Source organism: Pinus tabuliformis, chromosome 2_1, assembly GCF_031772625.1.
Source record: "Pinus tabuliformis cultivar Carrire ecotype Pingquan chromosome 2_1, CPIR1, whole genome shotgun sequence".
NCBI classification, from domain to species: Eukaryota; Viridiplantae; Streptophyta; class Pinopsida; order Pinales; family Pinaceae; genus Pinus; species Pinus tabuliformis.
Window position 1 is genome coordinate 784034121 of NC_142299.1, and position 72089 is coordinate 784106209.

General features: G+C 39.1%; 1 protein-coding gene across 1 annotated transcript; it reads left to right on the forward strand.

The window, feature by feature from the left end:
* Nucleotides 1-2700: 2700 nt before the first annotated feature.
* On the forward strand, nucleotides 2701-48578 carry LOC149202909 (uncharacterized). The gene is made up of 4 exons (XM_089403293.1): nucleotides 2701-3172; nucleotides 38790-38942; nucleotides 47319-47822; nucleotides 48207-48578. The coding sequence occupies exons 1-3, from the start codon at nucleotides 2890-2892 to the stop codon at nucleotides 47537-47539; spliced, it is 657 nt and encodes a 218-aa protein (XP_089259419.1). The 5' UTR covers nucleotides 2701-2889; the 3' UTR covers nucleotides 47540-47822; nucleotides 48207-48578.
* Nucleotides 48579-72089: the final 23511 nt, after the last annotated feature.

Here is a 72089-nt window from a genome sequence, read left to right on the forward strand (position 1 = left end):
AATCTTATTGACCCATTTCCTACATATGAGCGATGACATGACCAACCTGCAATGCAATGCTCCATGCAAAGCAACAATGGAAAAAAACTACCAAAGCACCAAAACCCTCAACCATATATCCATGCATAAAACAAAAATCCATAGGTGTACCCTTGACTCTCTCCTGAAAAAGTTCAATGGTGGGTATTTGGGAAAGTAAGGTCAATCCTTGTTTTTTAACGAGATAGATGAAGAATGAAATAATGTGAGAGGGTTTGTTTTTTATGATACATAAGTAGAGTGAAATGAAGTGAAAGGCCACATGAGGGGAGTAGGATAGAAACAAAGCCAAGACTACATTAGGGGGGAGACATAAATAAAGCCAAGACCAACATCCAAGCATGCATCTAATCCAATGGCATTTATGTTTTCTTTAGATGATGTGGTAGTTGATCATGATAATTCATAACTAGTTTAAATTTATTCAGTTGACCAAGTGAAAGGAGCAACAAAAATTCACTTGTAAGTACTTCAATATTCCAAACATTCACCTTTAGTTTAATCAAATTTTAATCATTGATATTTTTTAATGAAAATTCAACTTTTGTTTCATAAATTGAGTACATGATCATTTTGAATTTTGTGGTTTTATAGTTGTGATCATTTCTATATCTACTACATAAATAGAGATTGTTTGATCAAATAGAAATCTAGATGAATTTGGAAATCATGTAGGTTACCTCGTAGCCATCTGCATGTCATGTGAAGGCTTGCAAGTTCCCTGGTAGCCATCTACCTCTTGTGAAATAATTTTCACTAGAGAAAGGAATTAGTATAGGCTAAGAAATAAAGTAAACTTTAAGATTTAAAATTAAAAAAAAATTGGCTCCAAGATTTGTCCTTACCACTATTGGGACATGTTTCAATGGAACTGAGGTACCCACATCTCATCTTCATCTGCTCGTTTTAACATTCAATTAAAATTATTCATAGCTATATTTTGTTGATTTTTAACATTTCCACAAACCTTTTCTCTACTGATTTTCTCTCCACATCTCTGGAATTTTCTCTTTATCTCAACAACATCTATCATCATAGAGTTTTCCAAGTTGCCTTCTGTCTCGAAAGTGGTGAGGCTATGGCCATGCAGGGTGACGAGATGGGTTTTACTGAGTGAAGATCCTCCAACATAGTTCCTAGACTGCACCATAGGTGGATTTTATTGAGTGAAGAGCCTCCAACACAATTCCTTGACTACTACACCATGTTATTAGAGCCAGACAATATCAAACCTAGAGCCAATGTCAGGGCCTATCAAAACAACCATTCACAAATTTGTTATCTTTAATTCAATTGTTAATTATGAAAAATGGGAAAAAATTGCTTACATTATGGTAATTAAGTCACATTACATAATTTTTAACCAAAAAAATCAGAATTAAAATTTAAAAAATTAAGTTTCATAAATGTGTAATTTCCATCCAAATTTGGATATATCTTGTGAGCTTGAGTAAAGTAATACCTAGTCAACACAGTTTGAATCATCACTAAAAACTATAGTTCCTAGTAGAGGAAGGGACTAGAAAATGAGAAAAAATTCAAAGCTCCAATTTAAACAAAAACAAACTTTTGATGAAGCCATAAGAATTGAAGTAAACAACTTTGGGAAGTGTTTATGTCACTAATAATGAAGTTAGCGAAAAATTCCGTCTTATATTCAATAGTGAATAAATTAGATAATCATGAAAATAATATATTCCTCATAGATAAACATAATTATTAATAAATTTAGATATAATACTTAAAAAAATGATAAATATTTACATCATGGATAAAAATAGAGTACATGCATCAAGTTGATGAGTCATATTTCTATCAACTCCAAGTTCGATTAGTATGGCAATCTAGACATTGGTTTAGTCAAAAGGAAAGATAGAAATGAACATCCTAGAACAATTCCAAGCATCTTATTATAAGCATATAACTACTATAATTTCTAGATATGAAGTAAAGGAAAGGAAAATATTCCCTAACTTGGCTAGAAGGCCTATGGTTGTTGAGTTTATTTCATTATTCCATACTCCTCAACAGAAATGGCAGGTATAGTACTAATTATGAGTGGGTCTAGGAGCTAGTCCTTTTATTCCAAGATTTTGGGATTGGCATGATTTCCAACCTCTAGTTGTGTGTGGCTCACCTTTTGGTTTTTCTTTAAAGCTAATTCTACTTTGAAGCTAATAATATATACACACTAACACATCAACTCAAATTTTCCTTTAAATATTTACAGTGCATGTAAAGCATCATCATGGAGAGCTTGGGCTCTCTCTATTGCCTAAGCTACAATGGTCTTAACTATTCAAAGGTCACTACAATCTATAATTATAAACAATTATATATATTAATAAAATAAAACACACACATATAGATATATGTATTTTAATATAAGCAATATTAGTTAATCATATTTCTTAAATTTTGGTGATGGTATTCAACAATATAATATTTTAGTAGTTGTTTTTATTTTTGTGATGAAATCTTCGTCTTTATTATTTTTTGTTTTATTAAGCTATATTTAAGCTATGGTGTAGGTACTAGCTACTATGTAACTCTTGTTAACGACACTAATGGCCTCTTTATGTTATTTTATTTTTTGGTTTGAGAAATTTTAATATTTTTAAAAGACTAATTTTAAAAAGTTTTAGCTAGGCCTAAAAAAACGTTACTTCATGGACTGGGTTAACGACGAGGAGGGTTTTGCTTGCAAGTTCATAATTTTTTAGATAGTGCGAGCTCGTTCCAATCTGAGAAGAGGAGTACGATGCGCAAGTATGACTAGTCCTTGAATATTTCTGTGAATATTTTGTTCCATTTCTTCTATCTTTGAAGGCTTTCAGCAATTTTCGAGCAATGATGGCTTCCCGAACAGTAAAGAAGCATGCAGGAACATCAACTCTCAAAAAGGCCCCGAACAAGACCCTTAAGAAGGCCAGGCTGCTGAAGCCCGAACCTGAAATTGTTGAAGATGTAGAGAAACTTAGAAAACCAGCTCCTGTAGAGGATGTCAGAGTTGTTGAGCTTTCAGTGAAGAAAGGGAAAAGCAAAAAAACTGGGAAGTTAAAAAAGCGTTCAGCCAAAAACGGTGTTGCTACTGAGGAGCCAGAACGTCTAAGTAAATCTGGGCCCATCAAAGGTAGAGTTTGAGTGTCTATCTTTTAAATGGCTCAAGGTGTTTGGTAGTGTTTAAATTTGTGCGTTTTTGTTTGGATTTATGTTATTTATGGTTTAACCATTTTTGTGGCCGTTAAATTGCGGCCTGCTCTTCAGAAGGGTAGGGTGGTTGTAAATTCGTTAATAAAATTTGCCACTACATGCTATTCTATCTGAAAAATTGCGTGTTCTTTATTTGATCTGCGATAACCATAGGTCTACTATTCTCGCTTTTTTATTGTGTCTTTTTTGTTTAATTAGTCTATTGTGTATGAGATTTTACATTATTAAATTTCACCAAGGTCAATACAAGCAAGTTGTTTAAACAAGGCTGAATAATAAATGTCATGAAAAGTCCCAATTTCAAGCCTTTTAATGCTTCCCTCAACATCTTCATAAACTTCAAGTGTTACCCGAAACTTCAACAGCAAATATTATTCAATGCAATATCTGGGAATGATAATGCTCAAGTAATATTGAATTATCACCTCTCTTTTTTGTTTGTAATAGCTTTACGAGGTTGCTTTAATGGTAGCTATTTTATTTTACTGGAAGTGATCCTTCCAACTAGTTAAATGCCACTGTATTTTTAAAGAGTGCTTCTTTCAAAATACAGGTTAATACTGTGTTTATCATATTGGATCCAGTTAAAGGTTGCTTAAAGCGGCTGCCTCTAATATATATGAGATCACTTGCTTTGTTAATGTAGGGGTTTTATCTCGAGTATTTTTGCTTAGGTTGTATCAGTCATATTGGATCAAGTTGAACGTTGCCTAAAGCGTTTGGTGGTTAAATTTGTGATATCATTTTCTTGGATAACGTATTAGGCTGCACATGGGGGATTGAAGTTGCCACAAACGAGGCAGAAGCCTCTGCCTTGTATCGAGGTCTAAGGATATCAAAAAACAAAGGGATAGACAATCTCATAGTAGTAGGAAATTCTTCAATCATTGATTTTTTTAATAATTAAATTTGACAGTTCGACTGCAAAATCATTTTAAAACAAAGTTATCCTTTTCAATCTCCTTGAAATGTACTAAGAACCATGTAATGCCAAACAATTCAAGTAGATGTAAATTGTCTCGTTGAAATGTACTAGGACATAAAATCAAGTGAATACGTTTCCTCTCATTGTCAATTTTCTATCTCAAATGCACTAAGGGCTACATAACCAATATGATGTTTCATATTTTATTTTAAAATAATTTATATTTATATACTTGACATGTTAATTTTGTTGAAAATAGTAGTGAGAAATTGATTCCTTGACTTGTGTCTTAATTCAAGGAGTCAAACTCGAGTTCCGTCTTGTGCATGTTCGAGTTCCTAAAATTTAGGAGAGTCGCTAAAGATTAGGATGAGTTGGGTTGCAGTTAACTGATGTGTTGAAGTTGAAGGTCAAGTTCTTGATTTTCTGGTGTGAGTTGATTGAGGAAAAACACAAGTGATTGATTTTCATGTGATTGACTTGAAATAGGACGAATTGCATGAGCAGTTAACTCATTCTAACTCAATCAATCACAAAATCATTCCTTAATTAGGAAATTCACAAATTTTAGCCATCCAAATTGCTATAAAGAAGAAACGAAGGCACAATTATATTCATTCTTGTATGCACCAGTTTTGTGTGTAAGCTTATAAGTGAGTGTGACAAGAAGACGGCTTGTGAGAGTTGGTAGAAGGCAGTTTTCCCTTGGGTCATGCAATAGAATGTAGGAGTTGAAGGATCAAATCTTGCGCAAGGAATTAGGGACTTGGTTGCTTGGGTTTGCGCTAGGAATTCAGAGCAGAGGAGGAGCAAGGGAAGAGGGCAGCGTAATCAACATTCTTGCAAAGGATTCATGCTTAGGATAAGCAGGGAGAAGGGTGTATTCTCCAAGTGAAATAGTTGTATTTGTAAGGGATCAACTACTCAGTTTCTATCAATAAACAACCAGAAGTTTTTCCCAGTTGGGTTCCCTATAAAAATTGTGTCTGAATTTGTGTGAATTGTATTTATTTCTGTTCCTATTCCATTGCGAATTCAAAGTAAAGAAATTCTGTGTTTTAGTGAAAAGAAACTACTTATCATTGTTGAATATTAAAGGAGATTATCTTCTCAAATAGTTATTATTCTTAAAATAGGTTTAGTATATGGCATACCTAGATTTCAATTATAGCAAGCTCTACTTCCTTGTCCATCCTTACACCGACACTCATGCCTTTGACCATGCATCCATTTTATGCATTATAAAAGGTACTTAAAATTACCTTTTGGTATGAATTTCTCAAAATAGGGTTAATACACAACATAATTAGATTTCAGTTATAGCAAGCTCTACTTCCTTGTCCACCCTTACGACAACACTCATGTCATTGACTATGAATCCATTCCATGCATTAGAAAAGGTATGCATACCTTTACATGCGCATATAAATACTCATATGCATTTCCTCATACATGCATTTTCATTTATATTTAAGCTAGTTTCTTTTGTAGGATTTTACCTCCATACTTATCCATTCAATAATCTTCAAGATACATTTCCATTTTATGGCTCTCCTTGTCAGGGAGTCCTCTCTTGCACACTTTCTCCATGAGTTCCATGTGAAACATGATCTCCTATTTAGGAAACCAAACTTTGTTAACAATACTTTAAACATAACTAGAAAATATTGACCTTTACTCTTCAACTTAACTCCTATCCACCTTCATCTTCATGCTCTCAAGCTAGTACACATACTTATCTATTCCCTTCTAGAAACATTAATTTATTATTGATTTAAAGGAACCCTCTAACATGGGAGAGTTCTTATTCTGCTATAAATAAAATCCCTTCTAGGTTTTATATTCACATCCATTACATATGCTTTACACTAGTAGAGCCATTTGAACCCAACAGATCTTGTTATGTATGTTCAAGGACACCCGTATCACTAAAGGTGAATACTCAACAAGAAAAAATTGAAGGATATCATAGAAAAATATTTCAAGGCTAAATTGGGTGTCAATTCACCATTGATCATGCATGGTTCTACACTTCTGTTTGAGTCTGGTGATGACATTGAGGAAGATGTTGCTGCACATTATGAACAAAACTTAGAGAAGACGTTAGCAGAATATCCATTTCCAATCACAAATGGTGTTATTATTACAGTAGAGGACTACCATCAAGATTTATTGTGCAGTATTACTATTAACCACAGAGATGAATTTCATGAGGATTCAGGCGACATTGTACTGTATGGAGGGGTTCCCACAGTGGCAAGTGGAAGTGATTATCATGCTGATGAAAGTGGAGAAAAACTACTAATCGCAACTACAGAAGCTGGCGATGGTTCTGATGATCAAGTGGGTGCCTCAAAGAGCATGCCCCAATGGATTAAAGATGTTTAAAGCCCGAAGTGAGGTTCCTCAACTAACCAAATCCCAACTAATGCATGAGAGGCATCAAAATTAGCAAGGGAGGAACGCCAAAGATGAAAGGGGACCCTACCATGGCCCTAGAAATCAAATGGGAAACCACAATTGCACATCTAGTCCATAATAAGGGATTCAAAATGGGGTACCTCAGTACACTATGAGCCATCGTTAGGATGAAGAGGAGGTCCTGAGTGTCATGCTAGGTTAGGTCGTGTATGGTCAAATGAACCATTATATCTGATGGGATGTGTGTGGTCGTAGTGTAGAAACCATACATCACAGTTTTATCTTGTGTCGAAGTGTTGATTGTCGTTTGTTCTTTTTTACTTCCTTAATCTTTCCTTTTCCCTTTTTCTCATTAGGACAATCCATCCACAGTTTTCTAATTCTTTCATCTGGGGCTATTATACTACTGTGTTATTCTTCTATAAAAGAGAGAATTCCAGGGTTCTATCTTCCTACTCTCCCTTGGTTGGATTTTTCTTATAAGTACAATCTGACTCTTATGTCTTTGTGACTTCCTTTGATGCTATTCACCTCCATTTTGTGTTCTTTTCCTTTTCACAACTTTCACCTTTTCTTCTTGTCAGATTAAAGTCTTAATCTTCGTTTTTATATCATTCTATCTGAATTCCGCACTTATTTTCCATCCAAGAAAACCTTATATTCAATATTTGAAGTTTGAAATCAGAATATACGTCATACTGCCTTAGAAGGCTCAAAAGCAGATTTACTGTTTTTTTTGACAAAAATAGCAATGTCTATTACTATCCTATTACGACTTTTATACAGTCTTCCAAGACCTTCTTAGGAACAGCCTTTTATTTACATATTCAAAAAATTTCATTCGAATTTGCAACTTCAAACTATAAAAGATTATTTTGTTACAGCTTTTGAATTAATGAAGTGGTCTTTTTGAGGATAAAATTTTGGTCCCTTTTCTGAACTCTTGCTCAGTTGAGGTCCTGTCCCCCGGTAATGATATAGCTCCTTAAATCATTGGTCATCTCTTGTACTGAATTCTCTATATATCTGTAAATTGTTTTTCCTTCAAAATTACTTTTACCTTCAGAACTTTGTTTATCTATTCTGCATTTATTGTTAGCCCAATCCATCAATATCCTGGACTCTCCATATGGCTGCAGTTGCTTCAAATTTTTCCCACTGCTGTTTCCAAAAGGATACACAATGCATAAAGGTCAACTTGATTTCTGGTACATTGTCGAGCAGCATCTTTCGGAAGCACATAATGAGAAGACTCAAAAAAGAGAAGAGCCCCTGCTCCAACATACCTGGGACTTGACAAACCCCTGTGAAGAGGATGGAGGTAACTCTGATTTTATGGGTTACCGGAGCTGCAGTCATATAAAGACCTTGAAATGTCACATTGTTTCTTGCAAGCTAAATCCCCAGATAACATAACAGGGCAGTGCCCTGAAAACTCCCTCTGATTTATCCATAATCAATGAGAAAAAAAACACTCCACCAGAGTCGATTGATTGCACTAGTTTCTTCCATTTGAAATTTGCAGTGCTTCATTCCAGACAGATCTTGAAAATGTGCATGTCACAGATAAATGATTCACAGGTTCCTCATCACATTTGCAGAACATGCATCTATTTGGTCCATGCTCATTCCTCTTTTGTTCATTGTCCGATGTTAAATTTTATTGGCCAAAGCTAATGAAATAAAAATTCTGGTTTTCAGTGGTCGATTGATTGCACTAGTTTCTTCCATTTGAAATTTGCAGTGCTTCATTCCAGACAGATCATGAAAATGTGCATATCACAGATAAATGATTCACAGGTTCCTCATCACATTTGCAGAACATGCATCTATCCGGTCCATGCTCATTCCTCTTTTGTTCATTGTCTGATGTTAAGATTTTATTGGCCAAAGCTAATGAAATAAAATTTCTGGTTTTCATTGGTCTCACCATCTCCCATGATGCCATCCATTGCCATACTCTTTATTCTCCTGAGATCCTTATTTGCTTTGTTGAGTAACCAAGCTTAGCTGTGTATTCCTGTGAGCCCTTATTCTTCGACCATTTGATTGAAACCTTCTGGTCTGGTAGATTAATGGCACCGTGTTTTAGCAAGCTAACATAACGAGTTCATTCCTTTTCTTTCTGACCTTGAAGATTCAAGGCAGCTGCTGTTTTTCATTCTTGATCCCAACCATTTTGTCCATATGGATTTGCTACCTCCAAAGAGAAAATCCCCATTGAATGCAAGTCATTTATAAGGTCTTTTGACAACCTGTAATCAACCCGGAAACCAATCCAAGTTGCCCAATGACTAGTTAAAATCATAGTTTTAAAACCAGGCCGGTCAGACTCAGATTCGGCCTAGTAGACTGAGCTAGACCCCTGCACTGGCCGGCTCGGTCAAAAAACCGGTCTGGTGGCCTGTCCGTTACTGAACTCGGCCGAGCCTGTCTTAAACCGGCCATGCTGGTTGGCGAAAAAAAGGGCGGCAATGCATACTTGAAACTGAGTTTTTTCTTGTTTTTTGTTTCCTAATGCCTCTACCCCTCTCCCAAGCTTATAAAGGTGACCCAACCCCCTCACATTTCCTCATAGCTATCTCATTGCATATGTGTGAGCATTTGTGAGGATTTTGTGAAGATTTAGTGTTGGTTTTTGGAGCAGCAGTGATACCTCCGGCTAAGATGCCACCAATTGCTGAACAAAAGGCTTGATATAGATCCCATTGTGTTGGAAGACATTAATCCATCCTCAAATTGGGTAGTGGAGACTCAACCAATAGAGTTTGACCCTGATGAGGATGTTGGTGTTGATTTTGATTTAGAGATGGATGCATTACAAACTGTTTAGTTAAATGCAGATCCACTAGTACCAGCCCCAAGTCCTCCAACTGCAGGCACTTCCTCTACTCAGCCACGACGTAGGCGCATAGCTTGTCTATCTCAGCGTGCAACTACTGCTAGTGCTACTACTTCTACAGTTGCAGTTGGAGATCTTGATGAAGAGGAGGAGCCATGGGTTTCCCCGTCTAACTCCGATTCAGAGTCTGAGCCAAATGATCTTGCCTTGTCTAATAGTAGTGACTAGTGATGTTTTGTTGTAGAGGCCATTTAGAGCCTCCTTGGTTATGTGTTTTTGTTCTGATCTTTGTATATTTCATGTATTGGACAGTGCACTGGGTGCCATTTTGATATAATAGATATATTCATGAGCATACTTCGATCATATGTTGTCTTCTCTCTATATTCTAATGCTTTGAGTTTGGAAACATGAATGAAAATTTTTAAAAATATGTTTTTCATAAAAAAAAAATATTTAATGTACTTTTTACAACGACCGAGACATTGAAATTAACTAGGCCAAGTTGATACCAAGTCAGAGTCAACCCTTGGCCGGTTCCAAATCCAAGTCCGAGTTTTAAAACTATGGTTAAAATGAATGCCCTTACCAAGGCTTTCCATACAATAGAAGCTCACTGTGATTTTTTTTTCTTTCACTTCTGAACCATTCTTCCATGGACTGACCTTTCAAATACTTTTATCTTCATAACTTTTCGTTAGATACCTTCATTATAGATTCTAACCTCCATAACCTTTTTATGGCCAGGGCTACATTGAAAATATTGATATTCTTTAAACCCCAACCTCCAACTTCCTTTAGATTTTCCATTCCTGTCCATTTGACCAAAGGAATTCCTTATTTTTTATTTTTCCTTTTTCCTTTTCCATAAGAAACCAAAACAATTTTTTCCCCGATTTTGTCTAAAATTCCTTTGGGAATATGTGCTACTGTCATCCATTATACAAGACTTCTTTCTAAAAGAGCCTTGACTAGAATTAATGTTCCATCTTGAGGCAACCGTATATTACATCGAACCAAATTTCTATTGGAAATACTGGAGGGTGGTGAATAAATATTTCCCTAATTTTTACAAAGTTGGTTAGTTTCTCTTCTAAGCATTCAGAGTAGTAAAAGAAACATAAGACATAGTCATATCATAAGATCAATACACAAAAAAATTGTCTCAACCAAGTGCTTTGTTATGTATGATGTACATACAAATTTATGAGTTGAACTGGAAGGGGGTACAAGACTCCCCAAGGGTTTTACCAACAATGCTGGAAAGAAGCAAATGCTCCTTAAATGGGTTTGGACTCCCGTACCCGGGATAATGGCTCAACTACATTCCTCATCAAGCTGTAGCCTCTTCTGCTGCACTTCACTGCCACTGTTGTCCACTACTGCCACGACTGCTCCCACTACTGTCCACTACTGATACTACTGCACCTACTGTTCACTGCTTCTGTTGCTACTGTTATCCACTCTTGCTGCCACTCTTCTTGCTCTTCACTGTTGCCACCTAAGTTGCACGAAGCGCCGAAACGTTTCAGAGTTTCCGAAACGGGTACGTTTAGAAAAGTCACCTCCCAAAAATGGAAACGTTGGTCGAAACATCGGCTAAAATGTCATATATGTTTTTATATATATATATAAATAAATTTATAAATAAGTGAATAACACATTATCTTGCAAGAAAAAAGGGAATAAGACCCACATATGACAATTTAGAAGGAAAACCAAGTTTATATTAACTCTCATAAATGATTACACGATGGTCGAGTTTCGATCAAATTTCGACTGAGTTTTGGATTTTTGGGTATGGGTACATCCCGAAACGCGTGGTTCTTAGAAGTTTTGTGCAACATAGGTTGCCACCCTTGCTTCACATGCTGCCACAACTGACACTCTTCAACTCAACACTTGCTGCTTTTGGACTTAGTTACTCATCCTCAACACTCAGATCATGGTCATTGTCACACAAGGTTTCTTGCCACGTAAAACATTCTCTGTTATCAAGGTCACTGCTTACTATCATGCATCATACTGTCATGAGTCATTGTCTCAAGCAATCCAAATCCTAGCTGCTTAGTGAATCACAAAGATTCTGCGCAACATTCAACAACATATTACAAACTCTTGCACAAGATAACATAGGAATGACTAGGTCATACATCAAGACTTATATCAAGGTCCATCAACTTCTGCAATAACCTTTACAATCAACCTAAATGATGAATACACTACTATAATCAAAACTATACTGCTGTAACAATTATGACCAAGACTTTTCTATATCCGTTCTTTGCCAGGTTCCCTGTTATATTACAACACTGTCATCTAAGTTACTGTTATAGAGGTATGAGCCATAGAGTGTCACTGACATATATAAATCACTGTCATATGCATCAGACTGTTATACAAGATTGCTGCTAGGTCACAGGTCACTGTCATTATCATCCATAGAGGGCTCTTACCATATATATGTACTGCCATATCAATGTCGTTGCCATATACAGGTTAAGGTTATATGAACACAGTCATGCCTTACAGATATATAGGTCACAATCATGCAAGCTCACTTTCATAAGGATTATCACTGTTCATACTTCACTGTTAAATATCACAGTCAACAATTTTCGCTACCACTTCCATTGTAAATTGAAAATTATAGCTAGTAAGGTCATTGTTCAAATGCATCATATATATGTCATATATCAGGGTTTCATTGAGAGAACTTCAAGCCTACAATCCACTGCAATTGCTAGCAACTTGAGATTTGTGCATACACAATAATAAATGACACTTTTGTGCAGCCTTATTCTTCAAATCACAACGGTTCTTCAAGTTACAAGACTTCATGCCACAATCTTCTTCAGAAATCTGTCATTCTTGCCTCATACTACCGTCATAGAACACTGCCACATCATTAGGTCATCAAAAGACTTCAATTTAGGTTGTGAGACCAACAGAGATGCGAGTTTTATTAGAGTAATCACTTTACTAGATCATCACACCCTTATTCATATCAGTCTGCTTCAGACTAGAACATAGATTGTTTTAGTGCAGGAGTGGACTTAAATATTGCTTTAAGGTGGAGACTGACTGTTCCAGAAAAGGGCTGTCTCATCATCAATTACCGCATGGTGCTATGAACCAGCTTGATAATCAATTTTCCTTCAAGGTCGCAATTCCTCCATGGTCTAAGTGTCAAGAGCGAAATCAAATCAAGAGATGGCCGTAGGAATAAATGTATGCCGCACTTCCAGATCGAGGCCAAAACAATCACACAACTTCAGTCTTGTTCCTCACGTCTTGTTTCAGTATTTAGGCATTGAGAAGTGTATCTTGCAAAGGTTCGAACTAGCCCATAAATGTGTCACAAGGGTGTGTGCTGCAGAGATACAAGTTATGTGGCAATTGTATTGCTTGAGAATTGCCTACACATGTAGTGATTTACCTTGCAACAACCACAGGAAGTCATCAAGAAGCTACAGGAGTTTCGTCTAAACCATTTGAATTCCACAAGAGATCACCGGGAATAGATGCTACAAGATTATGTTCAATCCCATGAGTTTAATCCACAAAGATACAGTCCAAAAGAAATCTGAGACTTGCAAAGTCACATCAACAAATCAAAAATTGCCAAAGACCAAACCATACTTCGACCTCTGTACTAGATCGACTCCAGGCTGTAGAGGATAAATTAATTAGACAAGCAGGCCGCAAGGTAATACAGTCAATGAGGTTAGTGTCATGGAACTGCTCTGGCTTGAGTACTCCACACGCTGCACCAGAGATATATTTCCAAATATATAAGGCCATAGGCCTGTGCAATTGATGGAAATTCTGAACCCTAGAGGTCTGAGAAATTCAGAGAACACCTTGTTTGGCAATGCTCAAACCAAAAGCCATAAATTGTTATGTAAGCTTCAACAGGGGAACTCTCTACTAGATTGTTAAGAGTATAATACTTCAGGAGCTGTCCACGGGTTAAGTATTGTCTAGTTAACAGGGCCGCATATCAAAATGAGAGAGTCAGCATGAATTCCACTTGTAAGAATGAATTTAACCTTAGCGAAACCCAAAAACCCAATTGGAGTAGCCCTTAATCAATGAAGGAAAGAACATTAAGCCGTTCTGCATCCTCGACCTGCTTAGATCTATTAAAAAATAGCGAAACAACCACATACAAGAATGAATACAAACCTTTCAAATGAGTACAATTAGCATCATCATGTGTCATATCCCACACAAAGCTTTCAAATGAGTACAATTGATATGGGGAGTGGTCGCTAAGTTGTTGCCCCTCCCCATACCTCCAAATCAATCTAAACTCATACGACGGATCCTCCCTTGAGAAGAAAATATTATTACATGACCTATCTGTTGCTTTCACACTCACCGCCATGATTGTCTACATATTACCTCTCTTCATACCCATCTCAAGCTGTTATGTGGGACGATTAATTAAAATGGTTTGAAGCACCATTGCATGGGGCTTGATTTGATTCAACTCCATGTTGTGTATTATTTTATTGAACAAATGGAACCCATGGTGAGGAGGTCTTTACCTTTTTAATTCCATGAAGAAAATGTCAAGGGAGAGGGCACCATGAGGCTTGCCCATTGAACCTCAATTCCCCCAAATTCAAATTCACTCCTTCATTTGCCATTGCATTTGCTACTTGGTTGTTTGCCCTGAGCACATGATATGCCTAAATGGAAGGGAATCAACTACTATATGCTCTCGACCTCCTTAGATATGTTCAAAAATAGCGAAACAACCACATACAAGAATGAAATCTTGAGATCATCGAATGTTAAAGAGTTGCACCATAGAGCTGCAAAGATAAATTGAAAATCCCAACGAAACCCTCAAAACAAATTAAATAAAAATCCCTTTGTATAACTCGACATCATTGTGATCTCAGGCCGCACAAAGAAATCAGAATTATTTTTGCATCCAAGCCTTCCATGACTGCTCCATGGTCCGCAATTCAGAGCTCAATGATGTATCGAATAACCTTGATGATTATTGGAGGGTAAGCATACTTCATTTTTATAGGAACCAAATGCTCTTTTTGAATAGGAAAGCTGACTTAGGTTTTGGAGGTAATTCAATTTTTTTTTGGTGGAGCAAAAACATTTTAAATTAAAATTTCCCTCTTATTTTTGGACCGTGATGAATTAGCATGACTTATTTTTCTTTAGGTTTTTCCTTCAAAGATTTATAATAAATAAAACTTTCCTTCTTTATGTGCCAAAACAATATGATGTTGCCACATCATCATAACTTGGATGCCACATCACTCATGCTTTGGGGTTTTTGACCATGAGATGGAACTTGTTCTTTGACTGGGCATATCTCTCAAACTGTGAGGGCCCATGAGATGCTCCACATATCAATGAAATCAAAATGACGAGTAGAATCCACTAGCGAGGGTTTCCAAGCCACCCAATGAATGATATGCATCATCAAAATCTCTAACAAGTGCAGGGTATGGTCATTGCCTAAGGAAACCAAAACCTAAAGCTAGGATTAGCTAGGGTTTCATCACTGCATGCTTTCATCCATGACAACCAGCATACTGAGGACATCAATGACAACATCCTGCATCCGTTGTATTCGCTATGCCATCCTGTACCCTCTCTGGCATCAATGACAACATACTCAAGAATTTGTAGCTTCTATTTTGTTATACAACCACTGCTAATCAACATACTTAGAAAGCCTTACTCAAATATTTGGGCCTTACCAAATATTTCTGAGGCCCAAATATTTCATTCCTTGATATTCAACATAGTTTTTAGAAAACAAATTCACAACCTGCATATCTTACCTTTTCCTCTATCTCATTGAAAAGCATCATTGGCATCCATCCTGTAGCTTTACAATATACGTCCATAATCTTTTCTATGTTTTTCAATTCCATGCTAGAAACTTTCCCAAATATTCTGATATCATCTACGAAGAACAAGTGGGATATAACTACAACTTTTGAGATATCTTTTCTTTCATTTCCCTTTTTTCCCTTGCATATTTTATTAACATACTTAAATCCTTCTGCTCCTAATATAACTAGGGAGGGAGAAAGAGGACACCCTTGACGAAGGTCTCTTGATGCATCAGAAAAACCTGAAAGGAGAACTATCTATGAACACAACAAAGGATGTTGATTTCAAACATCCCATGATCCACTTAAGAGTCTTCTAATTCATACTTATTTGTAGAAGCAACAACTTGAGATATAGCCAATTCACTTTATAATAGGCTTTAGCCAGATCAATTTTCATCAAAACTGCTGGAATTTTCCAAATCTTGATTGTATGCAATCCTTCTGGTGCTATTCCAATGGCATCATGAATTTATGTACTGTAAAGAAAGCCAAATTGTTCATCTGAAATAACACCAGACATATACACTTAAGCCTGTTAGCAATGATTTTGTAATGTCCCTGAGGGATTAATTAGCCCGAGGGATGAAGTAGCCTATCGATCCCCGTAGGCTATAGTCCTTGATAAAGGGGAAAACCCCAAAATACCCAATGTTGGGCAAGATTTGGGGTAACCGGGGCAAAAGAGCCGAAAGTGGGGGCTTGGTGTGAACATCACTCAACTAATTAAAGAGAAAGTTCCTTCATAGAAATCTATAAATACTTAAAAGCACTTGAGGCATTATTGGATTGGATCATTTTATCTCTGTTCTTCTTTGAGCCTGTGGCTTTGAGGGTTTAGGACCCTTTTTACTCTTGGACGCGCTCGGTGGAGGTGATCCCACCCTACCTAATCACTCTCTCTTTTATTTTTTCTATTGGATTCATTTTCTGGCACATGGGTTTTTTTTTTTTTTTTTTTTCCATTGGAAAAATCCGTAATTTTTCATTATATATATAGAAAAATTACATATTGTAGATGCTGTAGCATATGCTATAACTGAGTCACCACGGACTTGCCACAACATTTTGTACTACTATTTGTCCAGATACACCACGCAGGGCGATCTGTCATAATTATCATTGTAAATTTCCTTTCTTTTATGCTTGTATAAGTCTGTATAAGAGCCACGCAGGGCCTGTTCAGAATATGTAACTATATATATAAGCCTATATACATTACAAAATTTGTTGTTTTTACAGTATTTAGCAAAATAACAGCAAAAAATCAGGGACTAATGTCCCTCTGATATCGCTGGTCTATGTATGGCCGATGAAAATAGCGGTATTCATCTGTCCCCCTTTGCTCATGTATCAACCACTCTCCTCTGGGTAATGCCACGGCCTCCTTGGATAGTTGGTCAGCACTGCAGTTATGCTCCCTGTAGATATGTTTGCAAGAGATATTGTTAAATTCAGCCTTGAACATATTTACTTCATTCAAAATGTTACTGAGTGTGTGTATGTGACATGCAGTAATGCCATTGAACCAGTCTATGATGATCTTTGAGTCCCCAAAGATGTTTAAATTGATGCAATGATGCCCCAGAGAGAAATGAAGTAAATGACGGAGGGTAATGAGTTCCGCAAAGTTATTTGTTCCCTCTCCTAATCCCATCTTGACCTTGTAGAAATGTTGTTCATTAATGTATAAAAAGAAACCTCCCCCACAGCCCCGCTGATTTGCAGCGCCATCAAAGAATGCCCAAGGGGTGCTTTTGTCAATGATTGGCGGGGCATGTGTTCTGCGTTCTCTGGGTGGCGGTGGGTCAGGCAGTTCGTTATATGCAGAGATTATACCCGCCACGATGTGAGGCCAGTTCGCTGGTCTGTTTTCAAATATGTAACGATTGTGGGCCAGCCAGGTGTACCAACTGACAATCAGAGGAAGGGACTGTAATTTTGATCCCTTATGACGAGAAGACCAGTCATCCCAGGCAGTACCAAGGTTGATGCCTGCCCACTGCCCAGTAAATCGAATAGAGGGGGATAAATCTTTCCAAAGAGAGTGTATGGTGCTGCAATGTAAGAAAAGGTGCTCGGTCGATTCAGATGCACATTTGCATAATATACACCAGGTTGGGCCGGAAAAGGATCTGTGAAGGAGGTGATCCCCCGTGGGTACTTTATCTCTGAGGATGCACTAGAAGAATAATCTGATGCGCGGCGGTAGTGAGTTTCCATATGTTTCTCCACCAGCTTGTAACCTGTTCAGGTCTTTTGTGTTGGATCAAGGAAATATATCCAGACTTTGGAGAGTATCTGCCATTCTCCGCCTGGCTCCATATAAGTTCATCTGGTCCTTCTTTAATCCTGATGTGAGATTCAGTAAGCGCTGATATGTAGTCCTGCCATTCCTGATGCCAGCGAGGGGGTAGACCTAGAAGATGAGCAGATTTCCATGCTTGTGAGAAAATACCTGTGTTTGGTGGATCAACAATGTGTGAAATAACCCTGATCTCGTGAGAGTGGAGATACTGAATGAGGTCTCTAGAGAGCAGATGTCTTCCTCCACCTCCAGTCCATGGGTCTATGCCAATCCGAGCTAGGGATCCATCGTTAATTCTCCACACCAGATTGTCTCGAATGTGTGGGAGGGAGTGAAGCAATGCCTTCCACACCGATGAGATGCCTGTCATTGGCCACCTAGGCAGACGAACCCAGTCCATGATGTTCTGTGGCCAGATGTATTTATGATATGTAATGTGGGTCCATAAGTTCTGACCGGTCAGCAGGGTCCATCCCATTTTTGCAGCGAGGGCTTGCGCAAATAGAGGGAGATCTTTTAAACCCCATCCACCCCACTTCTTTGGCAGTGCAATCTTTTTCCAACTAATCCAGGCAAAAATTCTTTTGTCTTGATTCCCATTCCATAGATATCGATTGCACAGTTGCTGCAGATGAGATAGGATATTCCTGGGGATCCATGCTAGTGCCATCCAGAATACTGGTGTAGCTTCCAGAACCGATTTGATGAGGACAAGTCTGCCCGCCCTGGATAAATATCTATGACTCCAGGTGGACAGTCTCTTCTCCAGCTTAGTGACAAGCCAGACCCAATCAGCAACCCTTTGACAGGTAGGTTTTAGCCAAAAGCCCAGATATTTTAGACCTCTATCCAAGGGGTGAATGCTATAAGGAAAAAGCTGATGGGCAAAATGGGATTCATGGACGGAAGTACGGGCAAAAGTGATGGTGGATTTAGTATGATTGGCAAGCATCCCAGTGGCGGACGAGAAAAGGAGCAGAATCTTGGAGAAAGTGTGGGAATCGCGGATGCTTCCATCCAGCAGGATAAGCACATCATCAACAAAAAGGAGATGAGTGAGAAAACAATCATCAGAAATCTTGAGGCCACAAAGGTCTCCTGCCCTTTTAGCCGAAGCAATGAGTCGACTGAGCCCTTCCATGACAATAAGAAAGAGGAGAGGAGAAAGAGGGCATCCTTGTCTAAGCCCCCTTTCAGAATGAAAGAAGTGAGATGCCGAGCCGTTTATGAGGACACTGAAGGTGGGAGTGGTGATACAGGCCATGATCCAGGTGATGTAATTATGTGGAAAACCCAAATGGATGAGAAGCATCTTAATGTATAGCCAGCTGACCCTATCAAAGGCTTTTGACAGGTCAATTTTGAGAATGATGCCCTTCAATTGTCTGGTCCAAATAGAGTGGATTGCTTCCTGTGCCGATCCAATGGCTTCGTGAATCTGTCTAGAATCAAGGAAGGCAAATTGCTGAGGGGCAATATGCCGGGATAGTATAGGCCTGAGTCTGTTAGCAATGATCTTAGATATAATTTTGTATAGGCAGTTACACAAGGAAATAGGCCTATAATCATCAAAAGAGGATGGCGAATCGGACTTTGGGATGAGAGCAATGAAGGTTGAGTTGATGGCATGGTATAGCAATCTCGTAGTTCTACTCTCCTCCACCACTTTCAATAGATCCTGCCCCAAGATCTCATAGAAAGCAAGATAGAATTCAATAGTCCAGCCATCCGGCCCAAGACTCTTATCCTTCTTGAACCATTTTAACGTACCTTCAAGTTCCCCAGAGGTGACCAGAGCATATAGCTCTTCAGCTTCTTCATCGTTGACAAATCTTGGAAAATGACCAGCCACATTGATAATATCAGCAAGATTTGCTCCAGGAGGACTCTTGTATAGATTCCGGAAGTGATTAGTGCCCAGGTGAGAGAGCTTGTTGAAAGAGTCAGCAAATCCTCCCTCAGGTAAAGGAAGTTTCCATATGGTATTTGATACCTTTCTCCCCTTTGCATAATTTTGATAGAATCTGGTGTTATCATCGCCAGCTTTCAGCCATATGGCTCTGCTCCTTAGTCTCAAGGACTCCTCGCGCTCCTTTAGGATGTGAGCCTTCTGATTTTCCAATTCTATCAAATGTGCTTTATCTGCTGCAGTGATGAAACCCAGACTTCTTTCATCAAGTAAAGAGCTCAGCTCAGATTCAATTTGGGTCAGCTGAGAGTTCTCCCGAATTAACTTCTCTCTAGCCCAGTTTATAGAGAGATGTTTAAGCTTGGAAAGGTTATTACAAAAACCTTTCGCCAAAGATTCTGCTTGATTGATGGGGTTGGCAGACCAGAAACCCGTAACTAAACTGATGTATGCAGGGTCCTGCAACCAGACATGGTTGAATTTAAAAGGGGCTTTAGGCTTATGATGAGGTCCCAGGATTTCCAGATATATAGGAGAGTGATCCGATAAGCCCCCTGAGCCCACCCATTGTTTGTAGTGGTGAAGATGCTGTAAGAGTGGGCTCTTCATTAAAAATCGGTCTAGTCTGTGGGCCAGAGCAGCTTCTCCCACCCTTCTGTTTCTCCAAGTGGGAAGGGGTTTGTGCATGGGGACATCTACAAAATTTGTTTGTTCCAATAGATTTGTCATGTACCCCGAGATAGCATCCACCTGGGCTGAAGACCCCCAAGATTCCCTGAAACCCAAGGAAAAATTTAAGTCCCCTCCGATGATGATGTGATCAGAAGCAAGGATCGAGAGGGTTAAAAAATGTTGCCAAAAATGTTCCCTCTGATGACAGGGTCCGTATACATTCACGATCCTCAGATTTTTCCCGAGCTCAGCTGAGAAGATATCTATGCCCATGAAACCTGAGCCTCCCCAAGAGGCATCAACCCTGATGGAGCGAGGGTTGTAACTAATGGCCAGTCCCCCAGATCTCCCTACAACATCCATAGCCACAAAAGACCATCTCGGGGCCAGAGATTGTAAGGCACGGGTGATGTGATCAGCCATGCCAAGAGTTTCTTGTAGCAAAATAATGTCAATCGGTTCTGCCTCAAAAAGTCTCTGTAGGGCTAGTTTCTTGGAGGCACTAGCCATGCCTCTGCAATTAAAAGACAGACACTTCATGGGGGAACTCCTCTCGGGGTATTCACTGCTCTAAGAACCCCGTCAAGTGTGGATTGGCGGCCAGAGGCTACCTCTGCCCCAGCTCGCTTGATAGCTTTGGAGAGATCAGACTTTCTACCCCGGGATGGCAGAGGCACAGAGCCTGGTATGGTAAGGCCTAAACCAGATTGACTAACCAGGGTACCATTTGCAGGGGTTCTGGAGCGGAGGAAATACTGATGTGAAGATGAAACCCCAGAGGATGATGGCGAGATGGAGGATGTAGAAGGTGATAGGAGAGAGGGGGCAGTAGTGGCGATAAGGGGAGGGGTCGACATGATGCAATGTGCCATGGATGTATGGACTGAAGATGCAACAACAGATGTGCTATAAACAATTGATGAGGAAGGAGAGATTAGAGAAATACCCGAGACTTTCGCGGCCCCAGCAGCAGCCCGAGCCCTGGTCAGCGGCGGCGATGGTGGCCTGTGTCCCGCCTCCACCGACTTGTGCGTGGGAGAGATCACCAAGGGAACAGGTTCCATGGCAGGGGGACGAGAACCCGCTGGTGAGTTTACTCTGGAAGGCGCAAGTGTCGTCTTTGGGGAATCCTCTGATTTCCTGTTGAGCGGGCAATCTTTGAATAGGTGTCCCACCTTGTGGCAACGTCTGCAGCAAAAAGGAACCCCTTCATAATCCAGGATCTGTACCCTGATATACTTCCCCCACTGAAGCGTAATCTTCTCCTCCAGACCCTCGCGGGTGTCCAAGTGGACCAGAATGCGAGCTAGAGTTCTGTTTTTTGATTCAACAAAGGTGCGATCATGGTCCAAATATGTGCCTAGTGCATTTCCAATCCGGATAAAGACTTCCTTGCACCAGTAATGTAATGGGAGTCCTGGCAATCGAACCCAAAGGGGTCTTGCCCCGATTTGTTCTCGCTCAGGGTCAAACAACGGGCTCCACCGCTTGAGTAGAACTGGAGCCATCTCGATGTGCTAGTACCTGGCAAGAACCAAATCAGTGTAGTTTTCCTTCGCAAAGTGTAAAGAGAACCACCCCCTGGGCAGGACATGAACCTCTGGCAATTCCTTCAGAATTCCTCCCCAAATCTCCTTGACCCATTGAGTCAGTCTGTTGGCCGAGTACGCCCTACCTCGCACATGTCCAACTAGCACCGTACTAGCCATAATAGCAGCCTCCCCAATAGCAGAGGTCTCGCCGAACCTGATGGTAATATCCTTTGTGGTAGCCTTTACGCACTTGGTCTTTCTCTTACCCGAGCGAGGAGCAGAAGGGTGGTCGACCAAAGGGTTTGGGATGCCTTCCGGGGGGGTAAGTTTTGCAGATTTAACCCTCACCGCTGGGGTTTCAAAACAACCCGACGGCAGATGGGCCGAAGAAGGAGGGTTTACCGCCACAGAGACCGGGGTGTCCACAGGGGGAACAGAGAAGAAAGTAGAAAAGGACGGGTGAGGGTCGAAGGAGGGCGAAGGGGGGGTGTTCGCTGATAGAATGTGCAGGGTGCCCGGTGAGAGGGGAGGGATATCCAAAGCCGGTGAATCAAGCGAGAGCGACCCCGAGGGAGGAGGCACAGAGCAATGCTCAGGGAGAGTGACCACAGGCGAAGGTAAGGGCGGTGGCGGTTCAGGAACTAGAACTGATGCAGAAACCGTCGATGAGAAACAAGGGTTTCCAAAAATAACCCGGTCCGGAAAGGGATCCTCGAAATAATCAACTTCTTCATCCTCCATAGTGTCCCCCATAATCCCAACCAGAAAACCACAGCCGAAAGTGACGGGCAAGGTAGAGCGGTAAACGGCGGGCAACAGAAAGCGATGTCGGTACAGGGTTCATGCAGTCTGCAGTAAATTGCAGTAAAAACCCCTTAGGGTTTTACCCTAATCCCGCACGAACAACCCCCAAACTTCCCCTGAAAATTTCAGATTGGCACATGGTTTCCTTATACAAGGAACAACGAAGTATCTCAAGACAAATCTGTGAGGCTGATCGAATTCCTTAGTAGCTAATCACTAGGACAAATCATAGTACTGGTGGCCAAATTTCTGTGGAGACTTCTCTGAAACTTTTCCAATCCCAGAGGTTGATAAGAGTGGAGTGTGAAGTACCCTTGAGCTAGGCGGGGTTCCTGTGAACAAATTATAGTGCTGGACAGTGAAACTCCCTGAGGCTGGATCCTTTAAGTCCAAACTTTTCTCAGAAGGACAAAACCCTCCTGTTGCAGCTGAGACCACTTGAACTCTGAAACACCGAAACCCCACATCTAAGGCAGGGTCTAGGACATCCAGTGCTCGTAGTCCGAGTCTTTTTGAGGCTGAGCGAGACTTTTGGGAATCTTCACGTGGTTCTTGTAACACATTGGGCATGTTTTGCAGATAATAATATCATTTGCTACCCTATGAAAACGAAGGGTTTCTGAAGCCGATTTCTACAGATCCAAGGTCATGGAATATAGTGTGGGTCCTGTAAGTTGTAACTAAGGAGAAATAATTCTTGAAGATGTGTGAGTGTCTAACTTGCAATAAATTTGAGATATTGAGGTGGAGTATGGACCAAATATAAGGCTGATTCTTTGCCTGAAGTAGACGTCAATTTTTTGTCTACTCCAAGACTGTCGGATGGTAACCTTGACCTGTAGCAAATTGGATAATTATTGATAGAGGTCTTGATCTAAGTTTGTCATCTGTTGGGGCAACTTACGAGCAAAAAAAGGGTTTAGAGAGCTCTGAAGATAGCCGCATACTGAGAAAGGAAAATTATCAGTCCTAGTTGGGTATGTTCTGGATAATGGTAGTAGAATAGTTTCCATAGTTGTGGATCAAAATAATTGAGATTTGATTTGCATAGTATTTTAAGCTTGTGGAACTCATTTATACTAGAACTGTTGAAACTGGGGGCTGTATTGGCATTATTGGATTGTTACAACATTGTGTTGAATGTTACTGTGGAACAGTGACATTGTGTTTGGAGGATATTATGTTGTACCGCTGAAGGGACTGTTTGTTTCACCACTTAATTGAGCAAATAAATTTTGAAACCCTAGTACAAAATTACCCTAGTATAGTACAGATTTTCAAAATGAATTTGTAAACAATATTGCATAACGAAAGAGGCCTAAAATCTTCAAATGAAATGGACAATTGGGCCTGTTGAGTTATTAGAAAAACCCTAAAGCAGAACAGTTTATGAGCACAACAAATTATGTTGATTTCAAACATCTCGTGATCCACTTAACAGTTTGCAAATCCATATTTATTTGTAGAAGCAACAACTTGAGATATAATCAATTCACTTTACCATAAGCTTTAGGCAGATCAATTTTCATCTAAATTGCTAGAATTTCTGGACCTTGATTGTATGCAACCAGTGTTGCCGGGGAGCGTCCCCCCCCGATCCCTCTCCCAATCCGCGCTCTGGGTGGGAGCGACTCGGGAGCCCCCCCCGATATCTCTCCCAATCCGCGCTCTGGGTGGGAGCGACTCGGGAGCCCTCCCCCGATCCCTCTCCCAATCCCCGCTCTGGGTGGGAGCGACTCGGGAGCCCCCCCCCCCCGATCTTGCTCCCAATCCGCACTCCAGGTGGGAGCGACTTGGGAGCGTCCCCCCCCGATCCCGCTCTGGGTGTGAGCGACTCGGGAGCGCGCCCCCTAAAAAAATTTGCGCTTCCTGCCTTTTCGGGAGCGTTTAGCCTTTTTGCAAATATTTTTTACAGTAATGTTCGAAATGAAATTTTTTTTCAAAGAAATAAATAAATTTTGAGTGGGACAACTTAATGATCAAGCCTATGGCCCTAGTATTGATATGCGATTCATGGTAATGTTAAATTCTTAAAGTAAAAGTGACATTCTCCTTAATCTTCATTTTCATCCTTTTACTTCATTTTTTAACATTACCATGAAATGACTCAGGATGTTTGAGAGTGGTTCTGACCTCATTGGATTTCATATGGAGAAAGTAGAATTTTAGATTTCATTCAAAATCCAACAAACTTATCAGTTTTTCAAGATTTCAGGATTGGGGGATTGCAATGTTTCCATTGAATTTTGTCATGTATTAGGGTATGGAACTCGTATTTAATCAAGAGCACCAATCCCTCTATGTACCTTGATGTTAGTGACATTGGTTGTCAAACTCCTCTATCATGACCCTCCTAAAAATGTACGCACCACTCAAACAAAATCTTGACTTGACATGCTATGCTTTTTCTATCTTATGTTAATGCTTAGAGGGTGATATTAATGACAAAGATCCCTATACAGATATAGAGGTAATGACAAAGATACCTCTGGATACTAATGCTTAGAGGGTGATATTAATGACAAAGATCCCAGTTTTCCAACAAGACTAAAAAATGTCTAGATACAGATATAGAGGTAATGACAAAGATACCTCTGGATACTAATGCTTAGAGGGTGATAATAATGACAAAGATCCCGATTTTCCAACAAGACTAAAAAATTAGACATTTCTCGTGGTGGCAAGAGGCCCAAGCATAAGAAATAGATAATAGATTTACTTGTCTTTTCTAGTTTCTAGTAGTTTTTATAACTATTGACTCTTTCGTATTTATTATTATATTTTTTTAAACAATATATGACAATTTAAGTTTGAAGTTGGCAATTATAACTCATTAGTAATGAATTATGAATATGATGCTTCATGAAAGTTGAAAGTTGTTTCATTTCATTTTATAACATTTCATTTCATGTTAGATATTATTTGTTGTAATGGTTACACTTAGCTTACAAGTACAACTTTGGTGATCAATGATGATAAATGTTATATATTGAATTTTGAAAGCTTGAAACTTTAAGATTGATGAATCCTGAGACTCAATATCTTGTATGTTACTATGTTACTAACTTGTGGACGTGGTTGATGAAGGTTATAACTTCTAGATGATGGTTGTTATATGGTTCAATCTATGTTTTTTATATCTAATTCATCATTCTACATGTTTTTGTTGACATATATGTATCAAAATATAAATAATATAAATATATATATATATTATATAAAAAATGCTCTGCGATTCGCTCCCAAATCGGGAAATTGGGAGCTTCTGAAAATGTCGCTCCCGCTCCTTGCTTTCGCTCCCGCTCCCCGCTTTCACTCTCGCTCCCAAGTAACATTGTATGCAACTCTTCCTGTGCTATTACAACAACATCATGAATTTGTGTACTGTAAATAAAGGCAAATTGTTCATCTGAAATAAAACCAGACAAATACCTTTAAGCTTGTTAGCAATGATTTTTGAAATAAGTTTGTAAACAATATTGCATAATGAAATAGGCCTAAAAGCTTCAAATGGAGATGGATCTTGTCTTTTTGGGATTAGTGCTATGAATGTGGAATTCAAAGCTCTAAGAATCTTCCCTGACATCCTGGATTTCTCAGCAATTCTTGGGAGATCCCCCGCTAGAAGAACCTAAAAGCCTAGAAAAAATTCCACTGTCCACCTGTTTAGGTCCAAGTTCTTTGCCTTTTTGAAAGAGGCTAAACCAAATTTTAACTCATCTTTGTTCATTTCTGCATCCAATTCCATATTCATACTCATATTATTTTCATTACGTCTCCAATGTTGGCATTCTTAGGATACTTGAAAAGGTTTTTAAAATCAACAACCTTTTGAGTTTCTCAATTTCAACAATATCTCTGAAACACTCGGCCCTAGATCCATCAACTTCGCTTGTTTCCCAGATATTGTTTATTTTCCACCTATAATTTGCAGTTGCATACTTACGAAAATATTTTGCACTCACTGTAATATTGTAAAAAAAAGTCATTTTTCTGACAACAATTGCATTTAAAGGGAATTTTCTCATAGTCCAACTTGGGTATATTCCCAATCAAGAAACTTTAGAGTGATAAGATTCTAGTAGATCTTTCCTTAGATCTCTTTTTATAAGAAATCTTGCACATGAATAATTTGTCTCATAATTCTGCCCAATTTATGAACCTCCCAATTTTTATTTCTAGTCATGTTGTCTTTGTTCCATTAATGCAATGGAAGGAATTGGAGATGGACACATACAAGGATGGTAGAGGGAATTTATTTTGTTGGGTCAAAATTCATATTCCATTGATTTAAGTATAGTGGGCACCCTGAAACTAAGACCCCTCTTAGAAAATTCAATCTTGATTCTTTTTGTGAGCAAATAAGTAATGTAAAAGCCTCTTCCACAAAGAAATGAGTAGATGGACCCTTTTCCCAATGAGACCCATGTTTTTAAGCTCCTTGAATCCAAAGTGGTTGTCTTTGGTCAATGGCAAGAGAACATTCCAACGAAGGTGTAAATAGATAAGATAAGATCCAATAACTTTAATAATGTCCAAGAAATGATGAGAAAGTAGGTCAATAGGACTATATATTACAACCCAATGGTTTAAAAACTATGGGAATTGCTCATAACACACTCTAAGATGCTAAAAGCTAGCCCAAAAATGGAAATGTACAATTATCAATTAAAAAAACAGGGAGTAGGGCGATCTAGGTGAAGCAGAGAGGGAAAATCCTAAGAGAAGCAAAGCCTGAGCTCAACATTAACTTCATCACTGGAAATACAATACAAGTAGAGGCAAATAAGGTATCCTTGTCTTCATTTATGACTGTGACTGACACAAAGCCTAATGATCCTTGATAGATAAGATAAGGTAATTTTATTAATGTCTAACTAGTGACCACAATAGTAGGTCAAAGGGATTGCTGAGTACAATGATGTCATTATAAAGCAGGAGCACGACAAAGACTCATATAAAAAGCAACATGCAAAAAGTAAAGTAAGGTAGAGTCAAGAGTGAGATCTAAGCTAAGGCATGAACAACCCTTGACCTCGAGCTTGAAAACCTATTATAGGGTGGAGATGTATAGGAGGAGAAGATCTAGGCATATAAGAATAACCAAAAGTAATGAGGTAGGTCTATCATGGAATAAACACATCTCTCCTAACATTCGAGGATTAAAAAAGGAAGCTTAGTATAGTATGATGTCTAGGGGGAGAATTGGTAGGATGCATGGATTGCCTGTTGTGCTCTTGTTGTATGGAAGAGGTAGTTCACTGTTGAGGCTTGGGGATCTTGTCTATTTCCCGGGAAGGGATCTAATCTGGTTGTGTTGTGGAAATCTAGTGGAATGGGGAAAATCCCCACTGGTTCACATTGATTTGGAGTTTGGGGCTGCGTTGATATTGGTTTGTCTCTTAGTGTGCCCCTTCCCAAGGGTAGCACCATGAAGTAGGAAGTGATATGTTGGGTAGAGTCTGGTCTAGTAGGATTGTAAGAGGTTGAAGAATGTCGGTTTGGATTGGTCAGAGTATTTGATGAAGCTAGTGAGGATATGAGTCCCCTTGAACAAGCAATGGAACCTACCCTTAATTTCATAATAGATGGGGCAACGAAAGATGTAGTGTGCCCCAGTCTAAATCTCACATAGATGGCATAGTAAGGAGATCCTATTTGATTGATTGATCTGGTGGTTCGTGTCTACCTAAAGTCTTTGAGAACCCAATCATAATTGGACTAGGGGGATGCAAAGCATGCATCCAATGGCAAAGTGTATATTGTGGTTGAACAATGAGTCCATCTCTCAGCATCATGCAGTGCTCAACATAGAAGGCCATCTTAGGGTGTAACCAACCTTGAGGTTTATCCCAAGTGATCTAGATAAACTGCTTGTAAATGTCATCCATGCTGATTTCATTCAACTCTTGTTTGGTAGGTAGGAGGTGGTCAGGTGCATTTAAGAAATATCTAAATGGAGGGAGATGGTAAACCTGAATGCCCATGGACGTTAAAAGATTTGAAACCCATGCAAACCAACGTCGAGGTTGTCTCCAAGAGCTAGAGAGGGCAATGGTCTCTAAAGAAAAATAGGCCAAGTATAGGTACCTGTCTCTCCCTTTCACAATGTTAGTGAAGCCTTGGATGCAATGCAAAAGAGATACCAATCTGAACAGTGTCTCAAGTCAAAAAGGTCAGGCCCCGAATTTTTCTAGGATGATGTGTCGAGGGATTTTGTGCCTGCATTTGATGATGTGCTGGAGAAGGATCTGGACTCTCTTGGTTGAAGTGAAAATTAGGCTCAAGTAAAGAAGGTCCCCATACCTCTTAAGCCACAAAAAATAATGGCTTGGAAGAGGGAGTCTTCAGGGACATCTTGGTTGAGATGTCTTGAAAATGGTGTTGGAAATACTATTTCTCGAGAAAGGCCAAGGATCTGTAACCCCTGTTGATCTGAGGCTTGAGGGCCAATTGAAAATGAAAGCAGAGTCCTGAAAATTGTGCCCCCAAGTATGTGTAGGTGTTGGTGATCTTGAAGAAGAAATGAAGGTCCAAAGTCTTCTTTAACCTATTGAAGATCAAAACCTTGGTTTTACCGAGGTTGATTGTCAATTGTCAAAGGTCACAAAAGAGAGCTAAGACATCCAATTGTCTCTATAACCCATCTGGAGATGACGTTAGGACCATGTCATTGAAAAAGAGAAGGATGGATATTAGAACCTAATGGAGGAGGTACTCGTCACTCTCTTGGATACGCTCGTGAAGAAAAGCCTCCACCACAATAATGTAAATCCCAAACAAGGTGGGGGATAGAGGGCAACCTTTTTTAACCCCAATGGTACTTCTGATGAAATCATACATCTTGTGAACTCTGCAGAGATGGCCCAAAAATTGACTTAAATAAATGCACGATGGCACTGGGTAGGGACTTGGAGATGCCAATGTCTTTGAGACTTTGGAACAAGGCTTTTCATGGGGCAGAGTCAAAACCTTTCCAAAAACCTACAAAAGGAACAATAGACTTTTGAAGAAAAATGCCGTACCTCCTCAACGATTGCTTAGAGGGTAAAGATGTGATCAGTGGTTTGATGAATGGGTCAAAATCCTACCCGCCCTCTAGCTTTCTTCACTCAAACCCACTAGAGAGCTTCATATGGAGAATCGTAGCATAGAGCTTCAAGAATGTGTGGCCCGCCATGATTGTCTTGTAGTTGTTGGGATTTGAGCTGGGGCTTGATTTGTGCATAAGGTAAATAATGTGACTAGACCATGTTGATGGAAAACTTGTATGGGCCATATGGTTGAAGTTTATGATTAAAGAACTTTTCCAGGAAACTCTCCTTGGTTGTTGCTTTGCTGCTGTTCATCACTTGAATGATCTCTTTGATTCACTGTGAGAATAAGAAGCATGAAGAGTGTGGAGAGGTAACCTAAATCTGGGCCTACCCAGGAGTATCACAGAGCACTTGGTTGAAAGGCTTTGCTGTATAATCTTGGGAGGAGCTTTGGAGCAAAATTATTTGTCGCTCATAACATCAGAGGTCAAGGGAAAGAACCTCTGGGTAGAAGTCTGGTTTGCTCAAATAAACCTGATGGTAGTATTTCACATGGCACAGACCTAGTGTTGAGGTGAAGGGTGCCTATTGTTTAGGTGGGGGGAAGTTTGCTCTCTCACTAAATTTGTAGTCAATGGACACAAGAAGTGGATAGTCCAATTGCTGCTTATAGCCACAAGCACCTGAGATTGAAAGAAAGAAGTAATGAGCTTGGATGCTCTTGGTTTGGAGAGGTCATGCGATGTTTTCTGCTTTAGGTTTTCTCCTAATGAAGGTAAAATGCAAGGCATCTTTTGTAAGGAAAATTCCATTGTGTCCGGGAACAAGTAGTGGAACCTCCCTTGAATCTTTTAGTAAATGCAGCATTTGAAACAAAGTATTCTTTAGACTTGATATTTGGAGATGGTACAACTAGAAAATCCTCTTAAACTATGAGATGTGGTCAGTTACTGTGGGAGTAAACCTGTAACTGGCTGAGGGGGATTTTGAGGCCTGAACCCGATGGTGTTGAATGTAGTTAGGACAAACAGTGAGACCATCCCGCAACTATATGAACTGCTCATAATGAAAGGTCATCTTGATGCCTAACATCTAAAGTTGGCGAGGCCCAAGTGCTTTGATTATATGTCTGATAGATGTCATCTCTAACAACCTTATTGATTTCTCTTTTATAGGAAGGAGATGACCAGGGAGCATCCAAAGAGTAATTAAAAGGAAGGAGGTGTTCTTTAGAAATGCCACTTATCTATAGAAGTGAAGTGCCTTTGGGAAACCAACTTTGTCTGCAACCAGAAAGGGCAATCTCATTGGAAGAGCTGAGAGTGAGATAAGGCTCAGGGGTATCTATCCTTCAAATAGATTGAGGGTCAGGTTTTGAACAATCCCTCAAAGAGAATCAAAATCTAAACTTGGAACTTGGTGCCATCTTTTAACTAGATGTGGATGATCTCTTTTTAGGAGTACTGTTTTTTGCTTGCTGGCCAATCAATATCTTGCATAAAATCCAACTATCTGTCTGGACTCTGATTGTAGAGGGATTGGTTCACAGACATATTTCTGAGATGGAGCGATGGAGCTCTCTTCAAAAATGTGGACATGGCAGGTCAGAGATTAGAGTTCACTATCAGACACCAGGAGTGAATACACCTACCTTTTCTTTGCTTATTCTTACTGCAGTTAGGCTTAGGGACTCTGGAACAGATATGAGAAGTTGGAGATCAGAGGAGCGAAGGCATCTGCCTTCCATTTTCCTATTGCCTGCTCCTAACAATTGCATTTGAAGGGAATCTGCTCATAATTTAACATTTCTGTGTTTCCCCAATCCCGATACTTAAGAATAATAGTTTCTGGTAGATCTTATTATAGATCCTTCTTTGACACAAATTTTGGCGTATGAATAATATGTCTCATGGGGTCTGCCCAATCTGTGAACCTCTGTTTTTGTTTCCAATCAGTTGCTTTTTGGTAAATGGAATTGAAGGATATGGGATATGGACCCATACAATGTTTTATCTGTTGGGTTAAAATTCATATCCCATTAATTTAAGTACAATAGGTGCCTAGAGTCTAAACCAAGGCTCCCTTTTGAGAATTTGGTCTCAATAATCTTTGAGAGCAAATAAAGTAAAATTAAAATCTCTTCTACAGAGGAAGGAAGAGATAGAGCTTTATCCCAATGAGATCAAGATCCATGAATATAAAAGGGCTGGGTTGGCAAGGGGCCACAAAACTTTCCAACCAGCGTAGAATCAGTGAGATTGGGGGCCAGATTTTGTGCAAGGCCTGGAGGGAGTTTGAAAGATAGAACTTCATGCCATATTTTAACACGACGTAAGTTATCCATCTTTTCATTAGGAGTCCTGTTTGTTTGCTTGCTAGGTAATCGGACTCATGAATAAAATCAAAGAATATGTCTGATTGTAGAGGAGAACCAATTGCAAGCATATTTGTAAGTGAGATGGCCAAAGCCTTCTAATGTTATGGAAATGACAGGTAGACATCCATAATAGACACTAGGAGCCATCACCCATACCTTCCCTTTGCTCGTGTTCCTACTGACTTTTTTAAAAATTAATCTGGAGAAAAAAACCGTAAATTTATTCATTTGATGATAAAATTACATTCTGTAGACACACCAACTGTGTGTATGCATTAGAAATCAGATTATATGCATATTGCATTCGGGCATACAAGCCTTGCGACTTGTGAAACAGTAAAAAACAGAAAATGCGGTAAAATTACGTAAAAGTGCCGGAGTTACTTATGTGAAAAATCACTAAGCTTCTCCTTTTTGGTTGTCTTCTTCTGAACTTTTTGCCACCCCCCAGGGTTGGGTTTTGCAATTACCATTGCCTGTTCTTTACGATCAGTCAGCAGGGGCACTTCTTTGCATGAGTTTGAACTTACAGAAGTATGTGTTCTCTTTGTGCCACCCACACCTTGGATGCTGTGTATTTCCTTGTTCTGTTGCTCTGGTACTGGGATCACTGATAGTACGGTTCTTTTCTTGGAGAACCTTTCAGTGCCGTGTTGATTCTCAGCCCCCCCACCCACTTGTGTGCCTTATTGATTCTGTACATCCACATTTGGAGGGTTCTCCATTGTTTCTTCTTCTTCTTCTCATGAAAGGCGAGGGTAAGAAACTGTCATCCCTTTGGCTTTTGGGATTATCTCTTTTTATTTTTTTATAACTTTCTTAGCCTACGGACATGTCTTTTGTAAATGTCCCGTTTGAAAATAGATACAACACTTGAATGCTGTGTTTTCCAAATCTAATGGTTGGGTCCACTAAAAACCAGTGTTGAAAATATCAGTATCGGCAAAATATCGACAAGGGTCTAGAAAACATCTTATCGGCAATATCGGCGAAAATATCGGCAAATATCGAGAAACATAAAAAATGCATAATATATTCATTTTTTTCCAGATTTTTAAACATATAAAACCATAACAACATGAAATAAACACATTGGCACATAAATATGAAGAAAGCACTGATATATATGATGTAGTGGATGTAAAATAAAAATGATACATCAAAGGCGATAACAAATCCTACTGATCGCTGATAATTGTCCAATCAAGGACTCAAATGCGGAGAACCAGTACAAAATAACATCACATATATAAAAGTATCTCATCATCATGAGTTATATGTAGCAAAACAAATAAAACTAACAACTATCTATCTGAGATCAGTTCCCTCTCCCCCATTTGTGGGAAAACATGATGGTCTGTTTGCCAGGCCTATCCCTAGCAGTAGAAGGCCTTGCCCCTGCACCTAATGTCAAATGATGATTGCTGGGAATGGAGTTGTGCGCTCTAATATCTATAACAGATGGTGCTAACGCTGATGCTCCCTCAGTCTCCTCCTCCCCCTCCTGCTCTTCCTTCTGCTCCTCCTCGTGCTGTTCCTCCCCCGAGTACTCCTCTTGCTGTTCCTCCCCCGAGTACTCTTCTTGCTGTTCCTCCCCCGAGTACTCCTCCTCTTGCTGCCCTTGTTCTAATGGTTCCTCTGGCTCTAACCATGCAAGTGACTCCTCCAATATGGGCACCTCAGACTCCACCCTCCACTGAGACAATACATAAATATTGTCTAAGGAAATGACATCTGGATCCATTGGTGTTTCTATTTTCTTCACTTGAAGTCAGAGATTGTAATGCATATACACTAAATCATTGAGGCATGAAAACTCCAACCTGTAAGAGTGTCAAAGAAACTAATGAGTCTTGACTTTTGACACTTGAGGGTCATAAATTAAAATTACAATAAATTTAATTGCTCAACTGAAGGTTGAAGCTCAAAGTTATACCTGTTGCGCTTTTTGAGTGTATTTTCTCAAATACACTCCAATTGTGCTCACACCCTGAAGAACTACAGGTTTGACTCGGGATTCTTATGGCCAATTTCTGCAAATTTGGTGCCCTTGCACCATAGCTTCGCCTCCAAATACCTACAACAAAATAAAGAAATAAAAAAGTCAAAAACTTAAAACATAATTAAACTTCCAAATAAAAGTTACATAATTGAATTTTAAAAATGTGGAATTACAAATAAGTAAATTCTAAATTGAAAATTCTAATGAGTGATAACTTGTCACTTATGTGGCATGAAGAGGGTCCTTTCCCTAATAGCATCATTAAAGCCAAATAGGCCAACACAATCCCGATAAAATGATATCTCACAATTGATTTTGCTACGAAGCTCAAGATCAGGGACCATCCTCTGAATACAGGAATGGAGCCCTTCCATCACCATGCCATCAAAATCAAAGGCGCATTTGTATGAAAATGTGGGGTTGAGGAAGAGTGCTATTGCATGAATGGGTCGATGAAGCATCCCTGTCCACTGACTATCAATCACATCCCATAACATCATATGTCTATCAAGCCCAGTATAACCCTTGTTTTGATAATAAGAACAAATGGCCTGCTTGGCCCTATCCATGGCCTATACAAACAAGCCATTGCAGGCTTGTCCCTATCTACCAATCGCAAAACCTTTACTATAGGTTCATTAACTGAGCACACTTCTTCTACTCCCTGCCAAAATGTGTCAGTGTACACCATTTTTGCAATGGCTCTCCCGTCCTGTCTCTTGCTGTATCTACAATCACGCCACTCATTAGAACAAACATTTGCTTCAACTCAAACTGGTATCGAAGCAAAAGACTGAAGAGTAAAAAAGTTGGTGGAAAAACGTGTGATTGCAGGACGCTGCAACTCCTTGTTTCTAGTGTATCTCCTTATGAGGCTAAGAACAAAAGCATGGTTATATATAAACTTGGGGACCCTCCTAGTCATAACAATCACCTCTTTGATGAAGGAAAGTTTCCCAATATCCTCAAGCAACAAATTGATACAATGTGTTGCACATGGAGTCCAGAACAATGTGCGGTGCCTCTCCATAAGCATCCCGCTGACAAACACATAATTAGCTACATTATTATGACTTGCACCACATTCTGCACATCAATCTCCCGGATGAACACATCTAACAACTCACATGTCATTGCTACATATTTTATATGTGCTCATGCATCTAATGATTTAATAAACATGGTACCTTTAGGACAATGTACCAAGAAATTTAGAAGGGTTCTACTCTTCCTATCTGTCCAACCATCAGACATCACTTTGGATCTAGACACTTCCCATGTTTGTTTCAACTCCGCCAAACTAGAGTCGATGCCCTGCTTTTCTACTTGGAGGATTGGCCCACGCAACTCCTCATATGTATAACTTTGTACCCTGGGTCCACAACAACAATAGCATCACACATTGGTTGCCAAAATGGATTGGTTTTGGTGATGTTGAGAGTTAAGTTTCTCCAGAAAAGACACCTCCCCATAACTCTATATGCTTCTTGCTTCTCCTTTTTCTTAACAATTGATTTTATGGAAGGTTGTGCTCCATGTCCTGTTCGTGAAACAAAAAATGATGACTTCCCACTCCATGAACATTAGCACTAGCAGGTGACCCTGTGGAACCCCTCCCACTACCCTTAGCCTCAAAATCAGAAGAAGTGTCGCGAAAGATCTACTTGCACGTTCAACCTTGTTTTTTTTTGCCTCTTCCTTCTTTCTATCTTTTTCATCAATTGCTTCAAGAGCTTTTTGTATAAGCTCCGCACTAGAAACCGTACAAAGCCCAACATCATGTCCAGGGAGTCTAGCTAGATGGTATTTCAATCACGTAACCCCTCCTGTCATCTTGGTCCCACATAATTTGCATGATAGATATGCTCGATTTGTCCCACCATCAGGCTCCCCATACTCCCAAAATGGGTCCAAGGCTTTTGGCATATTTATAGTGAACTAATTCAAACCTAGGGCACCAAAAAAACAAAAAATTGGCATTAAACACCCATACACAAAAAATAATAAGTAATAACCACTTCATTTAAAAAAATATTTTTTCTTACTAAATTATTTGAAATGTGAATGAAAAATGAGGGTGCATAAGAAAGTTAAAAAAGATAATGAAGCTTGCTGTCCAAATATAGAGAAAATCCTTGCATTGGCTCATGGGTATGAAAATCATAGCAAATGGAAAAAACAAAGAAGCAAAATGTTGGTAGGCAAAGAGGTAAGCAAGCATAACTTTAAATCTATGAAAAAAATCATTAACATAGGGTTTTTTAAGAACATACTTGTTAATGGAAGAAATGAAGTTTGTCTCACTGATCTTCAATATTTGATCCACAATTTTTTTTAGTTGGTGGTGATAATCACTATTTGATCTTCAATCCCTCCTTGAAAACCACCACAAAGCTCTTCCCCTTCCTTCTCCAAGACTAAGAAACCAAAATGAGCAAATAAAACTACCAAAATCGCTTTTCTAGCCATGGCCCAGCCTGCCTGGCATATTTAATGTCGTAGCGCGATATTTTGCCGAAATTTCGGCGATATTTTCAGGCAAGAAAATATCGTGATATTTTCTCGGCATATTTCGGCTTGCTGAAAATATTGCGATATTTTCATATTATCAACACTGCTAAAAACTATTATGAGTCATGTGAATGCGATCAGGTAGAGCTTTACTAAGGTCTACCTCTACACAGATTTTGGAAAAAGTGAAAATTCCTTTTTCCAGTTCTTTCCAGATCCATCTTTATAAATTTTCCCAGTGTATTTCAATTTTCCAATGCCCTCTAATACTTGGTGATGCCACAGAGGGAGGGGGAGGTTGTGTAGTCTCAACCATTACGACATTTTTGAGACTACCATTGTGGTATCATTGAACTCCGAAAAACATGGAGTTATTAAGAGACTTGCTTTGCCCCAAAACCATGCCCCCTCATTTAGAGTGAATTCTAGATCTTTTTGTGTGTCAAATTGTACAATAAAGAATCCACTAGAGCATAATTAAATAACATAGTTGGGGGTCCAGGTGGTGAATATCCACTGATGAAGGTCCTCCGATTTGGGCCATAAGCCATTGAATCTGTAGATAACAACTCTAGATTGGAGAATGTTGAAAAGACCATTTACCTCTGGTAGATTAATTGCCATTGTTGGTGCATGTTCTTTCTATTCAACGATGTAAGGTCCTGGGATATTTTGGATTGGATCAGATGGGTTGCATGTCTTCCCTTTCACTGCATCCTTGAATGAGCTTGATTCACTGGGGTTTTTGGATCAAATGACTTCTTTATGTGATGTTGATCCAACTGGAGTTTCTGGAACTCCGAGCTCCACTTGTATTCGGGTTTTTGAAGCCTGTAGCTCCACTCTGCAGCCACAAATTTAATATTATTGTAGAATCCTTTGCCACACCATAACCTATCAGCTGGAGGGAATCCTGGAGCACTTTACCTTCATATAACAAAACTTGGAGCGTTGCCGGAATTCCCATGTCACTTTGAATGCTTTGCTTCAGGTGTTTCACTAGATCTGAGCCCCAGATCCATAAGAGAGATGTGTTTCCATTAATATTTTTGATGAAAATCTGGTATTTTCCTTCTTCTATCTGTCTTTTGTCTAGATCTGGAGATGAAAGGCTGAGAGGAGACTCATGGACGATGGGATGTGGAAGACATTGTTCTATCAGATTGGCCCCAATTTGAGAATCACGAAGCGACAAGGCTTGTGAAACCAACGGATCCGACGATGTAAAACTCCACAAAAAATCTTGATCCCCCCTCATTCCATTGGCTACCAGACATAAGAGGAGATAGGGATCTAGAAGAATCAAATACGATCCATCTGCACAAATATCATTGGTTCGAAAACGATCTTGATAAACTGGTGTTAGCAGAATGCTCATGCATGCAAAAGTCTGCTTCCTCATGAGGTGTCATACCACCCTGTGATTCTGGCTGCCACCAAAGAAGTCTGGCCCATCAGTGTTTTCACTTTGGAGACCTTCTGTGCTAACAATACCCCAAATGGTGTGATCTGTGCACAATCTGCACCAGACTTCGAATAAATCCGTCGCCATCCACTCTAGTTTCGGCCAAGAAACCCCAAACTGCCTGCGATTAGGATCTCACTGATCAGTTATGGGTTCCTTTTTTAAAACAAGATCCTTGTTGCTTGGATGTGGGCGATCCATTTGTTTGTGTGGTCTGTAGAAAGACCCAGCCGCAAGCGACTGGAGAACAATTGCATACGACAACAAAGATATTTCGTGGACTCCCGCCACTCGCCATAACGTCTTCGCTCCATGGTTCATGATTGATGGCGACATCCATGAGAAAACCTGCAAACAGTGAAACCCTAGCACAGCTCCACTTCTCCATCTGTTCCTATTGACAGTTATATTAAGATAAATTATAATCTCATGAGGGCCTGGAATAAATTTTGCCTTTAACAGCTTTGATTTCTATTGTAAATGCTTTTATTATTAAGAGGGAGGGACTGAGTGCCCTGATTTCTGGACTGTTGACATTTTTAATGTAGAGCATTTTGAAATTGAAGTTCAGTAATGTCATTTTTAGGTCAGGAATTTGCCCTCTGTAGCTAAAGTCCCTCATAAAATAAGGATTGTCTGTGGAAAGTCGCATTAGTTTGTTATTGTTAACCTATTGTATTTGTTATTTATACGACTTTGGTAAATGGCAATAAGCTTGGGAGCACAAAGCATAAAGTGTATTTTATATTATGATTGCGGATTTTGTAGCAACAGGTAGTACAAAGGCAATTTATGGAAAGACCTCTACTGTATTGACATGGTCTTTAGCTGTATTTATATATTGTTTCTTTTTCAGAACTGAGCAAACACAAGCAAGAAAAATTGCATGAAGGGCATGTGGCTTTGGAATCAAGGAAAAAGAAGAAAATAAAGAAGAGGAGACCTGCAGCAGAGGATGATAATGTGGAAGAGGAGAATAAGGAGGATGTGCCTTTAAGAGGGATGAAAAGTACGTAAGGGTTGGTTGCAAACCTGTAGAATGTTTTTGATTTTGATATTCGATTGATTGTCTAAATTGTTCATGAGTCTTGCATGAGAGCTGCCTTGTACAGAATCTTAGTCGGTCAAAGTTTTAAAGAAAGTATGAAGATAACATAATTTCCATGTCACAAGCCAAGTCTAGCTCCAGGAATTTGACATAAAAATACTTTTCATCTTGAAATTTGCCTTGGAAGCAGCATGTTCTTTGCTAGCTGCTACATACACACGTGATGTCTGTCCAATCCCTAGGATCGATCTTATAGGGCAGACTGACATATGTTACAATATGCTCATCATGGAACTGTAATGTATTCATTATATTTTGTTTTCAGTCAACTGTCCTTACCTTTTTCTCTTGCTTTTACCATGTGTATGATATGTTATTATTGTCTCGAAACTTGCCTTTGAAGCAGCATTTTCTTTGCTATCCACTATATACACATGCTGCCTGCCCAATCTTATGGGTCAGACTGACGTGCTAAAATTTGCTCATTAAAGAAATGTAATGCCTTCATATCCTTGCCCTTCTTTCTTGTTTTTACCATGTGCCTGATTATTTGTCATCATCTTCAGAGTTGGCTTGGAAGAAGTATGTTCTTTGCTAGCTGCTACATACGTACATTACATCTGTCCAAATCCCTAGGGTTGATCTTATGGGGCAGACTGACATATGCTAAAATGTGTTCATTAAGAACTGTAATATATTCATCATACTTGAGCCAGCTACCCTTGCACTTTTGTCTTCTTTTTACCATGTCCCTGATTAATTATTATAATCAAATTCAGCTGCCTCTGGGGTCTACATGTGGCTTGTCACCACTTGATCTCTCACATTGGGTGCAAAGCCTTCACGAGCTGAAAGGACAAATGAAACTTGGAAGATTTAGCACTGTCAACTTGACACCCTCTTCCCTCACTTTAGGATGATTTACGATTACTGCAAGGGGGCTTCCCTATATCTACTCAATCCACAAGTGTATGACAAATAGAGGCTGGATTATGGAATAATCAACAATCTGGTCTCTCGCTCTCTCTTTGTGTATATCAGCATATTTAGTTCAATTTCAGATGGGGTGAAATGTATAATCTATAGTCTCTATGGGTTGTAAATTACTAAGGACAAGAGGTCTGAGTTCTAGGTTTGATTGACTGTTTGTGGCAGATTAGTACACACATAGAAATCTCCTCTTACAAATTATTTCTAGGGTGAACAAAGACAGACTTCTAATCTCTTTTCAGATCTGATTTTAGCCTTGACAAACAGTGTATTGACAGCTGTATTAAACCATCAATATCCAGAATTAGAAAGTGATTCACAAGTGGATAAAAGACAGCTATCTTCAGAAATGATTTCCAGCACAAAGGGTAGATTAGAAAACGTATAAATCTGTTCTAGACATACGCTATTACGAGGTTCAACTTGCAGATTTATGCCATCAAGTTCAAATCTAGCATTGGGTATGCAAAGTAGGATATGAATTTATATCTAGACCTTCTTGGGACTCGGCTGGAGTATAATGAAGTGCTGTAATTTCCAGATCTGTAGAGCAGAAATAAAATAAGTTTTAACATGGATTTTATATTGGTTACAAGGTTGTGCCAATGCCCAACAAAACATAGTGCATATGGGGTCGAATAAGGACTATTGGAAGGACATCTCAGTAAGGAAATAATGGTGATAATATTGCAAAAGTTTGAATCCAATATTTTCCTTGCTGTCGTATGCTTAAAAACTTTAGCAAGTGAGATCACTAGTAAATATGGCCTCCAAGACTATGGGTTTGTATTTTTCAATAGCAACTTATGCATGCAACAAATGTAGAGAGATAGGCATTACTATAAAAGATGCAATGGCATCCACATATTAAAAGGAGTTGCATTACCTGAATTAGCATCCCATAGAAACCATCAAGAACTATACCAAGAGTTCACTACTCATTCCTTCAACAACCATTATAAGTGGGGAAGCCTTGCTTTTATAATCTTCTTGGTTCAAACCTCCAATAATAAAATAATAATATCTAATGAAAATCCCTAGAGCTAATTTTGAAATGCATAAACTGTTGGACACCTAATCTGCTAAGGGTTATGGTGTGGAATATGAAGAGTCATTGGAGTCCAAGAGATCACTTGGAATATGAAAACCAAGGGTCATTAGACATTGTATAAAATGTATATCTTTGTGAATAATATGTATCTCACGATTATCTAAATATTTCCGATCATTTTGTGTAAGTTTAACATGGCATCAGAGCCGGCGAATTCCTGACTTGCTCAAGTTTGAGCCATTGGTTTTGTGGCCTCTCTGTGCATGTTAGTTTTGTCATCAATTCTGCATTTCATGAATGTTGCATCAGCTAAATTCTAGCTGCTACCTCTGCCCAATTCTGTAGCATCTCTGAGAAACGTTCCTTGCACATTTAGAAACACACCTTGGACATGGTCTTTTAGGAGGATCATATTTTGGTAATGTGAAGCCCTGTTAAGTGGTCTAAGCGGGGGCCTAATTGTCTATCTGCATCTATGAGATGCACCATCAATAGTCCCTTGTCTTTGCTTTTTAAGCATTCGTTGTGGGTTAGAATTTGATATGGGTAGCAATGCCACGCTTCACTTCGACATAGCGCTTCGTAATTCCAGTGTTCATAGTTTATGCTACAAGACATAAATACTAGATTTCACATGGTTTCGAAGGATGTAAAGACTAGATTTCACATGATTTCAGTGCACTGTTCTTAGCGGCAATGCAAAGCTCTACAACCATTGGGCTATGGCCACAACAGATTCTCCAAAGTGTAAGCACAATGTGCAAAGCTTTTCGCTTTCACCTACCCATCGAACAAGCCACTTTCTAGCCTGCTAGCCAATCTCCTCATCATACATACATGCTTTGGTCGTAAGTATTTTGGAGACCAGGTTCTAAATAGGTTAGGGTCATATAACATCCCTAAAGGGTAATTGCTTGAACCATTGGTGGAGTCTTATGGGCGAAGATCAAAGGCCTAAATTGGTTGTCGTTGCCATTATGGATGTCATGGGTTGCCAAAAACCATGGGAATTTGCAGAACGAGCCCTCACTGCTTGTAGAGTCTTTGATGTGTGGTAGCAATGGAAACATTGTCAAAAACATCTATAGCAACCCAACTTTTGAAAAGTCTCAAGTAGCCTTGAGACAAAGAGAAAGTGTGGATAGAGCCTTCATTAGGCACTTCATGTGGCATTCAAATGTATGGAATATTAAATGAAGGCACAAAAGGGCGAATGCTCTCAATGCTAAATCCAAGAATTGTAGCTATCGTGTTACTGTTTGTTCTTCAATGGCCTCTTGCAACATGTCAGGGGTGAACTAGTTAAACCAACCACTTTTGATTCCAGTTCAACCAATCTTTAAACATTGGTTTGAACCTTTCCCTACCTAATTTGCAGCCACTATTAGGGGTTTGTTTTTGACTGTTTGTCATTGGTAATTTTACATCAAGCACTTGTGACATACGAAAGAAGACCAAATTTGTAGAGTTTTAGGGTTGTTGTATAGTGTTTTTGAAGGCTGGAAGGTGTTTATTGAATATTTTGGTGTAGCATGGTATTTCTTTCATCAATTGAAGCCGTAGTAAAAGAAGCTTCTGGAATCGATAGTGGTGCATTTCTAGTTGAAACCCTTTGAGGCCTTTATTTTTTGTCGAGACAATGGCCAGAGTCAATGATTTGTTAGAGTTAAGCACACTAATGTTGTCTACTGTTGAAGACACATTGAAAATCAACAAAGCGTCTTTTCCTAGTGTAAGAATCTGTCTACAAGATGCACACAAAAAGATCAAGTTTCTGCAACTCGAATCGCAACTACATCGAAATGAGTTACAACAAAAAAGACATCATTTTGAATTGGTTTTTGTTCAGAACAATCCCGTTTTTGAATTTGAAGTTGACTCCCATCAACAACTAGAAATTGATCAGATCACTAAGTCCATCTCAGGAACAAATTTGTATGTAGATGCAAAAATTCAGTATGCACTTTCCAAGCCCATCATCAGGCCTTGGGAAGAGCTTATCTACAACAAGAACAAAACTGGTCTTGGATATGAGAAGGAGGTGTCCTTTCATACTCCAAACTACTCTAAACCCATTTAGTTTCAAAGTGCCAGGTTTCTTCATGGTGATTCATATTCACTTGTTCCAGATTCTGCTCCTCTTCCACAACAACCACATATTTTCAAATGCCAACACTGTAATAGAGTTGGCCATGTGAAAGATCATTGTTTTGATCTTCACCCGTGTGAGCATTGTCATAAAAACACTCATCATTCAAACAAATTCACCTTTTGCAAGAACGAAGATTCACGTTGGATGGATCACTTCTTGACATTGGGGCTTCAACAACCAAGAAGATATTTTGGTCATACCACATAATCTGTTCTCAAGTATTGGCACATCTTGCAGTTGAGATTTCTTCATCTTCTCACTTTGTATCTGACAGAAGGGGAATTGATGGTCATCTACAAGCTTCAAAGCTACATCAAGGCTCAAGCGAGCCTGAGCCTGTTGCTTGAGCCTAGAGCCACAGTCAACCATACCCAGATTCATGGTTGGTGGTCAACCTTAAACCATCGTTGGTTAAGACCTCAATGGTCTCCCTTTTTCAAGAAATAGGGAGCACTTCCTCTTGCATGAGCTTCTAGCCAGATTTGAAATTGTTCCAGGAACTGCATCAAGCGTTCTAGGTTGAGACCTCAATGGTATCCCTTAAAAAAAAGAAGCCTTCAACTTCTATCTAGATTCAGAAGTGTTCCAGGAACTGTATTATGTGTACCAGTGTTTGTGGTCATCCTTAAACCACTATCGGTTGAGACCTCGAGTTCTCCCACCTTATAGCATCATTTTAGAGAGCACATTCAGCCAATTGCTGCCATGCATTTTGTGTATTTCAACTATGTTCTTGGACTTATATATACCCCTTCAAATTAAGGGGGAGAATGCTGGACACCTAATCCGCTAAGGGTTTTGGTGTGGGATATGAAGTGTCATTGGAGTTCAAGAGACCATTTGGAATATGAAAATCAAGGGTCATTGGACATTGTATAAAATGCATATCTTTGTGAATAATATGTATCTCACGATTATCTATATCTTTCCTATCATTTTTTGTGAGTTTAACATAAACAAATAATATTGCTAAGCCAATTTGAGTACACATGGTCCATAATGTATAAAATAACAATGGAATGTGTCATGTTATGAGCCTACACAAGTGGTGCACCTTGTCTAGCATGATAAGAAAGTGGGTAAAAAGCTCCATTGCCCTCCTTAACTCAAGCAAATGGAATATGTCAACAAGTCAAACTAGCAATATAATAATTCTTCTCAATAGTTCCTTTCTAGAATCCTCCAAAAATGAATAAACTAACCTTTAAAAGGACTGCACACTCCTAGACCATGAGCACACATGTGACAACAATCAAGTGGTCAAAGTGAGCACTCTCGCCATCGAGTGCATCTAAGTTCCTCCGTAATGATACGTGGGATTGCCAATGTGATGACAAGGCATTCCACCAATTCAATAATGTAATGGTCATGATGTTAAATCAAACATGATTCAACAAACTCCCAAATGGTGGTTGGGAGAGGGGGGGGGGGACTGCTATCCACCCATGTGGGTGACCACTAGGAGAACTTTTTCTCCCATTTTGTTTAGCTTGCCAACCAACAATCCTATGTGATCTACAGATAACTAGCCTCAAAGGCCCTTCATTTATGCTTCGGTAAGTGCTTTGTGACATCTAACTTATTGATAAGATGAATGTGGGCCATATATTATAAGGTACATTAACCATTTTCATAATCAAGTGCTTTCATTTAATGTTTAAGAGCATATTGGTATAGAACACAAGTTGAGTTGGATGATTGACAACCTTTGATTGTGTTGTTGTTTATGTGCTTCATCAATGGTTATCCTCAACCCCTAGTCTACTATGACCTTCTTTGAGGCCGTTCTTACTGCCATACAGGAGGGGCATAAATAGGAGGCATTGATTGATGTTGCGTGTCCATGGTAGTCCATACTTAACACTTTCCATCTATCCTCTATCCACATCCCAATCTTGGGTTTGATTGCTATTTGTCACCAATATTGGCTTCCCATTTTCTTATTCTTGAGTAGGGGCTTGGAAACTTTTCTCTAAGAGGTTGGTGCAGTTGAAAGAAAATAAAGAGCATGAGCCATTATGATAAAATGCAAAAGAATGATCGGGGTTTAATAAATTACGTGGCCGAAATCCTAGCTTGAGCTCTACCCACCACATTAGCCCTCATCGAGCTCTTGGCTAATGCATGAGCAAATCAAAATGAAATGAACTTCGACATCCCAATCCTGATGAACAATAAATCGCTTCATCTTTAAGGGGCTATTGATGCATAAATAAAGACTTGTGAGCCAAGTTATGCAAGAAAAATAAAAATCATTAGCGAAAAAGGCGCACTAGTTTCTCTTGTCTCCAGGATGCAATGGATCACTAAAGGATAGAAAATTGTCTTCGGGAGGATAAAATGGCTTGGAGGGATTTTATTTCTGGATTGATGAAGTGATTTTTTTCCAGGAGAATTGACCTCATAACCTCCCATTAGCGAGGTGCTTTAGCGACGGGAACTCGACCAATTGAGCTAAATCATAGGGCTCAGATTGATGAACTGATGCTATAGTGAATTGTGTTATTTTATTGTGAATATTGCCTTTCATTTTACATTTTTTTAGAATTAGGGTTTCTATGAAGTTTTCATGGTATGTTGAATATTTTATGGTTAAAAAATTTCCTTTGCAAGATGTGTCATCTAGTATCCTTCAAGAAAACTTAGAATAACATTCCTCGACCTTAAATCTTCCATTGATTGAAAATCACCAAGGTTTCATTGAGAGGATTTCTCTCTGCTACTCACTCCTACCAAGGTCTTCCACCTTTTACCTTGCCTTTTTATGGCTCCATATATCTAAGATTGATAAGGCACTAGTATTTGGGTGCTAATCTTTTAAAATTTTTCATCTTTTTCTTCTTTTCATGGCAAATTAGGGTTAGGACACAACAAAATCTGCATTTAATAGCATACAATATCTTAAACATCATAGTCCTAGGGTTAGACTAAGTATCTCTTAAATTGAAAAAAGGAAAATTGTAATTTTTATGCATTTTCAACCATTATTTTAAGTCTGACATCGAGGTTTAAGTCACTGTTTTGTGCATTTTCAGCCATCGAAAATTGCTGTAATCTTTTCCCTTGTTTCCTTGTTAAATAGGCTTTGATTATTTATTGATTATCATTAATTGTGGACTATTTTTATTATTGCTGTCATAAATTTTGCATACTATAAATTATCTTTATAAACCCTAATTTATAACAATAGGCATTTGATGTTTTTTGTTTTGTTTTTCCAATGGAAAAATAACTCGCAACTTTATTCAAGTTTTGAATAAGGAACAAAATTACATTTTGTAGATGTGATCCACATTTAGTATGAGCAGCCTTTTGGCTTCTGTTCATATAAAACGCTGAAAAATAATAAATACTCAGAGCAAGTGAAGTTAAGTACTATAGTAGTTGTTTAACTTCTCTTTCTTCCCTTTCTTTTCTATACCGTTTTCCATCCGCCTGGTTCGGTGTCAACTTTTACCATTGCCAAATCATTCATTGTTGTCTAAGCTAAGGCATGAACAACCCTTGACCTCGAGCTTGATTCAACTTACTCTGTCTCCCTCCCAATTAAGACTAAGGCATGGGTTTAATAGTGAAAGGGAGAAACATAAATATACAGTAATATATCATTAGCCTGCAACCTTTCAAGTAAATACAGGGCACTTAATAATGCAGAAGGGTTAATTATTTGATCTAATGCTCTTCTTGTCTTGTCTCGCTAATGATGTAGTACGGATACTTTACATTGTTCAAGTAACTCACTTCATAGGAAAACAAGTTTTCTTTAATTGTGTTCTATTTCTTAGGTGCAATTGTTTCAATTAGCAGTTTATAATTTTCTAATTAGAATTTCTGCGTCCTAATCGTGTTCATTTAGCCACACATTTCGAGGTTTCATGCCTCTTGTTACGGATACTTTACATTGTTCAAGTAACTCACATCATAGGAAAACAAGTTTTCTTTAATTTTGTTCTATTTCTTAGGTGCAATTGTTTCAATTAGCAGTTTATAATTTTGTAATTAGAATTTCTGTGTCCTAATCGTGTTCATTTAGCCACACATTTCGAGGTTTCATGCCTCTTGTTGTCAGGCATGATAAGGTTCTGATATATGAGGAGACTTTTGTACTATTTTCGAGGAATAACGTTTCATTTCCTTGAGACAGAATGGCTTCTTGATTACCACAATAAGAGACCTGGATTGAAGGTTCTGCAACAAGAAATTGATGATTTTATTGAGAATCATGAAGCTCAGGCAGAGAAGGTACACAAGCATTTGTCTGCTGTTGTATGCATTTATATGTATTTTCATCTTGTGGCATTAATTCGAGTTAATCATCTCATATATCTTAGTCTTTTCGTTGTTCTCAAGTTGCATACAAGTTGACTTGTATGTACATTTATATTATAACTATAGGTCTGTGAATAAGTAGGTTATTCTATTACCTAAATCTTGCAGGAAAGAAAGGAGAGAGAAGCCGCTTCTGCAGCCGAAGGATGGACAGTTGTTGTTCATCATAAGGGAAGGAAGAAAACCGTAGATTCTGAAAGTGGAATTGCTATGGGTTCTGTTGGGCTAGCTGCTGCTCAGGCAAAAAATGCAAAAAAGAAGGCCAAGGAATCTGCTGTGACATTTTATAGATTCCAAAGGCGAGAGGCTCGCAGAAATGGTATGTTCACTATTCTGTATTTTAGTTTGAGTGGATATGATAGAAAGACATTGAACAAAATAAAAGGACACATTTCTTGCTGCAGTTTCCAGTTTTCTGATGGTATGTTCACTATTCTGTATTTTAGTTTGAGTGGATATGATAGAAAGACATTGAACAAAATAAAAGAACACAGGCACTTCTTTTTCCTATTCATTTGGTTATAATTCAACCATCCCAGTCCAATATTTTTTGGAAAACACATTGATACTTAGCTAAACATGTGCCCAACAAAATGCTTCATCTGTTGAATTTCATAGCTATACCAAACCCCTGTTTGCCAGTAAACCTGCTAGATGTGTGCATCAGCCAATTGAAAAATTTTAAAATGTTGTTTTTTTGCAGAGATTATGGAGCTACAAAATAAATTTGAGGAGGATAAAAAGCGGATAGCACAGATGAGGGCCGCAAGAAAGTTTCGCCCGTACTGATGTTTGCAGACCATTTAATGCCATGTGCTGTGTATACTGCACATCTCATGGTTCAGAGCAAAGCTAAAACAATTGGCATGTAGAAAAGCTATTTTATTCTGGCTATCGAAATGCCCAGAAGCAATGTAATTGCTGTTCTTATTATCAAATCACGGTGTGTATTATTATGTGGTACAAGAGTTATTTTTCCTAACTAATTTTCCGATTATTATGTTTTAATGTTCATATTTTGTTCCCAAGTATACTGGGTTGAGGCCCTCTTGAAAGAGCACTGACATTCCGTTTATTTCTGATCATTGTGCTTTTCATATTTTTCACCGCATAGAGAGGTGCAGTGACTTTTATTTTCTTTGCTCTGTTATACATACTAATTAAAGAGACTCGACAGGCAGACTCACCCAGTTACCAAGGCTTTGTTAAGGTGAGAAGTTGTACTAATGAGAGTACACTTGATGAGTAAAATAAAGGGGAAAAGTTGCACTAATGAGAATACATTCAACGTATGAAAGTAAACTTTCAGAGGCAATGTATGTTAGTCAATCATTTTGCTAGAACATCATTGATTGGTAAATAATCTATCTAATTAAAAACCTAATATTATATCTTGTCCACTTTAGGCGTAGATAGTATATGTTGGATGGAAGTGCTTTACGATAAAAAAATGTTGTGTATGTTTATGATCATTGTGGTAATTGTGCTTAAAGGAATATCGCATTGTGCTTAAAGGAATATCGCTTTACTAATTGAACAATTTATCACAAGAAGCGGTGTGTATGATTACGATTATTGTGGTAATTGTGGATGAGCACACATGAAACATTCCTTTTCAACGAGTTAAAATAAAATTTTTCTTCAGTTGTGTAGTATTAATGAAGAAAATTAAACGTGCAACCAAATGGTTGCTTTTCAACATTTATTGGACTTTGATATCACATTTCGTAGTGGTTGCCATGATCGACAATGTTTCCAATTTTTCTGACCGCGTATATCGATTGGAAACTCCTGAACACCCTACGGCAGTAAAAAATTTGACGTTGCTGGATTTTTGTCCTACAAGTAGTAATTAATGCCTTGTAACCGGGTATGACAAGGATGCAGTTATCTAGTCAATGTTGTCAGAGGGAGCTTTTTATGCATTTTATTCCTAAACCACAATTCGCGAACCTTGTTCATGAGAGTTGCTAGAGTTGAATTTATCTGATAGATAAATCCCCTTTATTGACAAAGAGGGCACCTTATCTCCTATTATATAATCACAACGTTGTCACATTATTACGACCTTTTGTGTCTTTGATGGGTTCGAAGTTGTTGGGTCTCCACAATGAAGGCACTTACCAAAAGTCACTTGACTAGATCGAATGAAGTCAACCTAACTTGATTTATTAAATTAAAAACCACCTCTTCTTTTCTTTCCATCTCGCTCACAGAACAAATTATTAGATAATTATATGCTATAGTATTTAATGGTTTTCAATGTATTGGCCTCAAGCTTTGCAAGGCCTTGGGAACCTCTATGTATTTAATGGTTTTAAAGGTATTGGCCTCTTGAGCTCTGCAAGGCCTTGAGAGGTTCTATGTTGTATTGAAGACCCGTATACGCATGGAAGTCCACAACACCTGTAACAACTAACACTTTTGATGACTACGTTTTCAGCGTATTCCAAGTATACCAAAAAAAAATGATCTCATCAAGATCAAGTATGAGATGAAAAAGTTCATACACATGACCTTGTTTTAAGAGGAGAGCTTGAGCAAGGAGATCATTAAGTTGGACTCTATCACAACCCACTATTTGTTTTGTGAGAATGTGCTTCATAGTGTATAAATTGGCAGTTGCCCAGAGGGTACTGTCAATAGGTTAATGCACGTTCCAGTTCCATATGTACCACACCTAAGAAAATACTTTGTTCAATGTTGTATCATATCTCTTTAGATTTGGGTGTGAGAAGTAGACGACGAAGATAATGCTTTGTGCAACAAGTTATTGTATTACGAGGTATCCTTGGAAAGAAATGTTTTGTTGCAGTGTGATCTATTTTTATTTTTATTTTTTAATTTTATGTATAACAATGATTTTAATTTTGTCTATGATGTAGTTTTTTTAATTTGTAAATTGAGGTTCTATTCATTCATGAAAAGGAAAGTACATAGTTTTCAAAATACAAGTAGTCTCACGCCGACTGGGTTTGTTGACTAACACTATCACTGTATGACAAAGAAACAATAACAAAAATAAGGGAGAAGTCCAAAGCTTGGCATGCCGAAAGTGCCAAAAGACAAATAGAACCAGAAGAACACTTGAGACCATGCTTAATCATTAGAAGTAATGGACGTTGGATTGTCTGGCCCAGTCCCTGGAGGGGGAGGGGGGCGATATGAACACTAAACATGTTGCTCAAAGTGAGCCATCCACATTTCCAGCTTCTCAACCTTTTCAGCTAGCAGATTTTGTCCACGCCAATGCCAAACCACCACAATCCTTTCTCTAACATGGCATTGAAAGTAATGCAATTGATTTAGCGTGGTGATGACAACCTCGTGTTCTTCCTTTTTGGTCTCATCGCAAACTTCCAGGCGATCCAGAACAATCTAGAACAAGTCACGACATGCATTAGAGCGAAGCTGTCGCCTTGCACTTCTTGCGCGCCCTTGCCAACGATTCTGACCCCGCACACCTACTCTACCCCCACTTGCCACATTACCTTACTTACCATCACCAGCTACACGACCACCCTGCATTATGCTCACACCACCTCTACCGCCACGGGCTCCCTATGCTGTTCAGATCGCACCTCCAGTAGCTCGTCCACGCTGCTTTGGACGCTCAGTGGCTCAACCCTCCAGCGCCACCTTCATTTTGATGTTGGGACCACACTAACTGGTTGAAGCTCCCCTCCGTTGGGGCTGGGAGCGATAATTACATGACACAAGACGCATGGTGAGTGCCCAGGGAGACACCCCCAAGACAGGACCAACAACAATCTGCAACACCTCTCGACAAACCTTGAGCCAAAGCGGGCCGAAAGCTAGCCCCAAATTATCCAACAAAATCCTACTCCTCAGAGTTGACAACCACCACACACTAGCCAGGAGGGTTGCAAGCAATCCCACAGATAATAAACACGCCAGCTACACTGAAGCCTCTTCTCCTTTGACAGGGGAAGCACCTGGGTGCAAAGACACCGATAGAAGGACTTGACATGAGAGCACAAAGACACTAGAAATGAACCCAAGCCAATTGCTAGTCACGACAGTCACCTCTAGACTGCCTTCCACCATCGAGCCTGATTGCTCCTCACCTAACAGAGCGTCTCAGGATTCCAGGGTAAACACTGCGAGAGGGAGATTCAAACAATAGTCGACGAACAAAAGACACAGACACCGCCCCAAACACTGATAACACACAGGGAGAAAGCTAGCAAGCAGGAGAACTATAAAAACTAAGGCTGACCAAATTACCATGCAAAATTCTCTCAATCCACTGACAAAAGCGAGGAACCAGGCAATGGGAGAAAGACTTCACGCTTTTGCTAACCGTGCACAGTGGAGGAAGGCGACGACGAAGTTTTCTCCACCGCTCCTAGACCACATGAGGGTTGAAAACAACAGACAGAGTACCATTGCTCAGACTACAAGCTGCCAGACACCATACCACTAAAGCAATATAACATTTCAGAACCCTGACGGTCGCCATAAACCAACTTACTCTACCAACACATTCCCGTAGAGAGTGAATAAGATTTCGCACACAGCACTATTAAACTCACCTTACACCTTATGTAATGGGAGGATAGACCATCTGTCCTTCCCATCCGCCGAATATATACATTCATTGTACACACGTCACATCTCAATGTTCGTCACCCCCATCGAGAGTCTATGATGTTTTTGATTTTGTATTTCAAAATGATTTTCATTTTCATGTGATAATTGCATGGAGAATAAATTTTTGTGATGTGACATTTGCACACAAAATAATTGGTAGGAGAGCTTCCATTGATTTTAGCCTAAATTCTAATTTTCTAATTTATTTTCAACTAAAATTATTTGTTCAAGCCAAAGGCTTCTCTTTGAATCTTTTGTTAATAATTGGTGTCGTTTACTTGAACCTTTTAGAAAATAATCATGAAGAAAATGTTTGAGACATGGACAATGGATAACATTAAATGACAGGAAAATAGTGGAAATTGTCTATAACAGGTTGGTTGCCTTGAATTTTATTTACACCATGAATTGATATTGTTAAAAAGATTTTGATATTCAATTCTCAAATGCCATAACACACGTCATTTTTTGGGAATGATCATTGTGCAGATTCCTATAGTTGAGTTCCATAATGTGCATAATTGTAATAATGGTTGCCTTGATGACTACATTGATCCACACATACTAGTTGCAAATTTTGATTGCAAGATTGACAATCATGTGTGAAGAGTCAAAATAGTGAAATGCATGGAGCAAGATTGGAAACCTTGGATTGTTGCATCATTTATATTTTCGTTGAACCACTCTGTGGAATATATGTGAGGAGGCTCACACTTTTTAAGGTGGGAGTTCCTCAAGAAATATTTCGTTGCTTGTCCATGCCCTCTAAGAACCCGCCACTTGCTCGACAATTGCGCCACCACTTGTTGATTATGTTGTAGTGAAACCGATTGTGGGAAAAAGAATCCGGGAAGTAATTTTACTCTAAAACAATAGGAGATGCCAAGATCGGTCCTTGGGGTTTCTAAATCTAGTGGAGCTAGTCTGTGCAGAATGATAGACTCGTGAAATACAAATGAATGAATATAATAAATGCTTCACACTTTGAGGTCAAAGTTTGGTCAAATAGAGATCAAACTTGTCAGCGAAAATCTCCTTCTCAGACGTGTGGCCTCAAGAAGATGAATATAAAATGATGAAGAGTGAGAAAGACTTGGTCTTCGTTGGTTTCCAAACGAGGCATCTTAACATATTGTTTATATACGTTTAGGGGGTGTGACCCCTGAAGGGACGCGTCCCTTCACTGGGTGGCCGACTTGACTTTTCGAAAACAATAATTTGCATAATGCATCTAGGGCTGACTTGAAGACCCTTTAGCCATGTAGGAATACCACATGATGCTATACAAAAATCAACAAGAAGAAGACGTGGAAGTCGCTTGCAATACAAAACAAAGTTTGTAAGAGTGGTTAGTCATGCCATTTGGTCTATGCAATGCACCAACTACATTAATGAGATTAATGAATGATGTATTGCACCCTTCACTAGATTAATTTATCATTGCTTATTTAGATGATATACTGATATACAATGCTACTTGGGAAGCACACAATTCACAATTGACACAGGGGATAGACTTCAAAGAGGCACCAATTGCTGAAAAATATTGAGAAATGTGAGTTTGCACAATAATCATTGGCATATTTAGGCTATGTGATTGGGGGAGAGGAGCTTAAGATAGATCGTGTAATGATGGAGGCGATCATGAAGTGGTTGGTGCCTACATACATTTTTAAAGTTAGTGGTTTTGTTGGGGTACACAGTGCATGAAGAAATTCATAACTTCATTTTCAACAGTAGTTGCACCACTCACTCTATAACATAGAGTGGAATGAGTTTCGAGTGTGGTAATGGTCAACATAAGGCCTTGGAAGAATTGAAAAAGAAAATAGTCAAGTATTGGGTCCTGTATTACCAAATTTGTAGTGGGCTTTCAATGGAGATGGATGTGAGTGGGTATGTTATGGGAGCGGTCTTGATGCAAGGAGGAAGGCTTGCATGCTACCATTTTGAGTGTTTCATGTCATGGTTATTAACTACCCTACATATGACAAGGAGTTCGATACCCTAGTATAAGCCATCAAAAAGTGGAAACATTATATGATGGGAAAGGAGATAGTAATCCATACAGATAACGAACCAATGCAGTACCTATAGTCCCAAAGTAAGATTCAATATGCCAGACATGGAAATGGATGATTAGGTATAAAAGGGTAGCACAAACAAGGTGGCTAACCTGTTTTCAGGGCCACTCATATAAAAAATTACACCATTGGGAACTCTAATGCACATGGAGCCTTTAACCCATGATGCATATGATATGTATATACATAGAATGAAGACTCCAAGGAGGTGTTTCAACAATTACAAAGTGAGATTCATGTAGACAATGGAGATAGTGCAGTTGGCTATCATCTCTAAAAGGGGTTACTTTATAGGATGTATAAGCTATGTGTTCCTAATGGTGGTTGCTTTTTTGTGTAGCATTGGGAGGTATTCCCCTATGTTAATGGATCTCCAAAATTTGGCTTTGGAAAGTTATAATTTGGCCCCACTGTGGAGGGGTGCGATACTTAGTTAAAAGGGCACTTGTTTGATCACTACAAATACACATCAAGACAACTATTTTGATCATCCATCCATCAACCAACAATATGATCTGAAGCAGCGACATGTGGGAACAAGAAGGAAGGTTAAGTTGACCAAAGTTTGATCTTTGAAGGATCTTTGATCAATGTTGACCTTAGTTGAATATGTCAATAAAGCATTGATCGTAGGAGGCCAAGTTCACTGCAGACCCTAGCTATAGGTCCAAATTTTGACGGTTGACCAAATTCTACAAGTTTGACAATTGTTGACCAACATTGACTTTTTTTTTTTTTTTTGGAGGGTTTGAACCTCTGATATAGTTTGGAGTTCTTGACCAAGTTTCATTGGTATTTGGACTTGGTTATGGGACAAATTTCTAGATATTTCTTGGCATTGTAAATTTTGTTGAAGAACATATTCTCCTATAGAAGAAAAGTTGTGTTTTCCCCAAGTGGATTTTCCTAGGGTAAAATATATTTTCTTTATTGTGCTTCGCTGTTTCTCATTGATCCTATTGACATATTGCATTATTGCTGAAATTTTCTATGTGTAATTACTTAATGATACATTTAGCATGCGATAAAATTGGATGATATATTAGTGGAAGTAATGATTAACATTAGGAAATCATATTCTACTATATACTATTATAGAAATTTGAACATGGTATCAAAGCCTTGTTAAAGAGTAGCGATTAAGAGACATGCAATAGAGGAGCCCTCAAGTTAACATCAACTTGATTTCTCTTTAAATCTGTTGCCTAAATACTCAAGTCCTTGTATAGAAATCACATTAAAGGAGTCTATTCTAGAGTTAGAGGGAGCTATGGCAAAAACGCTTATCTCTGCTCTCTTAGGCACCGTAACAAATAGCAATGAAGTTTGGTTTCTAGATAGTGGTGCCTTTAGACATATCACTGCATTGATAGGGAAAAATCTCTCACTAATAGTTAGGGGGTCTCCTCGGTGTGAAGTCCTTAGACCTCACACTGTTTCGGATAGGAGCCTCATCTGTTATGTGGGCCCGACTGCCACCATGTATGTTCTGCGCTTGGATGTCAAATGTGGAGATGTTAGAGCAAGGATAAGAATGAATTGGCCTGATAAAGGGGACAAAACCAACTCATGATTGATAACATGTAAAACGAAATACAAGAATGTAACAACAAAACAATAAGAAGAATCATGCCTCAAGAACTGTTAGTAAGCTAAAAATATATTATACATACTTGAATAAGAAAGTGCCAGAAGTTGATTACGAATCAGTTCACAATAAGTTATCGGCATAACGTGAAATAAGAAAGCAAAGATTCAAAGCAAACATGCAAACCATAAGCCACGAATTAGTTCATAACATATCACCCACATGAAAGCACACATACAAACACAATGGAAATACTAGACAACCAATACAACCATAATGAAGATGCACAAGAATCAATGCCAAAAGTGAATAACTCATCATTATTCATGCTGCAAGTTCAAGTACAAGTCTTGCAAAGCATCAAAGCCCGATAGTGGAACATGGGCTGCCCATACCACCTTCAAAGCAAAACCATAACCTCACCACAACTCACCCTACTATTTGTCAAGAGTTGAGTACTTGTACCTCCTTAAGCACAAAACAACTATCTAATGCTAGCCCTAGCTCAAGTGCTAAAATCCTCTATAAATGAGGCATGAGGGTATATTTATAGAAATGAGGTGATTGTTCACCAACCATGACCTTTTGCCTACCCTCATGACTCGTTAATGTCTAATGACTTTTACATGATCAAATCAATCCTTGTATCACTATTTGACATTTCTTGTTTTACAATTATGGTAAGAAATATTTACAATATGATAAAGGAGAGATTGTGAGGAAAATAGAGATGGTCTTTGGAACCCTAGGATACACATTGTTGATGCCGCTACAAAGTCTTAGAGATTGACATGATCTGATAAATAGGGTTGTGACCTTCATTTGTTGCATTTAATGTTTATTTTCCTGTTACTTAACCTGCCACCAAGTGGATTAACCTTAAGACTGATACCAACACCACATAACTTGGTTGACATAGTATATTGGGAAATTATATAGATCCATTATGTGACAATTAATCCCAACCATTGCATAATGTGTATTAGCTGTCGTTGTGCCTCATTTTCATGCAACCAATCATCCAATGAACTCATAAGATTATGCCTTCAATTTCTAGATCCACAAGCAATGCAGAGCCAAGTAAACTATGTAATTTCAACCATAGATAGAACATTCAACTGCATCCTGGTAGAAAATGTTGGAATAGTTTTTGTTTGGGTTGATCTTGGAAGTTGAAGAACACCGCTGAAAATAGTAACAAAAACTAGATTGTGGTGGTATCTTGAAAGCCTCAGGAACATTAATTCTACGTGGTATGCTTATTACGTCACAATTTCCCATGTGATTGCCAATCCTAGGAGTAAGATGTAACCAAACTTGACATTTTCAAATATATAGAGCAAATGGAACAATAATAAGAATTTGAGAAGCGTGATCTTTGCACTAATGCTGATTATAGTGAAACCATAACCATAACAATGGCAACCATCTGAGATCAACAATGCTAACATTAGGCCATTACAATTATATAGTTGTGATAGTCGTTTCCTCCTGCAATTCATATAGAGTCCTTGTCCATATAGAGTATTCTCCAGGGTAGTCATTCACCTTCCCTAATTCAACATAACTGGATTGAGATGCTCACTGAACATAATTGCTAATTCTGTCAATTTGATCGACATAGTCAATGCTTCGCTGAGTTTTCAATTAGGGTTTTAAGTGGTGTATCTTCTTTGTGAATTCCAACAAAGGATTCTAAAGTATTCATCATCTTGCCCATTCTGCTTCTGCTCCTTATATCTTGAAGTTATAAGTTTTTCAGAGTTAATAATTGCTCTTCATGTAATGTATCATTGGCAGTGGTGAAGAGGAAAACATTTGCTTCTTTGATCAACAAATGTGCTTGAACATAGATATGATGCCATTAATAAGAACAAAACCTTAGATTGTTTTTTCTTAACCATTGTCTTAGAAGTTACAATACCCTGTCATTTATCATTAAACCTCCATGAGTTGCTAGAACTGCATTAAATATATCAGCCTTTGTTGCTCCTATAGGCACAGTTCCGTATCCCATATAAAAGTAATGAGGCTTTGGATAACAAATTTCTTCTAGCTTGCTAATTGAAGAAGTTTGTGTTTTACAACAAACACGAAAAGGGTTTCATTTGTTGTGCTAACAATATTGTAGAATTGATCTCAATTACATAGTGTATCAATCTAATCATGAAGGTAATACAATTCCTTAACGTGGAGAATTTTCGGTAATCATTTCCATTGGAGTATTCCTGTCAGAAAACACACTTCTTTCAACAATGTGAACAAGTTCCTCCCTCTCAACTGCAGGAGAAATAGTAGCAACATCATAGAATATCTTTCCCAGATTCACATTGTCAATAATGAATTAGCCCTGGCATCAAAAACTCCAATGTCTTCCTTATGGTCGTATATCTCATAAAGATACTATCCAAATTTAATTCGCTCATCACCCTCTATCCTCCAACATAATGAAAACGACCAGAGGTGTGTCACTAAGATGGGCATATTGTATATCTCCGTGTTGTCTATATGATAAGCAATCCGTTTGTATAACGCAATTTTTGTTTGAATATAACAATTTTATTCACTGTACTATAATAGTAATCCGAGGATGAAGCAATGGAAGTCTTTAAATTTTGGCATAGTTGCAAAAGACGGTCACAAATTTAGATCAGATCCATAGTCGCAAAACAAAATTGGTAGTGTAGTCATAGTTCCAAGACTTAGTGTAGTTGCAACTTCAAGGTAAAATGGACATGCATACTCAAATTAAAGTGATAGTCACATCTTCAAGTCACAATGCCACTGAAGACTAGAAATGTGACTTGCGACCTAAGTAAGGGAGGAGTCAATTCAAGTCACAAATTCATAGTAGGTCACAACTCCAGGCTTTAGCTTAGGTCATGTTAGCCTCCTATACCAATAGGTTTCATTTTTCATGATTGGCAGGGGAAATTCCAAATATGTTCTACTTTGATGATGCAAAGATCCCATATTTCTGTGGAAGAACATGTCTGTACATAGTTTGGATAGTGTCCTACTTCTGGATGGGTGATCCAACAGCCTAATCTGGATCATGCCATGTTTAAATTGATGTTGTAGAATAGAGAAAGAGAATCTGTCCAAACTGTCTATTCTTCGCAGATTAGTAGATTAGGTAGAGAATGAAGGTTCCCAACTGCTTAATCTGGGACCTTGGAAATGATAAGGGTAGTTGTAGATAGAAACTCAAAAGGAAAAGAAAAGAAAAAGAAAAAGAGCAATTGAGGGTCTGCAAGTCTAAGTGCACCCTCCCTGAAGTAACAAAAAATGCTAGGTACTAAGCTGGGTAGGTAGCCAGAAGTTGCAGAAGCCTGATTCTATTCAGTTTTGGCCTTGATCAAGAAGGCACATATTAGCACTTGCAGAGGTATCCATGCAGCAGTTTGATGATAAAATATGGAAGCATGTCTAACCCCTGTTTTCCCCAGAGATTCTCTTTCTAACATCCCCTTGAGGACTTTAGGATCTCCCTAAATAGTCCTCCTTGTATTTCTCCTTTGAAAAATTCATGACAAATTGTGACCTTCTTCTCTGAAAAGAAGCCACATTTCTTATGTAAAATCATTCCTCACCCTCATCTGCTTCTAAATCTAAGTTTACTCCTTAAACTTAGCTCTCTATTTCTCTTCCACATCTCAAAATTCATATTAACTTCTAAACTTACTATATAGCTCCCTAAGTTCTCCCATTCCCTATTATTATAGCATTATTGTGCAAAAAATCCCAGAAATATATATATTTCCCCCCCTTGGGCAATCTAGCCATATATCCCAAAGTTTGGAAGTGGGAGAAAGTCGGAGTCCCATGGAATATTTGTTCATACTTTATTTTTGGGAATTGAATCAACACCCGGTAGATTTAATAACCCTAAGCGCACCTTATAAATGGATATATCGTTTACCATTTATCCCCGAAAACCCCAGAAAACCCACAATTTCATTTATCCAAAGTTTTGTCCCAGCGCAATTTTCCAGAAATAACAATTGTTTATTATACGGGCCCCGCCGTATTGCTCTGCCATGTCCACGCCCCGTCATCCGTCGGATCCGGGCCCTCCCATCCGACGGTCCTCGGCGATTTCGGACCGCCCCCGATCGCCGTCCTTTAGCGCCCGAAAAGTGTCAGAGGATGACGTAGGGCCTGAGGCGCGTGTCAATTTCTTATTGGATCGGGCGGCTTCCGACACAAACCGGGCCCGTACCAAAAGCGGTCCGATAATACCGCTTACCGCTCTCCCTTTCCGCTCCACGCCATTGCCGCATCAGCATTATGTCAGCTTCCATTCTGCCATTGTTCCAACCTGTCCGCCACGTCGCTCGTCCACGTCGACCCAATCACCAGTTGACACGTCATCCCGCCGTACCCGACCCCACCAATGACGTCATGCTGACGTCATCCATCAAAAAGGCGCCAAAAACCAATTTTTCCATATTATCGCGCAAAAGTCATGGTTTTTTGTATTTTTCATATATTTGAGCACTCTGTTGACTGCATGCATTTACGTCGTTCTTCCGCCAACCTCCAGAAATTCGTCCTTGAGCTGCTGCCACCTGGAATTCCGCACGGTCATCTTCCCCCCGTCGCGCCACAACCAGGTATTTACCTGTTTCTCCCACCAACTGGTTTTTCAGTCTTCACAAGCTAAAAACACAAAATAACCACCATCCGGCATTCCAAACTCCTATACCTTAAAAGACTGAACTAATATCCCTTGGAGGTCCTAAATTCATCAAAGTCCCCTCATTCACTGCATTGTGCTTAACCCACACCCTTCACAAAGTTTTCGTGTCGCAGGGCGCGCCACAGCAAGATAATTCACCCTGTTTCACCCCCTTTTGACAGCGTTTCACCTCAATTTTGCCAAAGCTACCCTGTTTCTCCCTGAAAATATTTTTCTCTGTCAAAATTCACCACATTCATCCACAATTCAAGTATAAATCCAGTTCAGAGGATAAGTGAAGCATGGAGACCCCTGTGGCCTTGAACATTACTCCCCTGAGTGCCCCACAGAGGAACCTAGACTGGCTGGCCCTTGCTGACCGGGATCATCAAATTAAAGAGACATTTGAGATAACTACCAAATATCATGTACACACTGTTTGTGAGCTGAGGGATAAATACATGAGTGGTGCTGATGACATAGGTATCTGGGAGTCTAATTTGCCTATTTATTACCTACCTCAAGTCAATGTGTTCCCAGACCTCATCCATCAGTGTTGTGAACACTATGACCCCTCACAGAGAGCAATTTTGGATGCATCTGGGAATGTTTTATTCCACATCACTCCACAATCCATAAATCAGATGCTGAACTTTAAACCAACTAAACCTCTGGTCCCCCTTTCTATGAATTTTCTGCTCCAAGAAGCTGCCAAGTTGCCCAGCTCAGAGGTCACAAAGATTGGCCAGTTGTTCATGAAGCCAGAATATCAGCCCCGACAACCTTCTCCTTATCTACATGTCTGGTTCAATGATACAGGGAGACTGCTAGTGGACATGATATCCTGCATTCTGGGATTCCATACCAGTGAGTTTGTGGATGATACAACCTTGGTGATGTTATCCATGTTCACTCCAGGGTAGCCTCCTGCTCCCCAGTATGATTATGCCACATTCATTGCTGACAAGATTCATGAGCAATTCATGAATCTAGAGAGGGAAAGGGTATTCAAATACACCTCCTATATATATCACTTAATGTTATACTTTCAGCCTGATAGTTTCCCTGTCTCCTTGAGAAAGCTGGATGCAAAAGGAAACAGGAGGTCAGTGGTATTTTGGTCATCAGTTTGTCACCATATCTCTTGCTCCCCATACAACTATTGTGAGTTCATTGATCTGTTCATCTATCCGGCCTTGTCTCTGCTACAGAGTTCTCCTCCTCCTAGACTCACCGACGATATGCAGAAGATCCTCCAGCTTTCAAAGAATTATAGCATTGGAGATTGGTACTTCTACCAAGACCACACAGTAATTAGAATATATGGCTGTGAGCTAGCCCCTTACAGACTGCCAAAGTATGTCCCCATGAGACTTTTTGCATTAGAGTATTTCCGGCAATTTGGAAATGCAGACATGATTCACTTTCATAGCAGAAATAAGAAAGCACAGCTCAAAATCAAACACCAACTGGGCCCATTCATTTTCAACAAAAGAGAAGAAGCATGGCAAGAAGCAGATAAAATTCTAAAGAGCTTCCAGCTGCAAACAAGCTTCCTTTGGTCACCCTATGACCCCAATCATTTTATAAGTCTTAGAAGAGTTAGATACAGACTTGCCAGCTATGACCATGTCAGAATCCCACACATTGAAAAATATGCAAATCAGTTAGAATGGAAGGAGGGCACCCTAGTGGAAGCATGTTCTAGGGAAGAAATGGCACAAAAAGAAATGAGCCAATTAGAATCCAACTCTATAACCAGCTGCTCAAGATGGCGCTAACCAATCAAGAAAGGCTTATGTCGGCCTATGATATTCAAGAGGGAAAAATGACTCTTAGTCATTTTAGGCCCACCATGCTGCAGCCTCAGTCAGCGGTCGACTATATTAGGACCAACCTAGAGGTCTTTGCCAAGGACATCCATCCTATGGATCAAATAGAACTGCACAAACAAACAGGGGAGATGGTTTATGCTACATTGGCTGATAAGACTCTATTGGCACATAGGTTGCAAAACTCCCTAAATAACACTACTGCTCAATTGGAGCTAGAGAAAGCTTCCTCTCAAGCCAAGGATAACAGAATCAAGTCCTTGGAAGAAATCATCATAGCACTGGGCCATGATCCAAATGACCCTAAGGGAGTGCAAGCACTAATGAAGAAGAAAGATGAGGACATAGCAGCTTTGAAGAAGCTGGTTAAGCTACCACCAACCCTTCACCCTCAGACCGAAGATGTTGCCCAGCAAAGAAGAGATCAAGATGTGATGGCTATGCTGGTGGCTTTGCACAAAAGGCTAGTGGAAACAGAGGGTGCCTTGGAGGCGGCCCTAAAGCAAAAGGAAGGAGAACAGGTGTCTCAGCCACCTCAGCAGGTTATAAATCTTGAGGATACTCCTCAAGTAATAATTCCTCCCCTAGAAAGGACATCAGAAGCAGGCCCTTCAGCACCAGCACCAGATGTGGCAGCACTAGAGCAGGCACCCAGCCTTGACATGCAGAATATGAGGAAGGAACTGGAGGCTCTTGAGGCACAGATGGCAGAACTAAAGGTAGCGAAAGAAAAATTGGCTACACTGGAAGAGAAATATGATAAATCAAAGCAGAATGTGGCTGAAAGGACAAGGGAAATAAGAACCCTGGAGAAGAAGATAAAGGAGCTAGAAAATGAATTAAACATGAACAAAACTGTAGCTGATGTGAAGAAAATTCTATGGGCTAAAATTGGCCAATCTATTACAGACCAATGGCAGTCCATCGAAACAGTTCATGAACAAATGAATCTTTTGGGCAGAGCTCAAGCTGAAAATCAAAGAGCCAAGGCATCTTTAGGGAGCATGCCTGAAATAGCCAACATAATGATAAATGTCCTTAACAATCGGACTGGCCTTCAGCTAGCAGGAATGGGCATTAGAGACAGGACTGATACTATTCTGCTGATAAAAAGGGTGCTTACCCTGAGAAGTTATGTCCAATCATTGGAGAGAAAGTGTCAAGAAATACAAGCAGAAGTGAATGAATTTATTGCAAAAATCACAGTTCTACATAACAGGGGCCTCCCCAGCTTGGTGACCAGTGCAGGAAGATTGTTATCACATGAACATTATGCCAAAAGTGTCAACAACTTTGCAACAAATCAAATAACAGCATCTGCAAGTGCTCCAGAGGAAGCAGGGCCCCCATCTGGGTAGGATCTTTACGATAAGCTGGAAAATCTATTTTTTATTGAGCATGAGATCAGGCACCTTTTTGCAGTTACTCCCAATTATTACAAATACACTGACGCTGATGAAATTCTAATAAAAATGCAGAGGCACCAATTGCCCACTGAAGAATGGTGGAGGAGTATGATAGAAGCTTTACTTTGATAAATTAATTTTTGGGCCTAAAGTCAGCATTTTCAAAATGACTCATGTATCAAATCTACTTAAAGCAACAGTGGAAGACAACTAGATAAAAAAGGCAGTGTCTGGGTACAGCTGGATAGTGCAATTGATGTGTCCAACGCAGCAACATCATGACAGGGCAGCATAAACGCAAGAATTCTCAAAATCAATGCAAAGGTGCTCGGCCGTCCCAAGGCGCTCCAAAAGTCAAAAGATCTCTGACAGGAATGACTAGCTGTAATCAATCTGCTTTAATAGCAATAACTATTGTATCCACTATTTTTGAGAGTTGGTAGAGAAAGTTATGAGTCAATGACTCATTTTGAGATATTTTGTAAAGATAATTTTGTATATATACGCCCCGCTTAGCTTATTTGGGGGTTGTTGTTTATTTGTTATGAAGAACTCGACTGTATGTTCTGAGAAGTATAATACAAGAAGCTGCTGGTTTTCTCAACTTGGCTATGCTTGGACGTGTTGTGATGGGATTGTTGGCTGTTGCAGAACTCTCGTGTTTTCTCATGATACAATAAGTGTTTTCCTAACTGTCTCTATGTTTTATATGTTTACATAACTCATCTATGATATATGTTTTCTTAGTAGGAAGGAAAATGAATAGTTCAGGATTTGTCCAGTAAGACACCCTAAACTCAATCATTCCTGCTAACTATGTTTTCTTCAAATATTAGCTGTAAATATGGATTTCTTAAATGCTCCTGTTTACTCTAATTTTATGGTAAATTCTATTCGAGAATTCTCTTTTGCTCTGGAATAAGATTTAGCCTTTTATGTTCTGTATCACCAAGAAAGAAATCTTTGTTGCCTTTCATGGTGTGATTCTATACTATTTCTTCTCAAATCAAAGGTTTGTATCATGGATACCTATCTGGCTCTGCAGTAACACTCTTTTATCACAGACACTAAGTAATAATCAGTCATGGACTCCATTTGCCCAATGGAATAAACCCTCTTTGATCATTGCAAACCCTTCTTCAGACAACAGATGACAACCAAAATTCAAACAAAACCTTATACTTCATAACTAGCCTAAAATCCTAAAAAACAAAGCTAAATCAAAAGAGAGAGCCCTCTCTGATTGCAGGTAGGCTAGAACCTGTAATCCAAAGTTGGTTTGTGGTTACCTCGGCCGTATTCCCTTGGGAGTCAAAGGGAACAACCTGAGTGTTAACATAATTGGCGACTCCACTGGGGACCTGAACTAAATTCCTAACCACTGCCGGATTCACAATACTTCCTACAAAATTTCAAAGAGGTCAGGAAACTTAGAAGCTGGCTCCCAAGAAGAAGACACGTTACACTAGATCTAATCCAGATCCAAATCCATCACCTGTATTTGAAAATCCAAACCTGATTTCGAGGACTCTTAGGAAACAAGAAAAGGAAGAAACTAGTCCAGATTCAAGCCCTGAAGCAGGATTTCAGAGTAACATTCCTACACCTGCTAAAGTCCCCTTTCATCCTCATATCACAACTTCACAGTCTCCCAGTTCTACATCTACTTCACATAGCCCTTGTTCAACTCCCCCATTAACTACACACACCCCTATCATCCATTTCCCTCCACTTGTTCCGTTTGTTCCTGTTGGTCCAGTTATCTCAGCAAACATGGCTAACAGGTATGCCCCTTTACAGTTACCAACAAATCTAGGGGCTATGCCTCAGGATTACCAGACCAAGATCTCATATTTTGATGGTGCTAGTTCCTATCCAGCCCTGCAACATACCAAAAAGATGCAGGACTACTTTGAAAATTATGAGATAGATGATGATGGGGTTAGAATGAAGATTTTTGTTCAAAGTTTGACAGGAGATGTAAGGTCCTGGTTTAGATCTCTTCCAGCAAATTCTATTGCTAACCCAGAAGCCCTCTACCAAACTTTCCTAAACAGATGGGAAAAGAAGAAAGACCCCCTTCACATATTGTCTGAGTACAATTCTATTAAAAGAGGTCCTCAAGAAACTGTCCTGGACTATTGTGCTAGATTTAATAATGTATACAACGCCATCCCCCAGAATCTGAGGCCTCCACCTGATCTGGCCTTGTACACCTTTCCTGATGGGTTTGATTCAGACATGGCATACCAATTGAGAGAAAGAGCCCCCCAAACTTTAGCTGAGATGCAAGATATAGCAGTCAGTGTGGAAGCCAACCTGATAGCCAAGAGAAATAGGGCAAGGACTGAGAGAAAGACTACCTTCAAAGAAGAGCCTTCAGGTTGGGATCAGAAACTAGATGCAATAATCACCGGTATGCATAGGCTTGGAGATAGAGTAGAATCAGTTGAAAGAAAATCATCATGGGAGGGACCACAAAACAATGCTGTCAGAAATCCTGGCTTTAGAAGAAACCAAAACCCAAATGCTGGAAGGGCCAGCCCAGAACAAGACATAAGACCTCCTTTCCAAGAAAACTATGCTGAAGCATCCACCTCTAGTGAACATATAGATGATACTCACATTAATTTGATGGGTCTAAATAATGAATAGTAGGTTTTTCTCAGTCAAGAAGATCAGGAAGATGATGAGGTTGATCAGTTCCAAACCAAATCTGGTGAGTCATTTGACTTCAAGCAGGGCTATGACACTGCTGTTTTTGAAGTTCATAAACAATACAAGCTGAGAAGCAGGACCATAAATGTGCCACAGCCTGTAAAAACAAAAGATAACCAACAGCCCAAGATGTCAAAGGAGAAGGTCACTGTTACAGAACCAATTGACAAAACCAGCTCTATTACAAATGAAGTAACAGTGGAGGATGTAACTGAAATACACCCCCCAAGTCAAGAGCAACTGGTAACATCTCCTTCAGAGCACAATCAAAGTAATAGTCCTCAAAAGGTTAGTAAAAAAGATAAACCCCAAGATAAAACTCAAACCCAAGAGGGTGCCTCTGTAAAATTAGTTGAGAAAGAAACAGCTGCTAACCACAATGCCAAGACCCAATCTGACAAACCTTTTGACCTAGAAGCTGAAATTGGTAAGTTGAAGATAGCCATCCCTCTTTCAGAGCTGGCTAAGCATGACATTTACAAGCAGCAAATCAAAAAATCCCTCCAATTAACTCAGAATAAAGATGATGTCAATGTGCTGGATGATACACCAGAGGTACTTTTTGGCCCAGAAGTTGATGGGAAAACAATAAGCACAAGAGTTTTACCCTTTTATGTTAGCTTGCACATTCATGACAAGATACTACACAATGCAATGTTTGACTTGGGCGCCTCACATAATCTTATGCCTAAATCTGTAATGGAGAGAACAAACCTAGACATCACAAGGCCGTAAAAGGACCTATTCTCATTTGATTCCAGCCAAGTCAAATGCCTGGGCCTGATTAAAGATTTGTGTGTTTCCCTTGTCCAGTATCCAAATAAAACTATTCTAATGGATGTGGTGGTAGCTGATATCCCACCTAAATATGGAATGTTGTTATCAAGATCATGGGGAGCCAAGCTCCAAGGGTCCCTACAATTAGACATGTCTTATGCAACTATCTCTGTCTTTGGGCAACCAAAGAGGCTATATAGAGAGACACTCATGAAATATATGGTGAGTAGTGAAGAAAAACCTCAAAATTTTCCCATCTATGCAGTCCATTCTGATATGGATTCCTTCATTCTGTTCAATGATAACACATGTCCCACAGCTGATAACAAACCTTTCACTCTGGAACAAAACATGCATACAAATGAGCAATCAGCTACCCAAGGTCTTGAAATTAGGCAATCAATTGATCAAACTGTTCTAGAAAATAAATCAGATGAAAAACAAGACCTCCAACTCCCGATTCCAAGTCCTAATGGCTCTCCTAATTCTGCTCCAAATCAAGAAATCCTTTGGTTTCTTGAGTTCGATGGATCAGTTAACAAGTTAGGGGCAGGAGCAGGAGTGTGGATTCACAATAAACAAAACAATCATGCAGAGGGTCGAGCTTATAGGTTAAATTTCAGATGTACTAATAATATGGCAGAATATGAAGCTCTCTTACTAGGCCTCAAATTGATCAAATCCTTACAGGCAACAAAAGTGTCAATCTTTGGAGATTCAGACCTCATTATCCAACAAATGAAAGGCAATTTCATCACCAATGACAAAAGGCTAAGGTCTTACAGAACTGCTGCTATTGAAATACTTAATGTCTTTACTGAATCTCAACTAACCAAAATATCTAGAAGCCACAACCTTCATGCACACAGTCTAGCTACTTTTGCTAGTACTTGTAAATTACCCTTTGAACCCAACCATTGTTTTACAGCTGAGATAAAACACAGACCTTCCATCCCAAACAATGTCAAAGACTGGCAAGTATTTGAAGATGATACACAGATAAATAACTTTTTAACTCTGCAACAAGAGTTTTCGGGCCTAAATGTTGATACTGATGCTGTAGAAGACTCCCAACCACAGAGCAACCAAGGTCAGACAACTATATCAGTCAAAACAGCTAATCAAATACTTCACCCAACAACCTTTGATAATAAGAATGTACAAGAGCTTAAACAAATCAATCTTGGAGCAGAGGCTGAAGTCATACAACTAAAGGACAATTTTTTACCCACAGGCCTAACCCCTTTGGAAGACATTTTTGATTCAAATGATATTCCTAGGAAACCAAAGATGCAACCCCTAAATACTGTCATTGAAGAGTGCAACATTGGAACAATTGAAAATCCCAAGATAATAAAATTATCAAAGTCTTTGCCCCCTGATCAGAAGCCCAAGTATGTTGACCTCTTTAAAGAGTTCCAAGATGTATTTGCATGGAGTTATGAGGATTTAAAATCCTATGATACTTCAGTCATTCAACACACTATTCCTCTCAAACCAAATCAAAAGCCTTTCAAGCAGAAATTAAGGAGAATTAATCCTATACTTCTCCCTTCAATTGAGAAAGAGGTGCAAAAAATGTTTGAAGCAGGTATCATAGCACCCATCATATTTTCAGAATGGATATCCAATCTTGTTCCTACAAGGAAGAAAACTGGTGAGATTAGGCTTTGTGTTGACCTTAGAAACTTGAATCAAGTTTCCCTCAAGGACAATTATCCCTTACCCAAAATGGATCACATTCTTCAAAGGGTGGTGGGGGCTTCTAGAATCTCATTACTTGATGGATTTTCAGGTTTTAACCAAATCTTGGTCCATCCTGATGACCAGGATAAAACAACATTCACAACCCCATGGGGAACATTTAAATATGTCAAAATGACTTTTGGACTGAAAAATGCAGGAGCTACTTTTCAAAGAGCAATGGATATTGCCTTTGCCAAGGAGATTCATGACTTCTTAGTTGTTTATCTGGATGACCTTACTCCTTTTTCTAAATCTGACCAAGAACACCTTAGACACCTGAGGCAAATGTTTCTGACATGTAGGAAATATGGTATTTCCTTAAATCCCAAGAAGTCTCTGTTTGGCCTGGAAGAGGGTAAGTTGCTAGGTCATATCATTTCTAAAGAGGGAATTAGAATTGACCCTGATAGAATTCGGGCTATTCTAGAAGTCCCACAACCAAGAAACATTAAGGAATTACAAGCCTTTTTGGGAAAGATCAACTTTCTAAGAAGATTTATCCCAAATCTAGCAGAATTGATAAGGCTATTAAACCACATGTTGAAAAAAGATTCCAAGGTAAAATGGACACTAGAAGCTAAACAGGCCTTTGAGGGCATCAAGACTTCTTTGACTCAAACACCCGTTCTTACAAGTCCTCAATTTGATAAAGATTTCATTATCTTCTCTTTTGCCTCCCAACATACTATTGCTGCAGTTTTACTACAGAAGGATGACCAAGGAAACGAGAAACTATTGCTTTCTTTAGCAGAGCCCGTAGAGATGCACCCTTGAAATATCAAATTATGGAAAAGCAGGCTTATGCCCTGGTAAAGGCCATCAAAGATTTTAGGATTTATATCCTATATTCTCATGTTATTGCTTATGTGCCAAATGCCATTGTGAAAGACATATTGACTCAAGAAGGATTAGAGGGCAGAAGAGGAAAATGGATTGCTAGTATTTTGGAATATGACATTGAAATAAGACCAACAAAACTGATAAAGGGACAAGGTTTGGCTAAACTCATGTCTGAAGCAAACTTTCAAGCCTTGGATATTAATCAACTGGACAATGAACCGGAGCTGGCGACTCCACAGATCAATATAGCCTTTGAACAATCCCCTTGGTATGCTGATATCTGTTATATATTGCAAAACCTGTGTGCTCCCCCAGGATTGTCCAGAACCAAAAGCAGATTTTTAAAAATGAAAGCTTCAAGATTTTGTGTTATGGATGGTAATTTACTGTGGAAAAATCATGAGGGTATATTATTGAATTGTCTAACAATCAATGAAACTGACAATGTTATGAAAGATTTTCATGCAGGTGACTGTGGTGGACATTTATATTGGAAGTCCACTGTGGATAAGATATTGAGGGCAGGTTACTATTGGCCTACTCTATTTGCAGATGTCAAGAGATTTGTTACTTCATGTCATAAGTGTTAGGTGTTTGAGGGAAAAAGAAAATTATTGCCCTTACCTCTGAAACCTATTTCAACAGAAAGGCCCTTTCAGCAATGGGGCTTAGACTTCATTGGAGAGATTCATCCTTCATCTTCAGGTCAACACAAATGGATCCTAACAACCACGGATTATTTTACCAAATGGATTGAGGCTGTTCCATGCAGACAAGCGAATGATTCCATTATCATTCAGTTCCTTGAAACTAATATTTTATCCAGATTTGGTTGCCCTGAAAAGATTATTACAGATAATGCTACTGCTTTCAGATCCAAGAAAATGGTCAATTTTTTCCATAAGTTCCATATTACCTTGGGCCATTCCACAGCATACTACCCTCAAGGCAATGGTTTAGCTGAATCATCTAACAAGAGCCTTATTAACATCATCAAGAAGATGTTGGAGGAAAATAAGAAAAATTGGCATAAAAAGCTTGCAAATGCCTTATGGGCAGATAGGCTAACAACCAAGAGATCTATTGGGATCAGCCCATATGAGTTGGTTTATGGAATGGAGGCCAAATTTCCTTCATCACTAGGGATTCCTGTCATCAAATTGCTTCAAGAAACCCAAGCTGAACCCAATGATATGCAAAGGAGGATCAATCAAACAATCTGTTTGCAGCAAACCAGAGACCAGGTATACAACAGAGTTCAAGTTTTACAAGAGAAGCTAAAGAAAATCTTTGACAGAAGAACAAAAGCAGAAGACTTTTTCATTGGTGATAAAGTGCTTAAATGGGACTCAAGAAGAGAAGATAAGGGAAAACATGGCAAATTTGATTCCCTTTGGAAAGGACCCTTTGTTATTCAAGCAGTACAAGGAAATAACACATATTTCTTGAAAAATTTGGATGACACTGAAGTTCAAGAGGGCCCTGTAAATGGCCGGATGTTAAAGCACTATTTTGACTATTTTCCATGTATATAATCTGACATTGCCTTGTACATTATTACTTAACTATAGTAGTTTGTTTTCAGCAGATAAAAGGCGTTACAGCTTCACAAATTTTTGAAAGAGAGCAAGGAAAGGCCATAATTACAAGATTTCTCATTTTTGAAAAGCCTCAGTGTTGATCATCAAAAGCAAAGTTCCCAATTTTGGCAAGAAATTAAGGACCAAGGCGTTCTGACCTGTTGTTCTTGGTCTTTCATATGGAAAAGTGATGAGCCCCAATTTTGGTACAATTTGGGCTCATTTTGGCCTATTCTACTTGCTCAAACCATTCATATTTTATTGCTTATGCATGCATTTCTTAGTTTGTTCGTGTTGTTTGTAGGAAGAAGGGTAGACATATTATCTACGTGACTAATGCATGATGCTTTCAGGTTTTTTGCATTTAAAGGGAGAAAAGACACGAAAAAGGAGACAAGGGGACAATGAGGTGGCACTGCTGGTTTTTAGGAGAGGATGTCCACAGTCTTGGGGACCTTCCTCGTGATTCCCACCGTAGCTCCGAGCTCCAACCAATCTCCCCACCGAGCATAGAGCACCGAGCATAGAGGCAGCCAACTGTTCTACAGGAACAACAGTCATAACTGTTCTACAGGATCACCAAGTTAAACTTCAGTTGGACAGCCGAGTTCCTAAAATCAAGGAGACCTGTTGGATGATCGTTTTTGCATAAGTATAGAGGCCGTAGCCTTTGATAGGTTGTTGAAACTTTCGCATTACTATTGTAATTTTTGAGCACAG

Coding starts and splice junctions, on each gene's coding strand:
- LOC149202909 (XM_089403293.1), top strand. CDS start 2,890: ATGATGGCTTCCCGAACAGTAAAGAAGCATGCAGGAACATCAACTCTC. Junction 3,173..38,789: donor TAAATCTGGGCCCATCAAAG/GTAGAGTTTGAG, acceptor TTTCTTTTTCAG/AACTGAGCAAACACAAGCAA. Junction 38,943..47,318: donor GCCTTTAAGAGGGATGAAAA/GTACGTAAGGGT, acceptor TCCTTGAGACAG/AATGGCTTCTTGATTACCAC.